Source organism: Ranitomeya imitator, chromosome 6 (assembly GCF_032444005.1).
Source record: "Ranitomeya imitator isolate aRanImi1 chromosome 6, aRanImi1.pri, whole genome shotgun sequence".
In the NCBI taxonomy this organism is placed as follows: Eukaryota; Metazoa; Chordata; class Amphibia; order Anura; family Dendrobatidae; genus Ranitomeya; species Ranitomeya imitator.
The window spans coordinates 147060063-147114390 of record NC_091287.1 but is presented as its reverse complement, the minus strand read 5'-3'; the positions used below and the strand labels follow the sequence as shown (position 1 = coordinate 147114390).

Here is a 54328-nt window from a genome sequence, read left to right as displayed (position 1 = left end):
GTTTTTTTCGCGGAAAAAAACGCATCATGTGCACAAAACATGCGGAATTCATTCTAAATGATGGGATGCTTATTGTATGCATTTTTTTTGCGGTTTTATAACGTTTTTATCGGGAAAAACCGCGAAAAAACCGCGAAAAAAACGCAACGTGTGCACACAGCCTAAGAGCCGGGTCATCTAAGAGATCCTAGAAACAGGCTCAAACTGCCTATGGTACAGACATCTGTCTTAGGACAGGAGAGGGGGGACCCTGTCAGCAAGCTTTAAGCCGCAGGGACCTCGCCATCTGACGCAAGTAGGAAAGGCTAAGGCAACGTTCACATTTGCGTTGTGCGCCACTGCGTCGGCGACGCAACGCACAACGCAAATAAAAAAAGCGTCGTTTTTTGCAGAAATTTCGACGCAAAAAAAAAATGCAACTTGTTGCGTTTTCTTTGCCCGACGCTTGCGGCAAAAAAACTGCATGCGTCGCACAACGCATGTCCATGCGTCCCCCATGTTAAATATAGGGGAGCATGACGCTTGCGTCGCCGCTGCGTTTCCCGACGCTGCGTCGGGAAACGCTAATGTGAACGTAGCCTTAGGCTAGGGTCACATTGCGTTAGTGCAATCCGTTTAGCGCTAGTGCTAGCAGATTGCGCAAACGCAATGTTTTTACCGGGGTCGCAGTAACGTCCCCGCTCTCGCAGATCCCCGATCTGCGAGAGTGGGGAACGGACCGCGGGCGCGCCTCGGACGCTGCAAGCAGCATCCGCGGCGCGCCACAAAACACCGGCGCGTCGCTAGCGCGTGCCGAACATAGCATGTGCTAGTGCTGCACGTTCCCATTGCCGTGAATGGGCGCGCTAACGGACGTGTTGCACGGCGTTAATTTCGCCGTGCAACGCTGTCCGTTAGCGCGTTCCCATTAACGCAATGGGAACCTAGCCTTACAGACCTCACCTGAAGTGGGATCCCTTCTTGCCTCCAAGCCGGCCAGACTACAGCTACCCTGCACCTGGCACCCTGGACTGAGGACTGCTACCACCAGTAAACCAGGTAAAAGACTGCAAACTCTGTGTCCTCCACTTATTAGTCGGCATACAGGTCACCGGTACATCGGGACTCACGACGACGGTACATCGGGACTCACGACGACGGTACATCGGGACTCACGACGACGGTACATCGGGACTCACGACGACGGTACATCGGGACTCACGACGACGGTACATCGGGACTCACGACGACGGTACATCGGGACTCACGACGACGGTACATCGGGACTCACGACGACGGTACATCGGGACTCACGACGACGGTACATCGGGACTCACGACGACGGTACATCGGGACTCACGACGACGGTACATCGGGACTCACGACGACGGTACATCGGGACTCACGACGACGGTACATCGGGACTCACGACGACGGTACATCGGGACTCACGACGACGGTACATCGGGACTCACGACGACGGTACATCGGGACTCACGACGACGGTACATCGGGACTCACGACGACGGTACATCGGGACTCACGACGACGGTACATCGGGACTCACGACGACGGTACATCGGGACTCACGACGACGGTACATCGGGACTCACGACGACGGTACATCGGGACTCACGACGACGGTACATCGGGACTCACGACGACGGTACATCGGGACTCACGACGACGGTACATCGGGACTCACGACGACGGTACATCGGGACTCAGGACGACGGTACATCGGGACTCAGGACGACGGTACATCGGGACTCAGGACGACGGTACATCGGGACTCAGGACGACGGTACATCGGGACTCACGACGACGGTACATCGGGACTCACGACGACGGTACATCGGGACTCACGACGACGGTACATCGGGACTCACGACGACGGTACATCGGGACTCACGACGACGGTACATCGGGACTCACGACGACGGTACATCGGGACTCACGACGACGGTACATCGGGACTCACGACGACGGTACATCGGGACTCAGGACGACGGTACATCGGGACTCAGGACGACGGTACATCGGGACTCAGGACGACGGTACATCGGGACTCAGGACGACGGTACATCGGGACTCAGGACGACGGTACATCGGGACTCAGGACGCCGGTATATCGGGACTCAGGACGCCGGTACATCGGGACTCAGCACACCGGCCGCGGTCAGCGTTGCCCCTGCACCATGCACCTCCTCCCTCCACCTCGGCACTCGGCAGTCAGCACGCAGCGATTTAACGCCCTCTATAGGACAAGCCCCGGCCGCAGGTAACACTGCGCACGCGTGCTGTAGCGCCCTCTATAGGACAAGCCTCGGCCGCAGGTAACACTGCGCACGCACTGAGAAGCATGCCCAGTTTGATTGACGGTAAGCCACGCCTTCTTTCCGTTGCTCCCCGTGAGAACCTGCCGTGAGAGGAGGACACGCCTTGAGGGCGTGGTCATTTTGAAATCCCTGAATGCGAAGTTGAGCCGCGTCGCTCAGTCAGTCGCCGCTGTGGTCGCGTGTGTTAGGTGTGTGTCCGCCTGTGTGTACGGGACGACTGCAGCCAGCGGAGCTCCAGCAGGAAGGCGGCTGAGGAGACGGGTATGTTTACCACAGTGCACTGCCCGGTGTGTGACCGGGCATTAGTTCTTACCCACCGGCAGGGGGAGGGTGCCCGGGCTGTGGCCCTGCAGTCACTGACTTACTGACGGTTTCCATCTTCCACAGTTGGCTCTAGGATGGTCCCAGAGGAAAATGGGATGATGGAGAAATGCTGCCGGACCCCGAGGCCAGCACGGCGGCCGGAGGACAGGAAGGGTCCTGACAGGCCGGGGCTTCTCGGAGACCCCAGCACCCCCATCCAATGCCAGCCATTCAGCAGTCGCTACACCATGTGCCCCGGGCATGAGCTGGGCAGGTAAGGGGCATGTAATGACCTCCTAGGGCGCCACGCCATGTTTCCCAATGAGTCGGATTCTCACGTCACAAGCGACAAGTCGTAACTCTACTGTCGTATTTGGCATCAAAATCCGAGCTCTGCGATGATGGCGGACGGCGAGCTGTAAAGATGTGCCCAACGTCGCGGTGCCCCTCGCTGTACAGACCCCACAGCTCCTGCTCTGCCTGTTATTAGGAAATAATCCCCTCTACCAGATCACTTTCCACAGAAATGTTTTTCCAGAAATCCGGAACTGATTACAGCTGCAGTAGGGGAGTTTGTGGGGTACGCTGTACACCCCCCGGTATTGAGGATATTTTGGGCATTGTTGAGTTTTGGCTGTTTGTTGCTCCAGGGTAACGCTGGAGCCTGTGACGTGTCGCCAAGTGTCTGCTGAGGACCCTGAGGGTTAGTAGGTGACAGGTGTGTTGCCTGCAGGTTGATTTTGTTTTTCCGCTCCCATCACTGTGCTGACAGTCCATCTCTGGGCCATGCTGCCAGCATTGAATCCCGGGCAACTAGAGATGAGCCAAAATGTATAGACCTTGGTCCGGCAGCCTCATCCAGGACCTGTGAGCCTCCCAAAGTCCCAGACCCCTCTTTGGATTACACCTGGCACAACGTCATCATGGCGGCATGATGTCACTCCAAACTTGTAGATCACAAGAGTAGCTGGTAATGTGGGCCGGCAGGAGGCTCTACTAGCCACTGTCAGATTACACTGATCCTCCGCTCTGTCTGTAAATAACCCGGATTGTCCCTCCAAGCCCCCCCCCTGCCTTCAGATCAGAGGTCTTAACACCAATCTGGGTGCAGAGCCTCGTTATTCTGAGCACCGGTGAGTGTCCCCTTCTCGGCGTATGTAATCGTCTGCAGCGTTTCACCCCAAGGTCTGATTTCTGTGATTGACACGTTTCTCAGCGGCTGCTTCTGTGGAGCGATTACTCTCCTGTACAGGCAGTGATGATCCCATCCATCCGTGATTTCTAACACCTTCATTATGACATTTGGTACAAACTTGTTAATCTTTTTGTGTGGCGTCATAGGTGTCGCCCCATTAATAAGGGCACATGTGTATATAACGGGTATGCGGGCAGGATCTTGTGTTTAGCAGTGCCATCGGACATCAGTCCCAGCACTGTGCTTACTATGTGTAACAGACCCCCCCGCCCCCAGAGGTGGTTGAAATGGCACAAAATGGGGAACAGGATTGCAGCTAGGCCAGCAGTGTCTAATGTGGCGGCATAGTGTTCTGCTTCTGTCTAATGTAAATGTTTGCTGCAGCTGTAAGCTATAACATGAGCAGTGTCCTGCACTGGAGGTAGCGTGGCTGTCGGGCAGAGCGCACATTTCAGCACTATGGGGCAAGGCCTGGGCAGGCTGCGTTCCATATTTTATTACTATTCTGTTTATTGCAAACTGGGTGCAGGTGGCAAATGTTACATAGATGTGGTAAGCGTCCGGAAGAGAGTTGTGTCCGTGGTGTTATTTGCTCAAATAGGTGATGGCTGTGATAATTGTAGGTCTCTTCTGCAGTATCAGGGGGTGACAGCGATGGTGTCCACTCCCCACCTCCCATGGTAGGTGTCTATGTAAAGTCAGCATGGGTTTGTTGGGATTCTACATGTTCCCTGCTTTGTGTCAGAGGATAAGCCCTGGCAGATGTGCTCGGCAGCAATGCGTCCCCTTCTCCCATTGGGAACATTTGAGAATTTTCGGTTGAACTTGCATCTGATCGAAGCTATGGCTGTAATATATCAGGGCCCTTATGTGGTCATACGTTCATGAGACCTGTGTCTGACCGTCGTCGGTCTCTGTGAAGGCAGTGATATATGTTCTCCCTAGCGCCCATTATTAAATAAAAATGTATGCCAGTGCACTGTGCTTGTTATACAGTATGTGTATGTGGTGGTCCTCTGTATATTGGGCTGGTCTTCACAGGTGGCAAAGGGTATGTAGACATTGTAGATCTTGTACACTGGGAGTGCTGAACTACATTAAATGTGATACAGAAATGCAAAGTACGCTCACCTTTCATGACCTTACATTTCTCTATATATTTAAGGGTAAACGTTTGTGCGGCAGGGGCCGTGGCGCTGAGCTGTGCCCCCCCAGGTGGCAGGGGCCGTGGCGCTGAGCTGTGCCCCCTCTGGGTGGCAGGGGCCGTGGCGCTGAGCTGTGACCCCTCTGGGTGGCAGGGGCCATGGCGCTGAGCTGTGCCCCCCGGGGCGAATTTACACAACGTCCATTGGTACGTTGCGACGACACTTTGCGACGGCCGCGTACTGACACAAGTGTGAAAGTAGCCTAAGTCTCGGGGAGGAGCGGGTGGAGTTCTGGCCGCACATGATCGGTAGGAAATGGCGGATCCGACGTACAAAAAAACGTTACATTGAACGTTTTTTCGTGACGACGGTCTGCCAAAACGCGACGCATCCAGTGCACGTCGGACGCGACGTATGGCCATATGTTGCGATCAAAGTCTATGGGGAAAAAAACGCATCCACATTTGCAGGATGTGTTTTTTCTCAAAACGACGCATTATTATTTATTATTATTATTATTTATTGTTATAGCGCCATTTGTTCCATGGCGCTTTACATGTGAGGAGGGGTATACATAATGAAAACAAGTACAATAATCTTAAACAATACAAGTCATAACTGGTACAGGAGGAATGAGGACCCTGCCCACGAAGGCTCACAATCTACAAGGGATGGGTGAGAATACAGTAGGTGAGGGTAGAGCTGGTCGTGCAGTGGTTTGGTCGATCGGTGGTAACTGCAGGTTGTAGGCTTGTCTGAAGAGGTAGGTCTTCAGGTTCTTTTTGAAGGTTTCGATGGTAGGCGAGAGTCTGATGTGTTGTGGTAGAGGGTTCCAGAGTAGGGGTGATGCGCGAGAGAAATCTTGTATACGATTGTGGGAAGAGGAGATAAGAGGGGAGTAGAGTAGGAGATCTTGTGAGGATCGGAGGTTGCGGGTAGGTAAGCATTGCGACGGATCTAAAATGACACAAGTGTGAAAGAGGCCTAAGGTGGCTTTTTTCCCCCCTTAATACAACAATGTTACAATATTGATTTTTTTTTTTTTTTTTCCTTCTTTTAGAGAATATTTCTAGGAAGTGATTGATGTGTATGAAGTTTTAATTTGTGTAAGATGAATGCTAAAGTCCTGGGTAACGCCGGCATGTGAGCTATGTGTGCAGATTAATGCTTGGATCATTACGAGCACTGTTAAAGTACAGGTCATGAGGAAGAGTCATGTGTCTGTCCAATGGGAAATAAACAAGCTGTCAGGCCCTGATTTATCTCTTCCCCTTGCAGGGAGCTGTCATTGATGACTTGGACACAGTAGGACGCTTGGTCTGGGGCGCTGCCGATCAATTGATGCTCAGTGAGCACATGCTTTTCGTTATTGGACCAAGCCTTTGATCAGTCTGCTGCACAGGAACACGCTTAGTGCAGGGATTTAGCCAGACTAATCTAACCCTATGAAGCGGCCTGTTATGTGCAGTGCTTGGATGAATCGGACCCACTGGGATGTGTGCAGGGTAATGAGGATGATGATGCTGGGACCTTGCTGATAATTTCCTGCTTTATTTGCTGTGGTTCTCTATGGACAAATGGCTGTAGATGAAAATCTGCTGTAGATTATCCCAGGAAAGCTGTTATGGGACCATGATCATCTTTGTGTTCTGTGGCGCAATAGACGGGAGCGGACGTGTTGTGAAGTGCCAGGCCTGTCTTCACTGTACTGAGAAGGAAAGTCGCTGCTGGCTGAAGCATGACACTGCATGCGTGGGTGCCGTGTATTCAGGATGCCGTCCCATGCGATGGCTCCAACCAAACACTGTAAATCTCCTTTCTGATTTTCCAATAAATGTACCCTGAAACGTTATTCACGTTTATAACATGTTTAAAAGCGAAGTCATAAATGTCTTCTAGGTGAATGTCCCATCTTTGGGATCCGCCCTCGAGTCCAAGCCGAGATCTCGGCAGAGCATGTGCTGTCAATTCTTCTCTTAGGTAGTCAACACAAGAAGGGGTTTCTTTCTAATAATGGATTCGTCTCCGAGGTGGGACACACATTTGTTAGAAGTATCTGATATGGCAATGCCCAAACATTTGTCGTCTTAGCGCCTAATAGAGTATGTCTTGTGAAAAGCGAGGATTATTTTATGGAAATTAACTTATCAAAGACTAGCCCCTTCATGTCGGAGCCCTTTTTTGTTTTTCACTTCCCTCCTTCCCAGAGCCATAACTTTTTTTTTTTTTTTTTAATTTTTCTGTCAATATGGCCATATGACTGCTTGTTTTTTGCGGGACGATTTGTACTTTTGAACGGCAACATTGGTTTTACCATGTCGTGTTCTAGAAAACAAGAAAAAGATTCCAAGTGTGGTGAAATTGCAAAAAAAAAAAAATGCAATCCCACACTTGTTTTGTCTGGCTTTTTTGCTAGGTTCATTAAATGCTAAAACTGACCTCCCATTGTGATTCTCCAGGTCATTACGAGTTCATAGACACCAAACATGTCTAGGTTCTTTTTTATCTAAGTGGTGAAAAAAAAAAAATTCAAACTTTGCTAAAAAAGATAAAGAAATTGCACAATTTTCCGATACCCGTAGCGTTTTCATTTTTCTGGATGTCGGGTGAGGGCTTATTTTTTTGCGCGCCAAGCTGATGTTTTATACCATGTTGGTGCAGATACGTTCTTTTGATCGTCCGTTATTTGTTTTTAATGCAATGTCGCAGCAACCAGAAAAAACGTAATTCTGGCGTTTTTTTTTTTTTTCTCGCTACGCCGTTTAGCGATCAGGTCAATCCTTCTTTTTTTTTTTTTTTTTTTTCTTCTTACTTTTGCCATGCTTTAACCCCTTCCCGACCCATGACGCCACGTAGGCGTCATGAAAGTCGGTGCCAATCCGACCCATGACGCCTATGTGGCGTCATGGAAAGATCGCGTCCCTGCAGATCGGGTGAAAGGGTTAACTCCCATTTCACCCGATCTGCAGGGACAGGGGGAGTGGTAGTTTAGCCCAGGTGGGGTGGCTTCACCCCCCCCCCCCGTGGCTACGATCGCTCTGATTGGCAGTTTCACTTTCAAAAGCCAATCAGAGCAATTTGTAATATTTCACCTATTATAACGGGTGAAATATTACAATCCAGCCATGGCCGATGCTGCAATATCATCGGCCATGGCTGGAAACACTAATGTGCCCCCACCTCACCCCACCGATCGCCCCCCGATCTGTCGGGTACACAGCTCCGGCTCCCCTCCGTCCTGTGCGCCGCTCCCCCCGTGCTCCAACCACCCCCCCTGCAGTCCGATCCACCCCCCCTGCAGTCCGATCCACCCCCTGATGCTCCAATGCACCCCCCCGTGCTCCATTCCACCCCTCCCGCGTTCCGATTCCCCCCCCCCCCATGCTCCGATTCTCACCCCCCCCCCCGTGCTCCCCCCCACCCCATCATACTTACCGATCCTGCCGGGGTCCGTCCGTCTTCTCCCTGGGCGCCGCCATCTTCCAAAATGGCGGGCGCATACGCAGTACGGCAAATTCGTTCCAAAGTGCATTTTGATCACTGAGATAGATTATATCTCAGTGATCAAAATTAAAAAAAATAATAAAAAATAAAAAAAACACTTTGGAGGTCAAAATAGTCATTATATCCCTTTTATAAATGCCTTTATGTTTTATTTTCCAAAATTGGATCACTTCTGGGGTGGTTTCCTCTGTATTACTACCTCAGGGGCTCTGTAAATAAAATATGGCGATAGAAATCCATTCCAGCAAATTTTGAGCATTAAATGATGCTTCCTCCCTTTTTGTAGCCGTGCTGTGTGCCCAAACAAGAGTATACAACCACATATAAGTTATTTCCAGGCTCCGGAGAAATGAATTACTACATTACACCATATATCTTTATTTTTTTTTTTACCACATGTAACTATATCTATATACGGTAACTAAGAACTCAGGTTAGTTACAATTTTCATAGTGCAATGTTAAAGGAATCTGTTACGCCTGTGGGATGAAAATGTCCACTACACCCCTAGATGAATGCCTTTTTGAGGAGTGTAGTGAGGTGAGGTCTGTGGGGTTTCCACTGTACTCTGCTACCTCAGGGGCTTTGAAGAGGAAATATGGCACTCCAGTAAAACTTGTTCACACAGCCCTCCTGAGGCTTGTTGTGTGCCACCACATATAGGGTATTGTCGTAGTTGACTCCTCTGGCGGCGGTTTATCTTGCCGAGGAACAAAGGAGTTGTCAGTTCACAATAAGGCCTCTTTCACACTTCCGTTTTTAGCAATCTATCCGTCGTTTTGGGCAAAAAACAGATCCTGCAAATGTGCTCGCAAGATGCGTTTTTTGCCCATAGACTTGTATTAGCGACAGATTGCCACACGTCGCGTCCGTCGTACGACGGATCCGTCGTGTTTTGGTGGATCGTCGTCACAAAAAAACGTTCCAATGTAACTTTTTTTTTTTGTACGTCGCGTCCGCCCCCTCCTCCCCGGAATGCACAATGGACAGCGGATGTGTCGAAAAACTGCTTCCGCTGCCCACGTCGTGCAGTAAATTCACAACGTCCGTCAGTCCGACGCATTGCGAAGTGCAGAAGTGTGAAAGAGGCCTTAGACACACCAGATACTTCTCTCCCATCATGTTTTGTCTGGGGAAGGCGGGATGCCTCCATACACACTAGACTGCATGATAATATCGGTGGGTTTGGAGGAAGTCTATTCCGGCCATATGCACGCTTGGCCGAGGGCACGTGTATGGAGAAGGTAGGGGGTTGGAATAGCTGTAGGCAGACGGCCATCTACAGGGCTTGTCCAGCTTTTGTTAAGGTCCCCAGGGAAACGTTTAGGAGTGTAGAAGGCCATTAGTGCGTTACCTAAATATTAGCTTTGAAGATTACTGGACTTCCTTTATTTCTTTTTCCATTTGAAATAAGTTTGTGTCCTTAGAACTAGTAATCCCAGATTTGAGATGTGTGAATGGTATAAATGTAAGGATCTGTAATGCCCAGGAAGCCAATTGTTCTGTCCCTTGATATGTAAGATGAGGCGCCATGTTTACCCCATACCTGGCCGACAATCCTCCCTGCTGGTGGCTCTTCAGGATAATACTACATACAGTATGGTCGCTGCCTCCAGTGGTTTATTCAGAATTGTGAATATTCTCTCCTTATTAATGTCATCACTTATCCTGTTTAGTCAGACTAATTTTTAAGCAGGAAGGGAAGTGTTTGCTATGTTTGCCATCATAGTGGTGTCAGCCACAAATTACTCACAAATTACTTCATCACTTCTGACAAATCACCATGGTGTAATGTGCCGGTAATGCCTGACTGTAGCCGCCGCTTGGTGATGGGGCATCTCCTGTGCTTGGTTTCCTGTATTGTGATGTTACCATGTTCCTTCTTTTATAATGTTGCTCCGGTCATTTATTTGTACTTCCATTGCTTTTTCTGCTCCCTGGTTCACAGCCCCAGCACCAGATTGCTTGCCAAACAATTGTTCCCCTCCCTCAATTCACCCGCGTTTTTATTTGTGGCGACACCCCTCATCCAGGACTGGTGATTTACATTAGTGTAATCCCAATTGTTTCCTGTAATGTTCGCCTCCCAGGACAGTGTAGCTAACAACCTAGATGTGCAAGTGTGCAGGAAAAACCAGCTGTTCTTGTTTTGTGGGAGATTACAATTGGAAACATGGTGGCGAGCCTGTCGCATATGGCGCTGCAGATCGGGGATCACACGTATATACAGCGGACTGTTCTAGAGTAGATGATGCCATGTCAGAGTGTGAGAGGAGCACTGGTGTGTTCGGCGTATAGGCCAGAGATCTTCCTGGCATATACACCAAGCGTAATGCCGAGCCTATGGTGCATGGTAGTCTGTGGCTTTATATTGCACCAATGGCAATGTGTAAAGGCCAACCATAGATATGATGACGTGCTTCAATGTCTATGCTAGGAATCATGAGCACCTCAAAGGGTGCAGGATGTAAAGGTCACCCTTTCTAAATGTGTTACCATGTGACTAAAAAATGGGGATAGTCTTATTTACACCATTTTATGTTTTCTCCATTGTAAAAGAGAATCTGTTTCCAGGTTTTTGCCTCCTAATCTGAAAGCAGCATGATGTAAGGGCAGAGACCCTGATTCCAACCATGTATCACTTATTGGGCTGCTTCCTGTAGTTTTAATAAAGTCGCTGTTTTATCAGCAGCAGCAGATTATTACTAGAGGACTAGTAAACTTGCTGCCAGGAAGCCAATCATAGTCGCCATCTCCATAGATCTCCGCCACCAGCATTGATTGGCAGTTTTCTCTGTACAATGAACATGACCAAAATGACAGTCAGCTCTGTGACACATCGCTGAAATCTGGGTCTCTGCCCATACATTTTACTGTGGTCAGAGTACCAAAAACGTGGTATGTGCACACAATGCAGATTTGGGTGCAGAATTTTCTGCACAAAATCTGCATCTCCTGGCAGAAAACGCAGGTGCAGATTTGATGCGTTTTTCTTGTGGATTTTATGCATTTTTTACCACTGCAGATTTCTATTATGGAATGGGTGCAGAAAGTCTGCAGATCCGCACAAAAGAAGGGACCTGCTCCTTCTTTCAATCTGCTGCCTTTTCCGTGCGGAATTTTCCGCACCATTAGCACAGCATTTTTTTTCCCCCCTATTGATTTACATTGTACCTGTAAATCACTTTGTGGATCTGCAGCATTTCTGCGCGGAAAAAAAACGCTGCGGATCCGCAGTAAATCCGCAACGTGTGCACATAGCCCAAGACTTCCTTTAGCTGCTTTAGTGAAAAGTTAAGATGTTGATTCCAATAATGTATCTACTTGGATTTTTGCTGCAGTTTTGATAAAAATTACTGTTTTCTCTGCTGCAGATCTAGCAGTTCTCTGAATGCTGAGCACTGTATAACCCCCGCCCACACCAATGGCAGCTTTCTGCTTACGCTCAGTGTGTACAGAAAGCTGATAATCATTGGTGGGGGCTGGATTATATAAGCTGATGAATATAGAGGACAACCTGGCAGGAGATTACTAGTCCTCTAGTGATGATTCCTGCTAAGTCATTATATCAAAACTACAGGAAGCGGTCCTGTAAGTGACACATGACTGTAATCAGGGTCTCTGTCTCTACATTCTGCTGCTCCTATATTAGGTGGCAATAATCTGGTGCCAGATTCCCTTTCATTGGCACATGCGTGCCAGCTGCTGTTCTCTGACCAGTTTTACAGGTATTCTTGTGTTGGGTGTTGAGGAATGAAGAATTCATTTTCTCGCGTGTTAATATTAATGACTTGTCTTTGGTTTTTAATGAGCAGATGGTAGTGCAGCACTGTACCAATTTGTAATGAGTAGGATGAACATTTGCTTCCACTTCTCGCCTGGCATAGGATTTGCTGGAAGCACATTCTCATGTAATTAGTCGTCAATCACAAAATCTCAACATTACATAATTGAGAATGACAGTGCGACTGTGAAGTTACGGATTAGCACTTGGGCCCCAATTCTTTAAGATTAGCGTTTCGTACCCCAGTCTTGGTGAGAGGCGTTCTGGAATAAGAGGCGCAATCCACTTTATGAATTGGGTGCATCTCATCAGTAGCGGCTTTCTGACAAACACTTTGATGAATCAGGACATAAGGGTATGTGCAGACTATCAGTAAATGCTGCGTGTTGGACGCCGCATGCTTGTTACAGATGTTACAGCATAGTGGATGGGATTTCAAGAAATCCCATGTCCACTATGTGTCCACAGACCCTTGCGGCTCACCCAAGGAGATGGACATGTGGCGCATCTCTCCAGACCGCAGCATGTCTGTTTCTCTTGTGGAGACACTGGTCTCTGCAAGTGAAATTTCACCCATAGAATGTATGGAACGCGGTGAATCCACACAGTTCAGTGAACACATGCGGATTCTCCTGCGTTGAATATCCGGCAGCGCTTTGGCCACAGCAAACATGCACTGCGTCCAAAGCTTCCGTTTCAGGATCCTCTGTACATGCCCTTAATGTTTGTTGCACAGCTCCTAGCTACAGTGCAGAAAATAAGTACCATATAACAGTATAAGCTGACACGCGTACAAGCCGAAGTACCTAATTTTACCACAAAAAAACTGGGAAAACCTATTGACTTGAGTATAAGCTGGGTTTGCATTGTCCCCTCACCCCTATCCTGGTATACATGGTTTCCTCATCCCTATCCTGATATGATTGGTCCCATCAAAAAAACATAAAAAAAAAAAATTATACTTACCTTCCTGCTCTCCCTCGTGCGTCTTGCTCTGGTACCAGCAGCTGCTTTATGCTTGTAAGCAGCTCATAGCAGGGACGTCATGCGCTGCTCACAAGCACAGCACAGCTGCCGGAATGCTCACCGCTGCCCAGGCCGGAACTGTGTGTGTGTGTGTGGAAAGTGAGTATTTATTGCTAATAAATAGCACGCACAGAGTCAGCCAATGATGGGGGGGGGGGGGGTCACATGTGCTACTACTTAAGAGTAATGAATATTCACCTCTCTCCACGCTCATGGGAGTGGAGAGAAATGAATATTCATTACTCTTAAGTAGCGGGCCATCTCTCTGCACGCTTTCCTCTCCTGCGCCTTCACACAGTGTCCCAAGCCAGCAACCTTGGATCTTGTCGGGTGACGTCTGTCTAGTTCCCTTGGTCCTATCTGGCTGCCTTTTCGGCGAATGTGTTGACTGTTGCTGCAACACTTGCAGATACTGCAGCCTCCAGTTGGCTAGCTGAGTCTTGCAGTCATCCACTAGTTTGAGGGCCGGATCCCTCACTGCGACCTGATCCCTCCACCCGACTATGGTCGGCGTAGATGCGGGCCCCACGGGTGGATTCCTCACTACCCTTACCCCTAGGACACCTTCTTCCTCTCTGAAGCCTTTCTTTTTCACTCCGTCTTCCTTGTCTCTCACTTCCCTGTTTGTCTGGGGACGAGCTTCTGGCTCCTTCTGTCCCCTCAAACGACTCTCCTCGTCCTTTCTCTCTTCTCTCTCAACTCTCACCACTCTCTCTGGCTCCTTCCCTTCTCTACTTTCTCCACCCACACACTCTACCCAGCTCCTCCCCAGCCTTGAGAGGTCTAGTGTTGGGTATAAGTGTGTGAGTCCTGGGTAGTGCCCCCACCTTACCTGAGAGCGGAGTACCACACCTCTGACCGAGGTGCAGTACATTTGTGGCGACTGGACCTCAGGGGCGCCACAGATACAATAGAAAACAGAACTTTAACCCCTTCCCGACCTTTGACGCATACGCTGCGTCATGAAAGTCGGTGCCATTCCGACCCATGACGCAGCATATGCGTCATGGAAAGATCGCGTCCCTGCAGGCCGGGTGAAAGGGTTAACTCCCATTTCACCCGATCTGCAGGGACAGGGGGAGTGGTAGTTTAGCCCAGGGGGGGTGGCTTCACCCCCTCGTGGCTACGATCGCTCTGATTGGCTGTTGAAAGTGAAACTGCCAATCAGAGCGATTTGTAATATTTCACCTAAAAAACTGGTGAAATATTACAATCCAGCCATGGCCGATGCTGCAATATCATCGGCCATGGCTGGAAATACTAATGTGCCCCCACCCCACTCCTCCGATCGCCCCCCCAGCCCCCCGATCTGTGGTCCGCTCCCCTCCGTCCTGTGCTCCGCTCCCCCGTCCTCCTGTCCGCTTCCCCGTGCACCAATCACACCCCCTGTGCTGCAATCAAACCCCCCCGCACTCCGATCCCCCCCCCGCACACAGCGACCCACCCCCCGTGCTCCGATCCACCCCCCCCCCGCACAGCGATCCCTCACCCCGTGCTCCAATCCTTCCCCGTGCTCCAATCCTCCCTCCCGTGTTCCGATCCACCCCCCCCCATGATCCGATCCACCCCCCCGTGCTCCGACGCCCCCCCCGTGCCCTGATCTCCCCCCCCTTATACTTACCTGGCCGCCCGAGGTCCGTCCGTCTTCTTTCCTGGGCGCCGCCATCTTCCAAAATGGCGGGCGCATGTGCAGTGCGCCCGCCGAATCTGCCGGCCGGCAGATTCGTTCCAGAGTGAATTTTGATCACTGAGATATATCCTATCTCAGTGATCAAAATAAAAAAAAGTAAATGACCCCCCCCTTTGTCACCCCCATAGATAGGGACAATAAAAAAAATAAAGAATTTTTTTTTTTTTCACTAAGGTTGGGGTAAGAACTAGGGGTAGGGTTAGGGCTAGGGGTAGGGTTAGGGCTAGGGTTAGGGCTAGGGTTAGGGCTAGGGTTAGGGTTTCGGTATGTGCACACGTATTCTGGTCCTATGCGGATTTTTCCGCAGCGGATTTGAAAAATCCACAGTGCTAAACCGCTGCCGATTTATCGTGGATTTACCGCGGTTTTTCTGCGCATTTCACTGCGGTTTTACAACTGCGATTTTCTATTGGAGCAGTTCTAAAACCGCTGCGGAATCCGCAGAAAGAAGTGACATGCTGCGGAATGTAAACCTCTGCGTTTCCGTGCAGTTTTTCCGCAGCATGTGTACAGCGATTTTTGGTTCCCATAGGTTCACATTGAACTGTAAACTCATGGGAAACTGCTGCGGATCCGCAGCGTTTTCCGCAGCGTGTGCACATACCTTTAGAATTAGGCTATGTGCACACGGTGCGGATTGGCCGCTGTGGATCCGCAGCAGTGTTCCATCGGGTTTACAGTACCATGTAAACATATGGAAAACCAAATCCGCTGTGCCCATGGTGCAGAAAATACCGCGCGGGAACGCTGCGTTGTATTTTCCGCAGCATGCCAATTCTTTGTGCGGATTCCGCAGCGTTTTACACCTGTTCCTCAATAGGAATCCACAGGTGAAATCCGCACAAAAAACACTGGAAATCCACGGTAAATCCACAGGTAAAACGCAGTGCCTTTTACCCGCGGATTTTTCAAAAATGATGCTGAAAAATCTCATACGAATCCGCAACATTGGCACATAGCCTTAGAGTTGGGTTGGAATTAGGGTTGTGGTTAGGGGTGTGTTGGGGTTAGGGTTGTGGTTAGGGGTGTGTTGGGGTTAGGGTTGTGATTAGGGTTACGGCTACAGTTGGGATAAGGGTTAGGGGTGTGTTGGAGGTAGAATTGAGGGGTTTCCACTGTTTAGGCACTTCAGGGGGTCTCCAAACGCAACATGGCGCCACCATTGATTCCAGCCAATCTTGTATTCAAAAATTCAAATGGTGCTCCCTCACTTCCGAACCCCGACGTGTGCCCAAACAGTGGTTTACCCCCACATATGGGGTACCAGCATACTCAGGACAAACTGCGCAACAATTACTGGGGTCCAATTTCTCCTGTTACCCTTGAGAAAATAAAAAATTGCTTGCTAAAACATCATTTTTGAGGAAAGAAAAATGATTTTTTATTTTCACGGCTCTGCGTTGTAAACGTCTGTGAAGCACTTGGGGGTTCAAAGTGCTCACCACATATCTAGATAAGTTCCTTGGGGGGTCTAGTTTCCAAAATGGGGTCACTTGTGGGGGGTTTCTACTGTTTAGGCACACCAGGGGCTCTGCAAACGCAACGTGACGCCCGCAGACGATTCCATCAAAGTCTGCATTTCAAAAGTCACTACTTCCCTTCTGAGCCCCCACGTGTGCCCAAACAGTGGTTTACCCCCACACATGGGGCATCAGCGTACTCAGGAGAAACTGGACAACAACTTTTGTGGTCCAATTTCTCCTGTAACCCTTGGGAAAATAAAAAATTCTGGGCTAAAAAATTATTTTTGAGGAAAGAAAACGTATTTATTATTTTCACGGCTCTGCGTTATAAACTTCTGTAAAGCACTTGGGGGTTGAAAGTGCTCACCACACATCTAGATAAGTTCCTTTGGGGGTCTAGTTTCCAAAATGGGGTCACTTGTGGGGGGTTTCTACTGTTTAGGCACACCAGGGGCTCTGCAAACGCAATGTGACGCCCGCAGACCATTCCATCAAAGTCTGCATTTCAAAAGTCACTACTTCCCTTCTGAGCCCCCACGTGTGCCCAAACAGTGGTTTACCCCCACACATGGGGTATCAGCGTACTCAGGAGAAACTGGACAACAACTTTTGGGGTCAAATTTCTCCTGTTACCCTTGGGAAAATAAAAAATTGCGGGCTAAAATTCATTTTTGAGAAAATAATTTTTTTTTTTTATTTTCATGGCTCTGCGTTATAAACTTCTGTGAAGCACTTGAGGGTTCAAAGTGCTCACTACACATCTAGATTAGTTCCTTTGGGGGTCTAGTTTCCAAAATGGGGTAATTTGTGGGGGATCTCCAATGTTTAGGCACACAGGGGCTCTCCAAACGCGACATGGTGTCCGCTAATGATTGGAGATAATTTTCCATTTAAAAAGCCAAATGGCGTGCCTTCCCTTCTGAGCCCTGCCGTGCGCCCAAACAGTGGTTTACCCCCACATATGGGGTATTTGCATACTCAGGACAAACTGGACAACAACATTTGTGGTCCAATTTCTCCTATTACCATTGGCAAAATAGGAAATTCCAGGCTAAAAAATCATTTTTGAGAAAAGAAAAATTATTTTTTATTTTCATGGCTCTGCATTATAAACTTCTGTGAAGCACCTGGGGGTTTAAAGTGCTCAGTATGCATCTAGATAAGTTCCTTGGGGGGTCTAGTTTCCAAAATGGGGTCACTTGTGGGGGAGCTCCATTGCATAGGCACACAGGGGCTCTCCAAATGCGACATGGTGTCCGCTAACAATTGGAGCTAATTTTCCATTCAAAAAGTTAAAAGGCGCGCCTTCCCTTCCGAGCCCTGCCGTGTGCCCAAACAGTGGTTTACCCCCACATATGAGGTATCGGCGTACTCGGGAGAAATTGCTCAACAAATTTTAGGATCCATTTTATCCTATTGCCCATGTGAAAATGAAAAAATTGAGGCGAAAATAAATTTTTTGTGAAAAAAAAGTACTTTTTCATTTTTACGGATCAATTTGTGAAGCACCTGAGGGTTTAAAGTGCTCACTAGGCATCTAGATAAGTTCCTTGGGGGGTCCAGTTTCCAAAATGGGGTCACTTGTGGGGGAGCTCCAATGTTTAAGCACACAGGGTCTCTCCAAACGCGACATGGTGTCCGCTATCGATGGAGATAATTTTTCATTCAAAAAGTCAAATGGCGCTCCTTCCATTCCGAGCCTTACCATGTGCCCAAACAGTGGTTTACCCCCACATGTGAAGTATCGGTGTACTCAGGAGAAATTGCCAAACAAATTTTAGGATCCATTTTATCCTGTTGTCCATGTGAAAATGAAAAAATTGAGGCTAAAAGAATTTTTTTGTGAAAAAAAAGTACTTTTTCATTTTTACGGATCAATTTGTGAAGCACCTGGGGGTTTAAAGGGCTCACTATGCATCTAGATAAGTTCCTTGGGGCATCTAGTTTCCAAAATGGGGTCACTTGTGGGGGAGCTCCAATTTTTAGGCACACGGGGGCTCTCCAAATGTGACATGGTGTCCGCTAAAGAGTGCAGCCAATTTTTCATTCAAAAAGTCAAATGGCGCTCCTTCCCTTCCAAGCCCTGCCGTGCGCCCAAACAGTGGTTTACCCCCACATATGAGGTATCAGCGTACTCAGGACAAATTGGACAACAACGTACGTGGTTCAGTTTCTCCTTTTACCATTGGGAAAATAAAAAAATTGTTGCTGAAAAATCATTTTTGTGACTAAAAAGTTAAATGTTCATTTTTTCCTTCCATGTTGCTTCTGCTGCTGTGAAGCACCTGAAGGGTTAATAAACTTCTGGAATGTGGTTTTGTGCACCTTGAGGGGTGCAGTTTTTAGAATGGTGTCACTTTTGGGTATTTTCAGCCATATAGACCCCTCAAACTGACTTCAAATGTGAGGTGGTCCCTAAAAAAAATGGTTTTGTAAATTTCGTTGTAAAAATGAGAAATCGCTGGTCAAATTTTAACCCTTATAACTTCCTAGCAAAAAAAAATTTTGTTTCCAAAATTGTGCTGATGTAAAGTAGACGTGTGGGAAATGTTATTTATTAACTATTTTGTGTCACATAACTCTCTGGTTTAACAGAATAAAAATTCAAAATGTGAAAATTGCGAAATTTTCAAAATTTTCGCCAAATTTCCGTTTTTATCACAAATAAACACAGAATTTATTGACCTAAATTTACCACTAACATGAAGCCCAATATGTCACGAAAAAACAATCTCAGAACCGCTAGGATCCATTGAAGCGTTCCTGAGTTATTACCTCATGAAGGGACACTGGTCAGAATTGCAAAAAACGGCAAGGTCTTTAAGGTCAAAATAGGCTGGGTCATGAAGGGGTTAATATTTTGGCACAGAAACCTTTGCTTGCAGTTAGTGGTCAGATGTTTCCTGTAGTTCTTGACCAAGTTTGCACAACAGCTAGGTCACTCCAGGACCTTGAAATGCTTCTTGCGGTCGTCCTGTCCCCTTTGCAGAAAAGCACCCCCAAAGTATGAGGTTCCCCCACCATGCTTCACGGTTGGGAAGATGTTCTTGGAGTTGTACTCGTCCCTTTTCCTACTCCAAGCATGCCACGAGGACTTAATACCAAAAAGTTCTATTTTGCTTTCATCTGACCACATGACCTTCTCCTATGCCTCCTCTGGATCATCCAGATGATCATTGGTGAACTGCAAACTGGCCTGAACATGTGCTGGCGTGAGTAGGGAGATCTTGCATGCCCTGCAAGGTTGTAATCCATGATGATGTAGTGTGTTACTAACAGTAATGTTTGAGACTGTGGTCCCAGCTCTCTTCAAGTCATTGACTAGGTCCTCCTGTGTTGTCCTGGGCTGATTCCGGACCTTTCTCAGAATCATTACCCCATGAGGCAAGATCTTGTATGAAGCCCCAGACCGAGGAAGAGTGACAGTCATCTTGTTTTTCTTCCATTTTCTAATGATTGTGCCAACAGTTGTTGCTTTCTCACCAAGCTGCTTGCCTATTATTCCATAGCCCATCCCAGCCTTGTGCAGGTCAACAACTTTGTCCCTGGTGTCCTTAGACAGGATTTTGGTCTTGGCCATGGTGGAGAAGTTGGAGTGTGATTGTGTGGACAGATGTCTTTTAGTGAGGTAAACAGGTGCACTTAATACAGGTAATGAGTGAAGAGTAGGAGGACTTCTAAAAGAAAAACTAACAGGTCTGTGAAAGCCACAATTCTTGCTGGTTGGTGGGTGATCAAATACTTATTTCATGCAATAGTATGAAATTTAGTTTCAATCAGTTAAAGTATACTTACGATAAAAAGACCTCTCCATTCTTTGTAGGTGTGAAAACTTGCAAAATCGGCAGTGTATCATATACTTACCGTATTTTTCAGACTATAAGATGCACCCCAATTTTGGGGTGGAAAATGGCAGAAATGTATTTATTTATTTTGGGGTCCGTCTTATTGTCTGAATTTTTAAGGTATCTTTCCTGAGGGCCGGCGGTGGTAGAACTGGGTCACGAAACGCATAGTCCCTTCCTCAGGAAGCTGGCGGCAGCAGAAGTGGGGCAAAGCTGCAGTCACTTGTTATCCCAGCGGTGCGATGCTGCAGGGTCCCTTCCTCAAGATGCCGACAAAAAAAAATGTGGAGACGCTGCCAAGGCGAGCAGTGTGTATCACCGGTTTCTCGGCCGCCATCTTACTAAGGCGCTTGTGCAGATTGAGATCTCGGCGGCCCTTGGCTGCAGGAAAATGGCAATCTCCAGTGGCTATTTTCATAAAGCCAAGGGTCGCCGAGATCTCAGTCTGCACAAGTGCCGCCTCCGGCAGCCCACTGCTTCTGGAAGATGGCCGCAGGGAAACCTGCGATGCACGCCGCACTGCAGACACTGAGCCTCAGCATCGCCACACCTCTTCTGCCGCCGATACCCTGAGGAAGGGACGCAGCTATTCCACTGCCACAACTACCCCTCCCTCCCCCGGTAAGCATACGCTCCGGCTATGACAACCACCGCGACCTTCCCCCCGCCCCCCCGATTTTTCCTCCCATTTTTTGGGGGGTTTGGGGGGGGGGGGAGTGCATCCTAGTCCGTGAAATACGGTACTTACCACGCTGTATATTTGCATCCTGTTTAGGCTCAGCCACATGGGAAGTGGAAGTTATTATTTTATTATTATTATACATTTTTATATCGCCATTTATTCCATGGCGCTTTACATGTGAATACGGGGCAAATATAGACAAATACATTAAACATGAGCAGATAACAAGGCACACGAGTACATAAGGAGGGAGGACCCTGCCCGCGAGGGCTCACAGTCTGCAGGTTCTTTCACTTTAGACTAAGTGCACTCTGCATTCACTCGTGTGATAATATATGCTCAGCAGTAGCCATTGACAGGTTACTGTGCATTCACTCAGATGATAATATGCTCATCAGTAGCTGTCAGGTGCGTACACTCATACGATAATATGCTCAGCAATAGCTACTGTCAGGTGCCTACACTCATGCGATATGATCAGCAGTAGCTACTGTCAGGTGCGTACACTCATGTGATAATATGCTCCGCAGTAGCTACTGTCAGGTGCGTACACTCATGCGATAATATGCTCAGCAGTAGCTACTGTGAGGTGCCTACACTCATGCGATATGATCAGCAGTAGCTACTGTCAGGTGCCTACACTCATGCGATAATATGCTCAGCAATAGCTACTGTCAAGTGCGTACACTCATGCGATGTGCTCAGCAGTAGCTACTGTCAAGTGCGTACACTCATGCGATGTGCTCAGCAGTAGCTACTGTCAAGTGCGTACACTCATGCGATGTGCTCAGCAGTAGCTACTGTCGGGTGCGTACACTCATGCGATGTGCTCAGCAGTAGCTACTGTCAGGATGGATGATGTGGCATCCGTCTGCCATAATGATCCATTGCAGAAAAAGTACAAAGTAGCTGAGCATGTATTCCTATCCTGCACTTCAAAATGACCCACTTCTGAAACAGCGTCTAAGGCTACTTTCACACTAGAGTCGGAATCTCCCCGTCGCAATGCGTCGGGCAGAGATTCCGACGCTAGCGTTTAACGCACTGCACAACGGAGGCAGCGGATGCATTTCTCCGGCGCATCCGCTGCCCCATTGTAAGGTGCTGGGAGGTGGGGGCGGAGTTCCGGCCGCGCATGCGCGGTCGGAAAAAGCGGTCCGTCAGGAGCAAAAAACGTTATATGTAGCGTTTTTTGCTCCCGACGGTCCACCAAAGCACGACGCATCCGTCGCACGACGGATGCGACGTGTGGCAATCCGTCGCAATGCGTCGTCAATACAAGTCTATGGGAAAAAAACGCATCCTGCAAGCACTTTTGCAGGATGCGTTTTTTCTGCAAAACGACGCATTGTGACGGATTGCAGTTAACGCTAGTGTGAAATTAGCCTTATTTGGATCCAGCTGATGTTAGACAAGACACAGCAGTATGGCGACAGAAGCCATGACACAGGTGTGAACATGGCCTTACATGGCAACTACAGAAAGGTGAACTAGGTCTGTTTCCAGGAAGCAATACCTCCTTACAGGATTTTTGTCCCTCACCCAACTCCTTCTTTGAGGTTCCTTACAGTGTGATGTGTATCTGAAATTCAATTACTATCCTATTCATTTACTATCCTATTCTTTTATTTGCTGCTTGTTGGTTATGAACCCAATTTTAATTGATTTAATTCAAGCTTGTTCTAAAGTATAATCTATACAAAGCAGTCAACCTGAACAGGCAGACCTGCAAAGCATGAGGGAGGACGATCAAGTTACAGGTGCTTCTCACAAAATTAGAATATAATCAAAAAGTTAATTTATTACAGTTCTTCAATACAAAAAGTGAAAACTCATGTATTATATAGTCATTACAAACAGAGTGATCTATTTCAAGTGTTTATTTATGTCAATGTTGATGCTTATGGCTTACAGCCAATGAAACCCCAAAAGTCATTATCTCAGTAAATTAGAATACTTAACAATAACACCTGCAAAGGAATCCTGAGCATTTAAAGGGACACTGTCACCTGAATTTGGAGGGAACAATCTTCAGCCATGGAGGCGGGGTTTTGGGGTGTTTGATTCACCCTTTCCTTACACGCTGGCTGCATGCTGGCTGCAATATTGGATTGAAGTTCATTCTCTGTCCTCCATAGTACACACCTGCGCAAGGCAATCTTGCCTTGTGCAGGCATGTACTACGGAGGACAGAGAATGAACTTCAATCCAATATTGCAGCCAGCGGGTAAGGAAAGGGTGAATCAAACACCCAAAGAACCCCGCCTCTATGGCTGAAGATTGTTCCCTCCAAATTCAGGTGACAGTGTCCCTTTAAAAAGGTCCCTTAGTCTGTTTCAGTAGGCTCCACAATCATGGGGAAGACTGCTTACTTGACATATGTCCAGAAGGCAGTCATTGACACTCTCCACAAGGAGGGCAAGCCACAAAAGATCATTGCTAAAGAAGCTGATCCAAGCATATTAATGGAAAGGTGAGTGGAAGGAAAAAGTATGGTAGAAAAAGGAGCACAAGCAAATGGGATATCCGCAGCCTTGAAAGGATTAGGGAAAGGCCATTCATATAGATGGAAATTTCATTCTCCAGCAGGACATGGCAACTGTCCACACTGCCAAAAGTACCAATACCTGGTTTAAAAACCGCAGTATCGGTGCTTGATTGGCCAGCAAATTCTCCTCGCCTTACCAGGGCTGTGGAGTCGGTAAGCCAAACCTCTGACTCCTCAAGTTCCATGACACCACCAAAATGGGCTCTGACTCCACAGCCCTGCACCTGACCCCCCTCCATAGTGAATCTATGGGGTATTGGCAATAGGACGATGAGACACCAGAGCCAACAATGCAGACGAGCTGAAGGCTGCTATCAAAGCAACCTGGGCTTCCATAACACCTCAGCAGTGTCACAGGCTGATCGCTTCCATGCCACGCCGCATTGATGCAGTATTTGTTGTAGAAGGGGCTCCGACCAAGTATTGAGTGCATTTACTGAACATATATTTTGGATTTAAAATCATTATTCAAGCTGGTGTTATACAGCATTCTAATTTACTGAGATAATGACTTTTGGGTTTTCATTGGCTGTAAGCCATAATCATCAATATTAACAGATATAAACACTTGAAATAGATCACTCTGTTTGTAATGACTCTATAACGAGTGTCACTTTTGTATAGAAGGACTGAAATAAATTCACTTGTTGATATTCTAATTTTGTGAGAAGCACCTGTAAGCTTAGGTAAAATTCCTAAGCTGATTTTGCAACCATAGTGTGATAGAGCATGGGACAAAAGAAATAAAACTTTTTTTTTTGATAGCTATGTATGACCTTGCTGGACATGAAATGTGTAGAGTCCTGCCTGCCTGTATCATGAGGGTGCCCGGCCGATATTGGGAGCTGTAAAGGTTGCATGTGCATTTTTTAATTTATTGCCTTGACTCCTCTGTCTGGAAATGATAAGCTTCAGTAGTCTGGAGAACTTGGCAACCATATGGCTTTGTACTTTAGCAGCGTGCTTCCGTCCTCTCAGGCATGCAATGTGCTAATCAGTGTTTGCCTAGAAGTAGGTCAGCATATAATGCTGCTAAGGCCGGCATGACTTCATGCCACAGCAATGTGCAGGACAAAAGCGGGTTTACATTCCATGAATCCGGGGACTGACCTGTCTCGTACACCACAGGATCTCTTCAGTTCTACCTGTAGGACCGGTGATCCCTTTTTTTTTTTCTCTCAATATTTCAAGATTTATTTATTTTTAGCTATTTGTTCTTTATGTCCTTGTGTATAGCCATCTGTTGTAGGGAGGAAATGGCAGCTACTCAGAGTCCTGTTATATGGAGACATGGCTGCTGCACAGTTTGTTGAACACGTACCCTAGGAAATCATGACTTGCACACTCCAACTCATTGCCAGTTTTCCCTTAGTGGGAGGACGCTAACCGGTATGATGCCCCCCAATACACTGCGTGATTGGAGAATATAAGTTCCTGCTCTCCTTTCTCTCTAGCATGACTGTAGCTTCTACATTATACAGCAATTCTGAGCAGTGTAGCTGTGAATCCAGCACTGGGGTGGAAATGCTTAGGGCCCCCATACACATTAGAGTAACATCGTCTGAACCTGGGATTGTATGGCAGAATTTTGTTACACATCTGTAGGTTAATAGTGTTCTAAAGCTGTGCCGCCGCTGTACTGAAAGCTTGGCTACTAGGAAGAAATTAACTATATTCCTCCTCCAGCTTTCAGTCAGAGGTGCGGTCGACGCAGCTACAGTCACCACTCGGTATACAGTGTGCGGTGGCTGTAAGCATTCCCCAGCACATTGAATGACTGTTCTCTGTAGCACATGAGTGCTCAGCAGGCAGTCTGTGCTGGGGCGTGCTCACTGCTTACAGCCACCACTAGCAGTATACGGAGCGGTGATTGAATGACTGAAAGCCGGAGGCTTCTGGGAAAAATAGTTAATTTCCTCCTGGTAGCTGGCTTTAAGTGCAGTGGCCAAGCAGCTTCAAAATGCCATTAACCTGTAGATTAACCCCATATCTGCAAGTTTAGATTTTGTGGACATTAATGGATTCCTTTAATTAACCTGCCCTGTAATGTCTTTTAATGACTACTGAAAACTCAGAATAATTCGAAGGTAGGTGAGGACGCAATCTCAAGAATATTGGCGAACTAAAGGCGCATGTATATCTGTACTTGACTAAGGAACTTGGAATATTTTGTGGTTGAATGCAGTTTTGAACCTTAGAGGGGCTTTGTGGTACATCATTAAAACAGAACATACAAATTGTTTAAACCAATATTTTATTTCTCTCGTTTTAGAGGAAAATTTGCTGTGGTCCGAAAATGTATTGAAAAAGAAACCGAGAAAGAGTTTGCAGCAAAGATTATGAGAAAGCGGAGAAAGGGCCAGGACTGTCGTATGGAAATCCTGCATGAGATTGCAGTCTTGGAGCTGGCTAAAGACAACCCTTGGGTCATCAAGCTGTATGAAGTGTATGAAACGGCAAGTGAAGTGATCCTCGTCTTAGAATAGTAAGTAAAGCCTTAATGTTCATCAGAACAGTCCTGTATAGCCACGTCTCTGGGGCACACTGCGCTCATCAGCAGTGGCATAAGGATAATGCCATGTCTCTGGGGCACACTGCGCTCATCAGCAGTGGCATAAGGATAATACCATGTCTCTGGGGCACACTGTGCTCATCAGCAGAGGCATAAGGATAATGCCATATCTGTGGGGCACACTGCGCTCATCAGCAGAGGCATAAGGATAATGCCGTGTCTCTGGGGCACACTGCGCTCATCAGCAGTGGCATAAGGATAATGCCATATCTGTGGGGCACACTGCGCTCATCAGCAGAGGCATAAGGATAATGCCGTGTCTCTGGGGCACACTGCGCTCATCAGCAGAGGCATAAGGATAATGCCGTGTCTCTGGGGCACACTGCGCTCATCAGCAGTGGCATAAGGATAATGCCATATCTGTGGGGCACACTGCGCTCATCAGCAGAGGCATAAGGATAATGCCGTGTCTCTGGGGCACACTGCGCTCATCAGCAGATGCATAAGGATAATGCCGTGTCTCTGGGGCACACTGTGCTCTTCAGCAGAGGCATAAGGATAATGCCATATCTGTGGGGCACACTGCGCTCATCAGCAGTGGCATAAGGATAATGACATGTCTCTGGGGCACACTGCGCTCATCAGCAGAGGCATAAGGATAATGCCATATCTGTGGGGCACACTGCGCTCATCAACAGTGGCATAAGGATAATGCCATGTCTCTAGGGCAAACTGCGCTCATCAGCAGTGGCATAAGGATAATGCCATGTCTCTAGGGCAAACTGCGCTCATCAGCAGTGGCATAAGGATGATGGCTGCGATGGGGGCTTAGGTACTACATATTGTTAGCCATTGCCTACCAGTATACTTGAAGTTTCTATACTTTCTAAGTCTTGTACAGTATGATGTAGTCAGTCATTGGATCATTGGTCGGTAATGGTGAAGCTTTTTCTCCAGGGCCCATGTGCATCCTTTAAGCTGCTGTCCGACATTGTTTGTGCTCAGATGGGTGACGTACTGGTGATAAAATGCTTGTGTAGAGTTGTACTTTGCATCAACCTCACACAGGACTCGCAGGCAGTAAGACATGAAACCTTCTTTTCTGTAGGTGTGACATGCTAGCTTCACAATATTGGGAAGAGTTAAGTCATAGGATATGTTCACACTGGGTGCAAGAAAAGTCTGCTTGGAAATTGACATGTATGCTGTACAGGCTTACCAACTGACTTCAGTGGGTAAGTGAAAACTTACAGCAAACCTCCAGGTCTTTGCTGTAGATCAAAGGGGTTGTTCCCTTATGGACATCTATTTTTTTTGCTATGTATGCTTAATTTTTAGCCCCAAATACTTGCATTTATTTTCGTGAGTTAATTTCATTGAATATTTTGAAGTTTGGCTTTTATATAATTTTTTTTTCTGCTTCCCTGCACATTCATCTTTAATGTGGGTCTGTGGTCTTACACTTGCTGAAAGGCGCTCAGAAATGCAGAATAAAGTTAGAAGCTCTCCCATTGGACCGACAGATTCACAATTAACTCATTCCGCAGCCAGCTATAGACAGTGCAACACAGAAGACAACAATTTTACTGAAACTCAGTTGCCAAAGTTTTTTTATCCAAACATACATGCATTTAAAGGGAACCTGTCACCCCGTTTTTTCAGATTGAGATAAAAATACTGTTAAATAGGGCCTGCGCTGTGCGTTACAATAGTGTATGTAGTGTACCCTGATTCCCCACCTATGCTGCGAAATACATTACCAAAGTCGCCGTTTTCGCCTGTCAATCAGGCTGGTCAGGTCAGGTGGGCGTGGTGACATCGCTGTTTCTTCCCCAGCTTTCCGTTGGTGGCGGAGTGGTGTGCGCATGTCCAAGTGCCGAATCCACTGCGCGCAGGTGAAGTAAAAGCGCGCGATCTGCGCTATTACCCTTGTCATCGGTGGGGGCGGCCATCTTCCTGAGGCCGCGCGTGCGCAGATGGAGATCGCGGCGGCCATTTTCCTGAAGCTGAGATGCAAACTCAGTGAGAGTGCTCTGTGAGTAACAACCAGCCTGAGAAGTGTCCGGACTATATCTTGGTGTTCAAAAGTCCTGCATAGGCGTGAAGAAAACTATGTTTCATACTTCTGCATCTCTACAGTGAAACTGGTGGAACATACATGTTTTTGTAATCCCTCATTGTATGCCATACTCACTTTTGAATGTCCCAAGTGTATAATTTGTTATGGTATGCAAATTTTTGATTTTTTTTTTTTTTTTTACAGCATAACCATACCTACACCAGTACAGTGTGTAGAATGGTGGAACAGGTTTCTAAGTTCACTAACTTCTAATGCAAGTTCACACAGACTTAAATTTTACTTTTTAAGATTTATTATTTTTTATTTAATTCAGAGTGTTGAGCAGAAGGCAGCATTTTCTTATTAAGGATGTCTATGTATTTTTTTGCATTAACCATACCCTCCCCAAAATGAAGCCCCAGACCATTACATTCTTCGGATGTTTCACAGAGGAGCTCACACACTCTGGCTTGTACTCTTCATGTGGGAACCTTCTCACATAAGACTTGCCATCATTTCCTAAAATGCAAAAAGTGCTTTCATCACTAAATAGCACTTTTTCCCACTCCTCCTTCCTCCATTTTAAATATTTCAGTGCCCACAGTTTTCGCCTTTGTCTGGCTGTCATCAATGGCTTCTTTCGGGCCTTGCACCCTCTCAATCCTGCTTCCAAACATCTCTTCCTAACAGTTGATGTTGCTACCTCAATATTGCACTTTTCTTGCCATTCTCGCAGAAGCTGAGGAGAGGTGAGCTTTCGATTGGCAAGGGATGTTCTTATCAGTACTCTATCCTCCCTTTTAGTTGACTTTCTGGGCCGACCAGATCTGGGCCTGTCCTGGGTGATTCCAAGCTGCTTATGTTTCTGCAAAATTCTTACGACTGTACTCTGATTACAGCCGACCTTCCTTGCGATCTGGGGGCCAGTATAACCCTCTTCATGTAGCACCACAACTCGCACACGATCCTCCGCTGACAAAAATCTGAAGGCTCCCATCATAAAACTGTACAGTATGATTCACTAGATAGACCAACAGATAAAACAAAATAACAATGCAGCAGATGTGATGCAATGTCATGCAATGTGATTGGCTGCCATATCCCGGTTATGATTGGTCACAAGAACCTCATCTGTGATTGGCTAATTTTGGATCTGAAGCTGTACAATGTTTAGTTCTGCTTTCGATTCCCATATTGTTGCAATAATTTCAGGCAAAACTGCTTCAAAAGCTAAAAATATTACTGGGAGAGAATGCAAAATTGTATTCTGAACAAAACTATATGTATGCCATATTGGCATCGAAGATATTCGACAGAAAACGTTTAAAACTTAAAAATTAATCAATTTATCCTATGCAGGACTTTTGAACACCACTGTATGTATATATAGGGATAGAGATATGATAAATATATGTATTTATCATATCTCTATCCCTCCTCTCTGGAGTACTCCCTTTTAAGATTTGCAAGTCTTGAAAGGGGGAAAAAAAAGAAAATGAATCCCTGTACTCAACTTTGCTGGAACCTAAATGGCTTGCTTGGCCTTTTGCCCTCCTATGTATAATCTGGCCATTTGCATTAACAGGCTGCAGGATTAACATGGGACGAGGTGTCCGGTTGTAGAGAGACTGACAGAGGGACTAAGAAATGCAATGAGTACAGTGTACATTTTCTCTCCTAGCCACCTGCAAACAACCCTGAGTTGTCTAGTTTACCCTTGTAGCTCCTAACAGAAAATGTGCACCTAAAAGCATGTCCAAAAAAGTGCGTATTTTACGCAGTATTTTTTTTTTTTCGTAAAGAAAAATCTGCTGCAAATACTCCACTTGGGAATCTCCGCTGAGCGGAGTTTATGCACGTGTACCAACACGAAAGGCCCTTCACATTCTTTGCATCACAGAATTATTCTCCTACACTGGATGAACTTGTATTTTAATGAGGTTTGTTGTATGGAAATTGCAGCATGACAGGCTTTATGGCTTGTGGTGGAACTATATCCAGACCTTCTGATGTCTAGTGCTTAGCTGTAAGCCATGCAGTGTGTCAAAGCCAATGTGCTGTCAATAAATGCAGAAACTATACTCAGGCCTGAAAATTCTATTTTTGTTTCTCTCCCTACCCTTAATCAATCGTATACTTATCTTAATATATACTTACCTTGTAATTAGTGATGAGCGAATATACTCGTTACTCGAGATTTCCCAAGCACGCTCGGGGGTCCTCCGAGCATTTTTTTTTTAGTGCTGGCTAATAGATGTAAATCATTCAGCTGCGGCAAGAAAAACTAAAACTCCGAGCACTAAAAAAATACTCGGAGGACCCCCGAGCGTGCTCGAGAAATCTTGAATAACGAGTATATTCGCTCATCACTACTTGTAATGTCTTCACATCCTGTTCCGTCCAAATGTGTCCGGATTCCAGAATTCCAAGTTGCAGAAGTTTACCGACTGCCATATTAGGACACTCAAGTGATGGGTGTCTCAACATGGAAACTGCTGGTGGTACCAGCCTCTTGTGCAGTACCACCAGCGGAACACCTTCGCAAACACACCGCCGCTGAGATCAGCCGAATGATTCACTGACCGCTGCCATCTTTGTACAGGAGGAGCGCATGCGCAGTTTTAATGTGACCGCCGCTATCTGTCTGCACAAAGATGGCAGCGGTCTGACTTACTACTCCTGTGTGAAGGCGCAGTGAATCATTCAGTTGAGGCCGGCGGAAGATGCGCGACGTGTCTACAGGCAGAGGAAGCCGGTCACATTAAAGGGAAGGTACCGCGTTTGTAGGTCATTAATAAATCACTGTAATGTAGCATAACATGCTGCTATAAGCAAGTTTGAAATGCATGTGAAACAGATTTCATGTGTTATATGAGTTTAAAGAATGCACTGGGGGCTGACATTTTGGTTTTGCAGCAGTAGCAGGGCACTATCAGTGTCAGATTACGGCACCCCATGGACATAGGAGATAATAGACCAGCACGGACCCTATCTGTAACATTGCAGCAGCAGTAGCAGTGAGCTGGGCACGCCTCTGGGGGCTGCACAACTCACTGCTGTAGGTGTGACTAGCTGCCATTTTATTATAGCCCTGTGCTCTCTATCGCAGGACAGAAGAAGCCCTCTGTACTCCAAGCAGGCACACGTCCTCTGCTCCTCACACGCTGCCCTGTGTGTTTCTCCTGCCATGTCTCCCCCTCCCCCTCACACACAGTCCCTGTGATCTCCTGTAAGCTGCACTCACAGCCTGCAGAGAGGAAGGTGACACCTGGAGAGAGAGAGCAGTGAGGGCAGCTGACAGGACAGGGATTAATGTGGGGGAAGGGGGATGGCAAGGATGTTATTCACAAAAAATGCTGCTGAGCCCACTGTGTTCTGCTCCTCTGTAAACAAGCTGTGCCTCTGATGCAGTAACTGCTGGTGATAGCAGATCACAGGGCAATCACACACAAAATGGTGCTGCCCTGTGATGCTGCTCTTCATTCTTACTGTTAGAAGCAAAATTGGGGCAGTAACTGCTGACATCACCATTTCCCTCCCCTTTTGGGTGGTCTAATATCCCTGGGGCAGAGCTGCTAAATCTCACTATAGCTGCTTGAGGTCTAAACGGAAAATGCTCCCCCTAGTGGTAAATATGTATATTTGTAGAAAAATATATAATATTTTTCATAAAGAAATGTTTGCAAACAGTGCAAACATTGCATTAATACATTTTAATTACTATTTTAAGCTTAATTTCACAAAAAAACAAAATACAAGAAAACTGGTGGCACCTTCCCTTTAAAGGGGTTTTCCCATGAACGAAAGCATACCACATCTCCTGGTCAGGGGAGGAAGCAAAAGATAATACTGACATTACAGCAGGGATCACAGAGGATTTCTTTTGTCAAGTAAAATATTTCACTGACTGTTTTTAAACAATATTGTATCCTCTGCAATCTCCTGCTGTAATGTCAGTATTGTCTTTTGCTTCCTCCCCTGCCCAAGAGCTGTGGTATGCTCTGTACACGGTCAGACACCGACAATCTCAACGCTGCAAAGCCTGCCCCCATTGTGACATTACCACCCTCCATCTAGTTGTCTGTATAATTTCCTTACCCCATGCTGATCTGGCCTTCCATAATTCCTTACGCCATTATCATCCACTGCGTTCCGGATTTCTGCTCGTGTACTGAGCTGTGAGTTCAGTGATGTAAAAGTATCCTCTCTGAATTTCCATTCGCTTACATGTTACTTGTAAAAATCATAATGCTTTCCAGATGTCAGTAGTGATTAGCAGAATTATGAATGCAGCTCTGGATGTAAATGACTATGGAACTGCAGATCAATGCAAGATGCTTAATAAGCTTTGTGCTGATATGGAAAGCATACAGTGATGGCCTTAGCCTGTGTATACATGTATGCAAATCTCCACATTGTGGCATTTGCATTGAGACCACCCACATGTCTTCCTGACCAGGGTTAATGATGGCTTTGACGATCATATTGCTGTGTTCGCCCTGTCTGCAGTAGCTGGCAATTAGCTGCTGTCCTCTATGTGCGAGCGATAGAAGAAAGGCGGCATTGTGGCCGTAATTGTGCCATGGCTTTGTGCCCAGTCCTCACGCACCAAACACAAACAGTTTGTAAAACAAGAGTCGGCTCCAGCCTGGCCCTGTGGGCTTCTCACGCCATCCCACAGAGGCCGGTGTTATCCGCTATCTCAGGGATGTGGATTCTAGCACTGCAGTGGGCTCCGGCTTCCCGGCCTCGACATAGAAGATATGAAGGTCAGAATAATGCAGACTTCTGGCTGCAGGATTGCCATTACCCTTTCCTCTTCTCGTACTTGTAGTACTCTCTCACACTATGCTTCCCAGGCTAAACATAGAGCCGATGATGAAGAATGCATTGTACATTATGAAATATGAGGAAATGTCTCATTTCCCCCCAAAATAACAATGTTCACAAGTGTCCCCTCTCAGGGGAAAGAAGGGTATTGGATTGTCCCTGCTGTTAGGGGAACTCCTGACAATGGCAATCCACGGATTGTATGATGGTGCTGGAAACACGCCGCCCGCAGAGAAGTCCCTCGCTGCAGCTCTCCCTTGGGCAGGGTGCACACGCTACGGCGGCTGTGCTGCAGGTTACCTGCACCTAGAATTTTCAGTACCAGTAAAGGGGACAAGTTTAAACTGAATTTCATCTACACACTCCTTTTTTTTTTTTTCCCTTTGTTTTTTGTTCTGGGGGTTAATCCGTGCAGAGGTCTTTTGTCTGTTAATGGTTTTGTTAGTCTTACTCTAGATTTCAGAAATAATTGACTTCCGTTAAGCTGCACGTGGAAAGTTTCTGCTACATATGCATGAGATTTCTATAACCTGAGTATTGGCTGCTCTTGCAGATATTCCGTATGGATTTATCTTTTTAGGGCAGATTCTGTGCAAAAAATCTGCAGCAGTTTGTCTTCCAATTTTTCCAGAAGCCGGCATGCTGCAGATTTCTCGGGTCAGTTCTGTCATGGATTTTCACAGCAAATGTCATCTTTGGCTATGGAAGAGATCTGCCGTGTCGCGCTTACTACACTGCTACAACGGTTTTCCTCCCGTCTGACCTGCACACCTCGTAAGCCCCGGTCAGGATCTCCTCAGTGATGGCCGCAATGACCATGCGTTGGGTGTCCTTGTTGAGCAGCATGTTGCCGTCAGTTGACATGTTAATCTGCTCGTCTTTGTAAGGCTACGTTCACATTAGCGTTCCGCTAATGTGCGTCGCTGTTGCGTCGGCGACGCAGCGGCGACGCGCCCCTATGTTTAACATAGGGGACGCGTGCGTTTTTTGGGTGGCGTTTTTCCGACACATGCGTCGTTTCCGACGCTAGCGTCGGACGCAAGAAAATGCAACAAGTTGCATTTTTCGTGCGTCCGATTTTCGTCAAAAAACGACGCACGCGTCGCAAAACGCAGCGTTTTAGCGCGCGTTTTGCGCGCGTATTTTGTGCGTCGTGCGTTGCGCACCGGCGCGCAACGCTAATGTGAACGTAGCCTAAGGTATTAGGTTGCTGTGGTGCAGCCTGCTGAATGTGACAGGCCGCCTTATCACTCCGCTCACCTCTAAGCTGCTCCTTTCTATGGCTGTCCCTCTGGAGAGCTCTGAAGGTTGAAGGGCTTTTCTGTATCTGGATAAAGATGAAGTGCCCTCGAGAACCCCAGATTCTTCTGCCGGTCTCCCCAATAAGACACCGCGACATGTGGGCCAGGAGCAGGAGACTAATGATCCTAGCAGGATTGATTTTACACTGCTGATTATTATTGTGAGCTCTTGAAATATTTTAAAGATTTGTTACCTGAGTACCATGTATTCATATGTAGTTTGTAGGTGCTACAGTCCTCGATCATCTGGACCTGTCACTTGTAGAGGAAGGGGCTACTAACTAGCCAAGACCGCAGTCACACTGGTATCTGAAAGATTTACCCGTTAGGTCATCATTCTAGAGGTAATGATGGTGGCCCTAGGTGGAAGGAAGTGTGCATATCTACTCCACGCTGCTAGGCTTCTGTTGTGACATATGGTGTTACTTATTCAACGCACTTATATAGCGCGATTAATTCCTCAGCACTTTACAGACATTGTCAGCACTGTCCCCATTGGGGCTCACAATCTAATTTCCCTGTCTGTATGTGTTTGAAGTGTGTGAGGAAGCCCACACATTGCAGATGTTGCCCTTGGTGGGATTTGAGCCACCGTGCTGCCCTTTCTTAAAGACACACAAGTATATCACACCATACTTTATGCCTCAGGATCATATCCCCCCCCATTGGATTCTTTATACATGGAAGTCTAGTTTTTCCTAGAAGCATTACAATGGTCGGCTATCTTGTACTGCCGCACAAGGAGACCAAATCTACCCCCTTCCAGCTTCCAATTATGGCGCTACAGACTCCAGATCACATGACTTTGTTGGCATTTATAGATTAACTAGCTGAAGAGCCCGGCGTTGCCTGGGCATAGTAAATATCTGTGGTTAGTTATAGCACCTCACTTCTCTTATTTTCCCATCACACCTCTCATTTTCTCCCTCACATCTCTCATTTTCTCCCTCACATCTCTCATTTTCTCCCTCACTCCTCTCATTCCCCCCTAACACTTGTCATTTCAACCTCACATCTGTCATTTTCTGATCACTCCATTATTTTTCCTCACTCCTCTCATTTTGCACTCACACCTTTTCATTTTCACCTCACACCTCTCATTTTCACCTCATCACCTCAGTATATACATGTTTGTCATCTCCCTTATATATAGTATACATCTGTATGTCATCTCCTGTATATAGTATATACCTGTATGTCATCTCCCCTGTATATATTATATACCTGCTGTGTGTCATCTCCCCTATATATAGTATATACCTGAATGTCATCTCCTTCTATATATAGTATATACCTGTGTCATCTCCCTTGTATATAGTATATATCTGTGTGTCATCTCCTCCTGTATATAGTATATACCTGCATGTCATCTTCTATATATAGCATATACCTGTATGTCATCTCCTCCTGTGTGTGTATATGTATGTGTGTGTGTATGTATATATATATATATATGTGTATGTATATATATATATATATGTATATATATATATATATATATATATATATATATATATATATATATATATATATATATATATATATATATATATATATATATATATATATATATAATCTGTATGTCATCTCCTCCTCTATATAGTATATACCTGTGTCATCTCTCCTCTATATAGTATATATCTGTGTCATCTCTCCTCTATATAGTATATATCTGTGTCATCTCCCCTGTATATAGTATATACCTGTGTCATCTCCTCCTGTATTAGACCTCGTTCACACGTTATTTGCTCAGTATTTTTACCTCAGTATTTGTAAGCTAAATTGGCAGCCTGATAAATCCCCAGCCAACAGGAAGCCCTCCCCCTGGCAGTATATATTAGCTCACACATACACATAATAGACAGGTCATGTGACTGACAGCTGCCGTATTTCCTATATGGTACATTTGTTGTAGTTTGTCTGCTTATTAATCAGATTTTTATTTTTGAAGGATAAGACCAGACTTGTGTGTGTTTTAGGGCGAGTTTCGTTTGTCAAGTTGTGTGTGTTGAGTTGCGTGTGGCGACATGCATGTACCGACTTTTGTGAGATGAGTTTTGTGTGGCAACATGCGTGTAGCAACTTTTTGTGTGTCGAGTTGCATGTGACAGGTTAGTGTAGCAACTTGTGTGCAGCAAGTTTTGCGCATGGCGAGTTTTGCGCGTGGCGAGTTTTGTGTGGTGCCTTTTGAGTATGTGCAAGTTTTGTGTGAGGCAAATTTTGCATGTGTTGCAACTTTTGTGCATGTGGCAATTTTTCCGCGTGTGCAAGTTTTGCGTGTGGCGAGTTTTCCATGAGGTGAGTTTTGCACTTGTGGCGAGTTTTGCAAGAGCCTAGTTTTTGCATGTGGCGAGTTCTGGGCGTGGCGAGTTTTGAGCGGCGACTTTTGTGTTTCGACTTTTATGTGGCGAGGTTGGAGAATGTGTGGTGAAATGTGTGCTGAGGGTGATATGTGTTCAAGCACGTGGTAGTGTGTGGCGCATTTTGTGTGTGTGTTCATATCCCCGTGTGTGGTGAGTATCCCATGTCGGGGCCCCACCTTAGCAACTGTACGGTATATACTCTTTGGCGCCATCGCTCTCACTCTTTACGTTCCCCTTGTTCACATCTGGCAGCTGTCAATTTGCCTCCAACACTTTTCCTTTCATTTTTTCCCTTTATGTTGATAGGGGCAAAATTGTTTGGTGAATTGGAAAGCACAGGGTTAAAATTTCGCCTCACAATATAGCCTATGACGCTCTCAGGGTCCAGACGTGTGACTGCAAGATTTGGTGGCTGTAGTTTCGACGCCTCCAACACTTTTCCTTTCATTTTTTCCCTTTATGTAGATAGGGGCAAAATTGTTTGGTGAATTGGAAAGCACGGGGTTAAAATTTCGCCTCACAACATAGCCTATGACGCTCTCGGGGTCCAGACGTGTGACTGTGCAAAATTTTGTGGCTGTAGCTGCGACAGTGCAGATGCCAATCCCGGACACACACATACACACACACACACACACACACACACACACACACACACACACACACACACACACACACACACACACACACACACACACACACACACACATTCAGCTTTATATATTAGATAACCGTAGGCACAGCTAATGTCAGTGGTGCTCAGGTAGGCGCCCAAACCATATAGTGTAGAAGATAAACTTGGCACACACTTAGTGGGATGCAGTGAAGATTTAATAAAGAGAGTACATACAGCAGACGTTTCGGTCAAACCTAGACCTTCATCAATGTACTAGAACAACAAAAATAATACGTATAACAAAATCAAAATAAAGTATTTACAATATGAGCCCATAGGTGGGTCAAAGATAGGCGGGTAAAGCATGTAAGTAGCAGTGTATGGTAATAAACAGGAGCATAAGATTCATATGAAAAATAACCAAATTTTGTCCAAGCATCATAGACAATCCTAGCATGAAGGTAAGAAGCGTGCTCTAACAGAGTGAAGTCACTGGACGTGTTATTACTATTAGTGAGACCGACGTGCCACAATAAAAGTGGATGGACAAGTACCTACCCTCTCAAGAATCATAGATAGTAATGGGTCACTATGGTAATGGTAATAAGCGGAAGCCTATAGTAGTAGAGAAGGAAAAATGCAGGACCCCTATGTTAAATTGGCCAGTATGGGATCTCCAGGTGAATAGTGTGATATAAACGTTACATACCCAGCTTGCTGAAGTTGATAGATAACGAGGCCTGAAAACGGCACTATGGGGTTAAATAATAGCCATGGTACATAAGGAGGCAGAAAATATTATCACGGTGGTACCGCTGTGCGTACACATAACTTACCCGGTGACGGAAGTAAAGAGAGCGCTGAGAGGCAGCCTTAAAAAGGCGCGCTGAAGACAGACGTGCTACCGGAAGCGTTTAACCGGAAGTGACGCAAGGGGTTGGTGTAACATTGTGCGTTCCACCTGGAGAGAAGTGGGCGGAGAGGTGCGTTCCACTCGGGGCATGCGCAGAGAGAATGCCCTGCTCCTAGGATTGTGAGTCTATTGGCTGACGTGAATGTGCCACTTTAGATAGGCGTGATGGTGTTCTGCTGATTGTAGTCTTTGTGACTGATGAGAGAGTGAGGGTGCAGATCCTGGCCACAAGAAATTAATATAGACGATTCTGTAAAAGAAACACGCAGTTAGTACAATGAATAGAGGAGTCAGTTCCACATTAATGGCAATATAACAGAGAAACTGGAAAAAACAGGAAAAACAGTGGTCATGTTAAATCAAGACATAAAGGACATGATATCATACTCCCTATTTAAACCCATAGGGGTTAAAGTCTGTAGCTCATGTATCCAATAGGCTTCTCTCTTTTTCAGCAGGTTCACCCTATCACCCCCTCTGCGTAGCGGTGTAACCTGCTCTAAGACCCGGAACTTGAGCTGTGCAACCGTATGTCCTTCTGTTACGAAATGATGTGGAATGGGCAACAATGTATTTTTGCACCTGATAGTCGATTTATGCTTGGAGATTCGATCTTTTATAGATTGTGTTGTTTCTCCAATATAGCATAATCCACATGGACATTTTATCAAATAGACCACAAACGATGTGTCACAAGTAAAGTATCCTTTGATGTTATATTGTTTCCCATTGTGGGGATGGTAAAACGTAGAGCCTCTCGTGACGTTGTTGCACTGCGTGCATTGTAGACAAGGAAATGTCCCATATTTCGGGTTAGTGAGGAAGCGTTGTGTTGACGTCTGTTGTGTTGTGCCTATGTCAGCCCTTACTAGCTTGTCACGGATATTACGTGGTCTCCTGAAGCAGGGAAGGAATGGTTCCTTAAATTCCTTAATCCCAGGGTGAGCTGTACCCAGGATATGCCAATAGCGTCTTATGGACCTATGAAGGATGTATGACAGGGGATGGTAGTCATGGACAAAAGGAATGCGATCTTTCGAGCTGGTTCTGGTAATGGGGATAGTTTCTGATGTATTTAGAGTTTGGGGCGGATAGCCTCTCTCTAAGAATTTGGAGCGCATCTCATCCAACCGTTGTCTGTCTAGTTTTGTCAGAGACTATCCTGTGAACCCTTTTAAACTGCGATTTGGGAATGGCGTTTTTCATTCTAGTAGGATGGAAGCTGTGGTAGTGAAGAAGACTGTTGCGGTCTGTGGGTTTTGTGAAGAGATCTGTGGAGAGTTCTCCCTGGTCATTCTTGCAGACTAATGTATCTAGAAAATTAACCTCTTTCTGATTATATGTTACTGTGAAATCAAGACCAGGCCATGATGTTTTTAGAAAAAAGAAAGTTTTCAGTGTTTCCTCTGGGCCATCCCAAATACAGAATATATTGTCGATATATCTTTTCCACACTAGGGCATGTGACTTGAATAGGTAGTTGGTATAGATGGCACTCTCCTCATAGTCCGCCATGTAGCAGTTAGCATACGGAGGTGCTGCGTTACTGCCCATGGCGGTCCCACGTGTTTGTAAAAAGAATTGATCTTCAAAAAGAAAGAAATTCTTAGTTAGAATGATAAAGTAGATCACAGCAAAGATTAATTTGTACTGGGTCCATTTTGGAGGCTGTAAGTAGTGTCCTGACCGATTTAATCCCCTCAGTGTGCGGTATCGATGTATATAGGTCCTTGACATCGAATGTCACCAAGAATGCTTCTTTCGGAATAATGGTGAGGTTTTGGATGAGTTCTAGGAATTTACCCGTGTCTAGTAGGAAAGAAGGGGTTTGTTGGATCAGAGGTGTAAGGATCTTTTCTAAGAATTTAGAGATTGGTGATAGGATGGATTCTGTCGAGGCGACAATAGGTCTGCCTGGTGGATTGTCTAAATTTTTATGGATCTTTGGTAAGATGTAAAAAACCGAAGTGATAGGATTCTTTTTGGTAAGGTATTCACATGTCTTTTGATCTAAAGCACCCTCCTCACAGTACTTCCTGAGGGTATCTTTGATCAAATTCTTAATTGTGTTTGTCGGATCCCTATCCAGGGGGGTATAAATGGATGTGTCATGTAATTGGCGATATGCCTCTTGGGTATATTTAACCTTATCCATAACAACTATCCCACCCCCTTTATCTGCTGGTTTAATAATTATACCCTTATCTGTCTGCAGGGAATTAAGATCCCATACTGGCCAATTTAACATAGGGGTCCTGCATTTTTCCTTCTCTATACTACTATAGGCTTCCGCTTATTACCATTACCATAGTGACCCATTACTATCTATGATTCTTGAGAGGGTAGGTACTTGTCCATCCACTTTTATTGTGGCACGTCGGTCTCACTAATAGTAATAACACGTCCAGTGACTTCACTCTGTTAGAGCACGCTTCTTACCTTCATGCTAGGATTGTCTATGATGCTTGGACAAAATTTGGTTATTTTTCATATGAATCTTATGCTCCTGTTTATTACCATACACTGTTACTTACATGCTTTACCCGCCTATCTTTGACCCACCTATGGGCTCATATTGTAAATACTTTATTTTGATTTTGTTATACGTATTATTTTTGTTGTTATAGTACATTGATGAAGGTCTATGTTTGACCGAAACGTCTGCTGTATGTACTCTCTTTATTAAATCTTCACTGCATCCCACTAAGTGTGTGCCAAGTTTATCTTCTACACTATATTTGTTGGCATTTAGACTCATTGTTTTTTCTTGCTCTGGGTTTTTCCATTTGGATGTTGAGAGATGAATGACATAAAATGCATTGTCCATTTATAACAAGTTCCCACCTTTGTAAGGAACAGGTAAAGAGTACACAATAATAAAAAAAAAATAATATATATATATATATATATATATAATCGCTAACATACTCCGCAGCGCTTTACATACATTATCATCACTGTCCCCGATGGGGCTCACAATCTAAATTCCCTATCAGTATGTCTTTGGAATGTGGGAGGAAACCCACGCAAACATGGGGAGAACATACAAACTCCTTGCACATGTTGTCCTTGGTGGGATTTGAACCCAGGACTTCGGCACTGCAGTGCTAACCACTGAGCCACTGTGCTGCCCTCAATGCTAACACACTCCTGCCTTCTTCACAGTTTCATGCTCAGTGATGGTGTATACACTTTTCTCTTTTTAGGTAGTTGTTTTTTGCTTTTTTTTTCTTCTCTCTTCTTTGCCTCTGGTGTCTAGTTATATGTCCTACCCTAAAACAAAGTATATTGTCTGTAAAGGTCCCCTGGGTTTATGAGGCCGTTGAGTAAGAGGTCTATCAGTGAGTCTTTTATACTTGGTTGGCTACACCTTGTACTTTTTGTTAGAATAGGTTACAGAAGTTCAGTTTATGACTTCCTTTAGTGTTTTCTATACCAGGAAGGGTTGCTCCTTGGTATATTACACAATTCTGAGTGGTGTCCAAAATCCTTTTAGTGCGATCATAAGGTTTCCAGATACCGGATAGCCTCCGCTGTAGTCCAGTCATCAGGCTGCGACACCCGTGCAGTGCAGTTTAGCAAAGCTGTACCGTAACTCTCAGACTTTTGTTGCTGACGTGACTGTTGCACAGTAACATAATGCGGCACATAAGTTGCAGTCATTGTGATTTGGCGGCACATCTGTGCGTGCCAAGCACCTTCGTCCTTCTAAAGTCCCCTAGTACAATGGCCAGAAGACTAATTGCCAACTATAATAAAATGCGCCTGATATGTCTATGTCCCAGAAAGTCATTTCTCTTTTGTGTGGCAATAAAATACTCCAGAGCCAAGTTTCTGGAGATGTGACACGTACACACAGACGTAGGTGGCTTCATGGGTACTCTAGTGAACGTGGTAATTCACCAGGGCTCGTTGTGTCACGCGGCCAAGGAAAGAACACTTCTCTGACCTTATTGTTCTGAGACTATTTAGAGATGCAATTTTGTTGTGTGATTAGGGGGAAAAAGGCAAATTGCTTTCAAGTCGCATCCGACTTGTCTTTTGGCAAGTGAGCTGAGGGCGGCTTGTGATCGGTGACAAATGAACACGTTTGGAAGTGTTTTCTACAGTCACAGGTAGCGATGCATCACCATAGGAAGTGATTGCAGCAGTTTGAGCTCAATGTCGCTCTATACATGTCACCGTGGAGTCCTAGCCTAATGACTGCCGGGGTCTGACTGCTACCTCGTAGCATCTAGCAGGAGGAAACGAGGCCTGTACTTTCATGGTGGAAGCTGCTTTGTGTACTCAATCTGCAAATTGTCCTTTTTTTTTTTTTTTTTTTATTTTATTTAAGCAGATGACAGCTGTGTAGGTTGTATTCGCATGCAGAAAATGTGGCCTCTTTGGAAACTGCACCATTCTGCCCAAGGACGCTGTATGGTACAATATTGCTCATCGGCACGATGCACAGTCCTCTTATTCTACTACTCGTTTTACAATTTGAGACCTTATCTCTTCTTCAGGAAATCTGCATGATATCCCCATGTTCGTTATCTTCCTATGAAAGTGACCCGTGCGTGAGATTGGCATTAGATTGTGTTGCCTTGATGATGACGAATGTTATCCTTGAGGTCCCATCTAACTCTAACATTGTATGAAGACTCGATGACTACGTGCGTTAGATTTGCTCCATATAAAATACAGAAAGTCCGTATATTCTAGCAATTTCTGTAACGTGGGATAACTCCAGGTCCGTATTAGATATGTGTATGAAGGTAGATGGGGCAGAAGGTCACGCCTGCCTCCTGCAGCCCCATGGATAAAGTATACACACTGGGGTAAAACGATAACCTGCATGGATGTGAGCTTTTACTCAGAAGCTGGAAATGAAGAAGTTTGTCTGTAAGTTGTGTTGTAATTCAGTAAGCTCGGACACTTCATCTTCTCCAGCCCCTGGGAAGAGCTGCCAAGTGGTGATGTAAGCGTTCCCCTAGCTGCTCATTGTGTGGCATGGCTGCAGGCCTCCCCCATTGTGTGATCAGAGGCACCGCTTCATGTGGGCAGACCTTCTCCGCTCAGCACCCCTCCTGGATCCCAAGCGTTCATTACATAACCATCTTCGGACAATCGGTGAATGATCCTCATTATTCTTCATTTTATATACTTAAACTAATTGTCTGTTTCCTGGCCGCTACAACTGTAGGGGGGAGGGGAGGGTTACAGTATGAAGGTAGTGATCAACACGTGTGACATGTGGGTCAGTCAGTTACTAATTTTTTTTATAACCTGTGTAATATTCAATTAACTGTTATAGACCAGAAGAGTACAACATTTCATAAGTCTGCAGCAGCCTTAGGCTGTGTGCACACGTTGCGTTTTTTTTCGCTATAAAACGCATAAAAAACACATACATTATGCTTCCCATCATTTAGAATGCATTCTGCAATATTTTTGCACATGTGTTTTTTTTTCTGTTAAAAAAAAAAAAAAAAAAAAAAAACGCATCATGGTAAAAAGTGCGGCAATGTTCATTAATTTTGCGGATTTTTCGCATTTTTCCTGCTATTTAATGCATTGGGAAGCTCCAGAAAATTAACGCGAAAAAAAAAAACGCATGCGGATTTCTTGCAGAAAATGTCCGTTTTTGCTCAGGAAATTTCTTTAAGAAATCCTGAACATGTGCACATAGCCTTAAAGTGAACCTGTTGGTAGGATTGTGCCCAGTATCCTACAAACAGTGTCAGGTCGGCGCCATTATTCTGATTAATGATACCTGGTTCATTAAATTCGTCTCATGGTTTGTTATCCAATCTTTATTTCCAGTTTTGAGTTAATGATATGCTCGTGCTGTGGAGGGGATTCATGTAGTGCTCTGATTAGGTGTTCATACTGATTGCTTATGACCGGTCACTTATCCATCAGTAACCTGCCCCCCGTTTACATAATAATGCATATAATATTGTTGCCTTAGGAAAAAAATAAAAAATTAACTTCAGCAAAATAGCCGCTTGTGCCATTTTGCTGCAGCTAAATTCAGCAAGCAACAGATGCTATTGTGCGTGTGCTGGTGCTATATATATATATATATATATATATATATATATATATATACAAAAAACAGGCAGCACTCCATAATCTTGAATGTCTTGTGCAGTTTATTCAGACCCACATGAAGGATTAAGACATGTGGGTCTGAATAAACTGCACAAGACATTCAAGATTATGGAGTGCTGCCTGTTTTTTGTTTAAATCTATGGACTGAGGATAGCCGGTGGACGGGCTGCCTGAAGGCTTTGCACCCGCAGATAAGTTTAAAAGCTGTGCTGTTCCTATATATATATATTATATTATATTATATTATATTATATTTATATTTTTTCTTTTAATATATATTCTCTAGCAACATAGTGCATATAACAATGTAAAATAGGGGACAGGTCACTAATGGATTGGTGACCTGACATAAGCCATCAGTGTGAATACTGAAGCCCCCCACAGGCCACCCCGGAGCACAAACATCATTTAAGTGAAACCTACAAATGAAGATTAAACAACCACAAGACGGATTTCATCACCCCAGGTATTATTTTATTCAGTATAACGGCACCGACCTGACACGGTCTGTAGCTTACTGTGCACAATCCTGCTGACAGGTTCCCTTGAAGCCTTCTAAGTGGTTGTGTGCACACAACCCATCCAGGTGAGGCAATCTTCCATATCCTTCTATATGGTCACCCAGATAAGACCCTATTTGCGCTTCGTGTCCTCTCCAGTTTCTCTTGACTCGGCTATTCGGGGCACTAGTCTTCTGCGGTGGGCACACTGTGGACCAAGAGTACTTGCCCGTCCCGGCTGCATCCTACCTTCTTGCTGCTTCTTTATGATATGAAAACTACATCTTAGACCTTGGGTTGTAAACCCCTGTTCTAGAGCCTTCCTATGAGTAACCATGTGGGTTATGTGCTGTGGCACAATGGCACTGTCCCTGTGTAGTGTATAATTAAAGCCTCAGGGGGACATTGATGTATTTGAGCAGCGAGCACTTGGCTTGGACGCACTAGGCCCCAGCTTGCTTGAATTGGGATCTGTTGTTCTAATTATGGCCATTCAGGGGTTTTTATTCCCTTGCACACATGTGACTATTCTTTCTATTCTTTAGTGCTGCCGGCGGTGAAATCTTCAACCAGTGTGTAGCAGAAAGGGAAGAGGCCTTCAAAGAGAAGGATGTCCAGAGGCTCATGAGGCAGATCTTAAGAGGAGTTTCCTTTCTCCACAGACACAATGTGGTCCATCTTGACCTGAAGGTAAGCACGAGTCAATAAACAGAAGCTTTCTACATCCTCTGCTTTCTCCGGTCACTCGCTCTTCTGAGGCTTCAGTTCATATTACACTTGAGTCATTGGGATAGGGACATATTAGGATTTCCCTCTTAATAGATTATTCCACACAATGCAGATCATTTTTTTTGGGGGGGTGGGGGTACACTCTCTCTTGATCATTTGTCATTTATATATAGTTAATGATCAGGGACTGTTTGAGGAAAAAGTCAGCACCTATAGATGGCTGTAAAATGCATACAGCCAGAGAGCCTGTTTCCTAAAGTAGGGGAAATGGAGCTTCAGTAATTGATCCGACGGCTGCAGAGCTCATTCTAGTGTGATGACGGCTGCTGATCAGACAAATCACTTTCCGATTGTGTAACCTGCCGCTCTGCACAATCCACACTAAATACATTAATACTTTACTGGACACATTGATCCTCGAGGACTATTGGGAAACTGCTCATTTTGGACCATTGAAGTGAGTGAAATGTATAGCAGGCACTATGATGTTCATAACGTAGATCTGCTGTGGGAAATGTGGGCTTCATGGCCTTACACCTTAGAGAAGTGCCTTGTGCAAGGCTCATAGACCTCATCACTTGTTTAGTCACTAAATGTACCTAGTGGCCGGCTATTCTAGTAACATGAGCAGCTCAGGTGTGAGGGACTTGGTAGAAAATGTCTTCTAAGTGATAAGATCAGAATGCTTAGTCATGTAGAAAACTACTAGTCTGCCTGCTATTAATGGTGTGAAGCAACTGCAGAGCCGGTGCTGTAATTGCTGGGGTGCAGTCCTTTGTGATGGAGAAGGCTCGGCTTACCAGTGACTCACGTGTTTGGGACACAATATAGTGAGAAAACGTGGACAGTGCAATCTGCCTTCATTAGATTTCCTGAGGTTGAATACATACGGACTTATATAAAGGAGTAGTTAAGGTATTAAAGGGATACTGTCACCTGAATTTGCAGGGAACAATTTTCAGCCATAGAGGCGGGGTTTTTGGGTGTTTGATTCACCCTTTCCTTACCTGCTGGCTGCAATATTGGATTGAAGTTCATTCTCTGTCCTCCGTAGTACACGCCTGCACAAGGCAAGATAGCCTTGCGCAGGCGTGTACTATGGAGGACAGAGAATGAACTTCAATCCAATATTGCAGCCAGCATGCAGCCAGCGGGTAAGGAAGGGGTGAATCAAAAACCCCGCCTCCATGGCTGAAGATTGTTCCCTCCAAATTCAGGTGACAGTGTCCCTTTAAGTAGGAAAAGTACTTTACTCAAACTTTGCATAAATCATTAGTACTTGCAAATATAAGAAACTTTGAAATATATCTTATCAGAACAATCTTCCTCTCCCCTCTGCGTCCTGAAGCTTTCACTCTGGGGGAAAAACCCAGCTAATTCTGTCTTGAGTCAGGACGGACTGCAGGCTCACACTGGTGTTGTGTAATACAGCCCATATTCTCTATGGGGAATTGGATGAGGAGTGAGGTGCAGAGGGAGACACAAAGATCATGCTCAACTTTGTAAAAATGCATTTCTTCACCCCAGTGCTGGATTCACATCTACACTGATCAATACTGTGTAGTTTGCATATCTCTAGATCTGTAGGGGTCTTAACAAGAAGACCAAAAGTTGTCCACTTTGGTCCAAGGCACCTTTTTAAGGAAGGTCAGGTCAAAAGTGGCTTTGGGATTAATTCTCACTGTAGAAGAAATTTTTCAAATGTAGAATGACAATCACTTTTTTTTCTCGTCCTCACATATAGCCACAAAACATCTTGCTGACCAGTGACTGTCCACTAGGTGACATAAAAATAGTGGACTTTGGCCTATCTAGAATAGTCAATGACAATGAAGAATTGCGAGAGATCATGGGGACCCCGGAGTATGTTGGTAAGAGTCTAGCAAATTATCCTTAGTTGGCTTCACATGAAGATGTGGTGGAGTAATTGTATCCTTCACTTTTCCTCTAGCGCCTGAAATCCTGAGTTATGAGCCAATCAGCACCGCGACCGATATGTGGTAGGTTCACTTATACATTTCTTCTTTCTCCCTTTATGGCACAGACTGAGTGACACAACTGGGAACAATCCCATCCACTGTGATGTGAACTCTGGTCTCTTCCCTCCAACAGGAGCATTGGTGTCTTGGCATATGTAATGCTGACGGGTATGTCCCCTTTCCTTGGTGATGACAAACAACATACTTTCCTGAACATTTCCCAGCTGAACATCAGTTACACTGAAGACTTTGAAGGAGTCTCCGAACCTGCAGTTAACTTCATGAAAGCCCTTCTAGTGCGGGAGCCGGAGTAAGTGGTCATCCATATTTCTAATGGCTCTTTGGGCCTCACGTTTCCCTGTCTTATCTGCGGCTTCCTGTCGGTGCTCTCAGCTCCTGGATGAACTGCTGACTACACACTTTGACTTGCTTCCTGTGCGTGTCTAGTACTAGCTTGTCCAGTCGGGTGTTGTTCCTTTTTAAGCATGACATCATTGGTGGATTTATTGGACGAGGCACCCATATTATTTATCATAGGTCGGTAGCTTTGCAGATTAGAAAAATGAAACGGAAACTTTTTAATTTTGAAGTTAAACTCAGGGAGGTGGTGGGTCATGGCCGGTAGTATGGTATAGCTTGTCTGTAATGTATCACGGCTCCTGTTTATAGCACACTGGCACAACAGAGAAGGAAAAATACTTCCACAGGACAGATTTTTGCAAATGTTTTCCTCCTCCCTTGTATTATGTGCAAACAAAAAAAAACAAAATATATATATATATATATATATATATATATATATATATATATATATATATATATATATATATATATATATATATATGTATGTATGTATATATATATGTATATATATATGTATATGTATATATATATATATATATATATATATATATATATATATATGCACACGCACACATATATATATATATACATACACACATATACACACACACATATACACACACACATATACACACACACATATATATACATACATACACACACATATACACACACATATATACATATACACACACACACATATATATATATATACATACACACACATATATACATATACACACACATATACACACACACACACATATACACACACACACACATATACACACACACACACATACACACACACACACATACACACACACACATTCTGAGATGTGTCTATCTATACTACATACAGTATATGAGATGTGTTGATCTATCATACATACATTTTCCAGATATCATTTTTCCCCCTGCTTTGTAATGGGAGTTTTCTGATGCCTGAAAACCTCTTTAATAGAGAGAATGTTGAGATTTTATTTTTTGTGCATTTTCAGAGCTTGGTGTTTCTAGATGGGTGTAAATGATGTGTAATGCTTTCCTAAGGCAGAGGGCTCTCCCGGGACCCAATGTTCTGGTGGCAGTAGAGCAGCCTGATAATTCCTTTATTCCATTAATTGCATCTTCCGAATAATCCAGTATGGGACTACTCATTCTGCTGCTGGTGTCTAGGACAGGCCTAAATGACATTTCTTTTGCATTTCAGAGGTCGAGCGACAGCAGAGGATTGTCTTCAGCACGCTTGGCTAGCTGAGGGCGATCTCCCGGATCTTTACTGCAGTGCTATGAATGCTGTGCAAGAAGGCACACCAATCCTGCCAGCAGCAGAAAAGGAGGATGAGCTGAAAGCAGACCCTTCCATTGGAGACAGTCCATCCCAGCCAGATACCGATGGACAGACTGTGACAGAGGAGTTGTTATTAATGGCTTCTTACACGTTGGGACAGTGCAGACAGACAGAGATGGAGAAACAGACTGAATCTACAGCCATTACAAAGAGATTTAAGTTTGAGGAGCCAATGCTGCAAGAGCTCCCGGGAGAGTTTATCTACTGAGCTCCAGCACCTGGACACGTGTCTCTTAGAGATCGGACTTGCTTTTCTTCCGAGAGTCCTGGAGCTTGTTGGTAAAGACGAATTCCTCGTTCCAGTAGTCAGCTGGTCATCATGGCGATACGAATCCAATTCACAGTGCCATGTTAAATCTGAGTGAGCAGGCTCTGTCTGCGTGGTTCATATATAGATTTTTTTTATTTTATTTATTTTTAGAGGGTTTTTTTTTTTTTGACTTGTGCCTAATTCACCACTATAATATCCCACTCTACTGGATGTCTTGAATTGGCAACAAGATGTCTTATCTAATGAGGTCCATTTTGGAACTTCTCACCAGAGTATGATCAAAATTGGTCTGTGTTCTGAGATTTATTTTTTTGTGGGGTAAAGGGGACAGCTTTGCAGAAATCTGGTTGATTCATAATAAATGAAAAGTAAACAAATTATGTCTGTTCTTCTGCAAAGCTGAAAAGTATCTGTCATGTATTGACGTGGAGGCCACCGTGAGGTCTGCATTTCCCTCTGTAAATGGAATCCTTCAAGGAAATGTGGTCTATGCTGCAAATATGGAACTCATGAGCATGAGTTTGCAAAGTAGCGAGGCTTTAATATGGCGGTCTCCACTGCATACATCCATCAGCAGCTTTAGGATGTTTGTGCCACTCCTTTCTAGCAAAAATATCGACAGCACCACTATATGTAATAATAATAAAAAATGTATGTGTATATATAAGCAGAAGAGGCAAAAAAATAATTAAGAAATGGAAAATAGAATAATAAAAAAAAAAGTGCTGGAAATGTAAAGATGTACTGTCAGATTGAGGCTTGTTACGTCGCTTCAGTCCCAGGTTGGCCACAATACCATTTCAGTGTAACCTTGCACATTCAATGCCATTTGCGCAGGTGCCAAAATGTGCTTCACCACTTTTTGCCCTACAGTAACACTCCAATATAGAGCGATGCTCCAGACTGTAACCTCTATAAGCATCAGGCAACTTACCAGTAAACCTAAAGAAAAATGGTGCTACGAAATAGCCCACAAATATATCCACTTTATTCAGTATAAAATGTTATAATGGATTTTGTTAGAGTAGCTCAATGGAAGGCTAGCAACAAACCTCTGAAGGCTATAACCGTATATAGTATATCTATTGCAGTATATACCAGAGTGGTTCACACATACATCAAATGGAGTATAGGATGCAAACATGCATAGTAATGCGTAGACTTGTGCCGTAGCACGTGTTTCACCCAGCTTTGTCAGGGTGCCGCCTGATGAAGCTGGGTGAAACGTGCTTTGGGGCTCGGGGCATATTTAACTATGTACTGGTTAATGCCTTGGGAGGTTGGTTGCTAGCTTTCCATTGCGCTACTCTTATTTTAATAAAAAATCAATTATGATGTTTTATACTTGATATATTTGTGAGATTTTGTAGCGCCATTTTTATCTCATGATATTCAGGTGCATCTCTCGTGTTCAGCCAGATACTTTTTGTTATGGGAATATTAGTGGGTCCGACTTCCCTGTAAATGCCAGTGTGGGATCACTTCTGAAAGTGATACATTAAACCCAAGAAGTGTCTGACAAAACAGCAGTCCTGGTGCAAATCACTGACTGTAGCAGAGTGCCTGCACCATTTGACTGCATTTCTTCCATCTAAGTGACGGAGCCCTGACGTACCCCATTGTAAATCTGTGGGGTTGGTCGGGCGACATTGGTATTGTTGGTACAGCAATGCATTCTGGCCTCTTTAATGAAAGGAAACCACGACACAAGTGTGAGCAGAACATGTGCCCAATGTATGGATGTATTCTACACGTCATTGTTTTTGATGATAGCAGCTCTTAGCAGCCGGGGGAGCGAGCATACGAGTGTCAGCTATGTGGCATAGATTTATATTGGAAGACACTTTAGGAGTATATTTCACCCTTGTGAACAGCAAATGGCAATCTTGGAAGGCAGGAGCCATGACTATGTATAATGACCTTCCTCAACAGTTCCCAAGTGCCTCCTAACTCCATGTGCTATGAAACGGAGACCTGATCTTTCAAGGGTCTATGCAGACCCCCACACATCTCATCATGAGGTTCATCCATTAGAATGAATATGTTGGCTGTATTCACAGTTCATCTCCCCCATGCTTTGCTATCTTCTGCCATGCTAAGTCCTTAAAGGGACTCTGTCACCTGAATTTGGCGGGACTGGTTTTGGGTCATATGGGCGGAGTTTTCTGGTGTTTGATTCACCCTTTCCTTACCCACTGGCTGCATGCTGGGTGCAATATTGGATTGAAGTTCATTCTCTGTCCTCCATAGTACACGCCTGCGCAAAACAATCTTGCCTTGTGCAGGCGTGTACTACGGAGGACAGAGAATAAACTTCAATCCAATATTGCAGCCAGCATGCAGCCAGTGGGTAAGGAAAGGGTGAATCAAACACCAGAAAACTCCGCCCATATGACCCAAAACCAGTCCCGCCAAATTCAGGTGACAGGTTCCCTTTAAGGATACGCAAGTCCGGTGCACATGAAGCACACAGGTATCTTCCACATGTTGGGTCACGAGCTGTTTTATATTCTTGGCAGTAGGTGTGGAAACAGACGCCTTATAGGTCAACCTATTCCTAGAAATGATTGTGCTGCCGGTACGTACAAGTACATCACAAATGTAAGATGCCTCAGTGATGGTCTTGTGTGTGCACCTCTTGTAGCCCCCAATCTAGGCTGGCACTGGCTTTTACACCACTGTAATGGCTACTAGTTAGCACATGCTCTTGGAGCGTTTCCTCGTGAGTGTTGAGCTTGAGGCTTCAGTTGTTGAGACGGGAACAGTATGCACTTTAGGTCGTCCATTACGTTCACTAGCTGTTACCTGTTTATTATGTAATGGGTGTCAGCAAGCAGATTGCAGGGAAGATTACCCATAGGTAAAGCTGCTTTCAATCACTTCTGTCTGAACCATCACCCTTTGTAGTCCTTCAAGTGGAGCTGCACTGTCCTGCGTGTACACGATTTCTGGCCATTATATGACTTGGCTCCTGCGTTTTTTGCTGTTTTTCCCTGTGCATTATAAGCCTCGGCATTTTCTGTTTGACTTTTCTCCCTCCAGCTTCCCCTCTCCATAGGCTTTTCTGGGTAATGCCGACAGATATAAGCTGTTTAGAAAATGATCAGTGCAGGAGATTAAACAAATGACAAGAAAGGAGCAGGTTGCTCTGATAATCTACATTACAAAGTTTCTGATCTTCAGTTGTACCATTAATTTATGCAACAGGTGTACTTACTATTTATTTTCTTATGGCCAGATACAGTTGCCATTAGTAATTTGGAGAGTAATGATAAGCTTGGCACTAGTGATGAGTGAATGTGCTGAGAAGGTGTTATCTGAGCATGCTCGGGGGTAACAGTGTCTTCAGCGTGCGGTTGCATGTCTACCGGCTGTTACAGCCACAACACATGCAAGGGTTGCCTAACAAACAGGAAATCCCTGCATGTGTAGCGGCTGTTGAGCAGCTGCGGGACATGAATATATTTTTTGAGCATGCGGAAGACACTCCGTTGGCACACAAGCGTGCTCCGATGGCGCCTTATCCCAGCACGTTCCCTCATCACTAATTGGCAATGCTACATCTCCCATCTCGTGCGCTGGATTACTGATCCTTATTATACTAGAATAGCTGCAATGGGAATATCCTTTGGCCAGCGCATATTGGCTGACCAGTACAAATCATTAACCCATTACACCTCAATGTATAGTCGGACGCATGAAAAACCTGGTTCCTTTTAATTCTGACTTCTCTTCATAGACTCCACACACCAACACTATGCTGCCACAATCGTAGCTAGCACGTTTGTCAGCTCTCGTGGTAGGTGTAATGAACGCAGTGCGTACGGCGATTGATTCCTCTGCTTATGTCTAGGTGCGGGTAGAAACCTCAGTGTCTACATTAGAGTTTATAAGTAACACATGCCACAAAGTCTCCTCCGGAAAAGCTTGTGGACACGGGTGACGGCGGCCTACAGAAACCCCAGTATTAAAGCCTCCTTTTATCCTAGTGTACACCAGTAACACTAGACCAAGTCGTGGTTTCCATGCCTGATTACTCCTTGCTTTGCAGGAGAGGTGGTGTAGTGCTCATCCCTTAATGCAAGGTATCACAAGTAGTGATGAGCGAATACTCGCTGCTCGGGTTTTCCTGAGCATGCTCGGGTGACCTCCGAGTATTTGACTGCTCGGAGATTGTTTTCATCACGGCACCTGAACGATTTACAGCTACTAGCCTGCTTGATTACATGTGGGGATTTCCTAACAACCAGGCAGCCCCCACATGTACTCAGCCTGGCTAATAGCTGTAAATCATTCAGCTGCCTCGATAAACTAAATCTCCGAGCAGTCATACACTCGGAGACCACCCCAGCGTGCTCGGGAAAACCTGAGCAACGAGTACACCCGCTCATCACTAATCACAAGGCTAAGTTCATCCATCTGGCTGCTCGATCTGCAATGTGTCCATTTTTATGTGTCTGTCGTGCCTTTTTGTACAGTCATTTTATATAAATCAGAGCTGTTTTGTATAGTTCTATTAAAGTTTGTAAGTTATAAGCAGCCTGTTAATAATACTGTTATCTTTATTCCGGAAAAATACAATGTGTTTCTACTGATGGATTTTTCAGGCTGGAAAGGCCAATCCATGCATTTGAAGCTGTTTATAATAAAGAGATCCTCCACTCTGTGGATGTTCAGTAACCTGTGTCGTCTCTTCTGTCAATGATGTGATGTGACTTGTATAGTTTCCACAGTTTGGCCGAGCACAGGTAAGTGTCAGCTGCAGACTATAGTTGTCTATAGGCAATATTCCCGCTCTCCTGCGACCCTAGCAGTCAGGGGAACTATTTTGTTGTCCGCAGCTAGTTTGTAGGCCGATTTAGGCAACTGTAATCTTTGTGTCCAGTGTAATGGGTGTCTGAGCCAGAAGCAGACACATACAGAAGATGGCCTCTGTAAGAAC

At 45.3% G+C, this 54328-nt stretch overlaps 1 protein-coding gene across 1 annotated transcript; it reads left to right on the top strand.

Moving 5' to 3' along the window:
- The first annotated feature begins 2281 nt into the window (after positions 1 to 2281).
- Positions 2282 to 54066, top strand: STK17A (serine/threonine kinase 17a). Its single transcript, XM_069730182.1, has 8 exons — positions 2282 to 2579; positions 2706 to 2895; positions 25776 to 25988; positions 45239 to 45383; positions 47167 to 47293; positions 47374 to 47422; positions 47535 to 47711; positions 48975 to 54066. The coding sequence occupies exons 2-8, from the start codon at positions 2717 to 2719 to the stop codon at positions 49321 to 49323; spliced, it is 1239 nt and encodes a 412-aa protein (XP_069586283.1). The 5' UTR covers positions 2282 to 2579; positions 2706 to 2716; the 3' UTR covers positions 49324 to 54066.
- Positions 54067 to 54328: the final 262 nt, after the last annotated feature.

Excerpts from the sequence above, each read along its gene's own strand:
- STK17A (XM_069730182.1), top strand. The coding sequence starts at position 2,717 with ATGGTCCCAGAGGAAAATGGGATGATGGAGAAATGCTGCCGGACCCCG. Across the intron at positions 25,989-45,238 it reads GTGATCCTCGTCTTAGAATA|TGCTGCCGGCGGTGAAATCT; the intron begins GTAAGTAAAGCC and ends TCTATTCTTTAG. Across the intron at positions 45,384-47,166 it reads TGGTCCATCTTGACCTGAAG|CCACAAAACATCTTGCTGAC; the intron begins GTAAGCACGAGT and ends CCTCACATATAG.